Source organism: Melopsittacus undulatus (genome assembly GCF_012275295.1).
Source record: "Melopsittacus undulatus isolate bMelUnd1 chromosome 2 unlocalized genomic scaffold, bMelUnd1.mat.Z SUPER_2_unloc_2, whole genome shotgun sequence".
NCBI lineage: Eukaryota > Metazoa > Chordata > Aves > Psittaciformes > Psittaculidae > Melopsittacus > Melopsittacus undulatus.
Genome location: NW_022993932.1, coordinates 1 through 57,550, shown reverse-complemented (window position 1 = coordinate 57,550; position 57,550 = coordinate 1). Strand labels below are relative to the sequence as shown.

Sequence of the window (57,550 nt, the reverse complement as noted above, 5' to 3'; positions counted from 1 at the left end):
TGACCTGCCATGCAGACAGTTAAAGACTTACAGAGGAAAAATAGGATTGGAAAAGATTTAAGGTTTTGAATCCCATTTATGCTCCATATTCTTCTGTAAAATGACCATGGTCCATTGTGACCATTGGTCAATGTCTTGGTGGCAAATCTCTTCATTTACTCCATTCTTACATTCACTATTCTGGTCCAGAAAAAGGACCAGAACATAAACTATGGAAGTTCAAATGCAACCACAGAAATGATCCAGAGGGATAAGGGATGCGACAGTCCCTGTCCCTCCATGAGCATCTCCTTTTGCTCCACAGCCGCCAAACGTGCCCCTTGAGCTGCTTCCTGGAAGTGAATGTTCGAGGTGACGGTGTGGAACTGCGGCTGGAATGGGGACACACTTCACAAAGTGCCTGGAAGTGTAAGTGCTGGATACTGGTATCCAATGGGAATATCCCAGGAGTAACTTGTTCCCCATCCACAGCTTTGCTGTGCAGCAGGACCCAACCTGAGCCCATGCTCCAGGGGTGCCCTGAGCAGCACCAAGCACACTGGGACAAAGGGAACCTTCATCCCTGTGCTGATGCCCTTGGGGATGTTCCCAGCACCCTGATGGTTTCCTTGCCTCAACCACTGCTCACTTCCTATGGGGTTGGGTCCCCTAGGGCCCTTCCCATAACTGCTCCATATGGCAGATCCCAGCCTGGGCTGCACTCCGGGATTAGGTTTCCCAGGGGTGAGACCTTAACTTGTCCTTGTTGGACTCCATCAGGTTCAGCAAGGCTCATAGTATGTAAAATGGGAAAAACACATGAAATTGAGGCTCAAAATGACAAATGGAAGCATCTCTGCAGCCTCTGGAGAGATACACCGAAGGGCTGCAATGATGTGCCCAAGGCACTGACACCAACAGGCTTTAAGAGTCAGTTGTGGATGCTGTTTAAGTGTCCCTGAACCTCAGAAAAGGGGCATTTGGATGCAAAATGTCCACAAGGATTGTCCCTGCACATCTGGAACCTCTGACCATGCCAGGGTTGCTCCAATGTGTCAGCTGGAGTGGGTTAAACTGGTACCAGCACATCCCGATGTCCTACAGACCCTTAGAGCTGTGTGTCTGCCCCAGGAACGTGCTGTGTGGAAGGGTGCAGTGTGTTAACATCAAGAGGGTACCAGTCAGGGAGGATGGTGAGACCGTGGTGCAGACGGCCATTGACAACGTGCTCTGCTGGGGACTCGACTTCCATCTGGATCCAGACCACTCCCGATGAGGGGGCAGTGAAGGATGGGACACCATGCGGTAGGAACAAGGGTACCCTGGGAACAACCAGGACACATGGATAGTGCAGGAACGGAGATGAAATGGGAGGATTTTGGTCCTAAAGGAGATTATCTTGGTCTCCAATCCAAACCGCATCGTGCCTTCTGTTAAAGCCTCCTTTGGTGGCTGAAAATAAACACCTTGTATTGGTTTTTGTGGGCTTTTTCCCCTCAGATTGAGAGGAAAAATACAATAATTGGTATTTTTTCCCCATTAGAAGGGAAAAGAACATGCATTTTGTTCTTCTGTTGGGGTTATTACCATTACAAAAAGAACTCATTTGCAAGGCAAAAAGTAGACAATACATCTCCCTTCTTCTGCACAGAGGAGATGAGTTTGTGCCTCTTAAATCTGGAAGATGCTCCAAGTTATCCAGTGTAGTTCCAAGGTCTGGGTCACATCATGGACAGGACAAGGTCTGGGTCACATCATGGACAGGACAAGACCAGAGGCACAAAGTGCTGGGGAGCTGGGGAAATGTGTTGGTTCCTATACAAAGATTGGGGATGGTTGTGCCCAAGAGTCCATCCATCCAGAACCCGGTCACCAGCCTCAGGCAGTTACTTAGGGAAGGGTATGAACAGAACAGGTACATATGGTCCTTCCTACTAGCATTGGCCCTACCTTCAGTTATGTTCAGCTCTTAGCTCCTCAGTTCCTTTGGTACAAGCGGTTGCTGTGCATTATGTCACCCTCAATGGGTTTTGTTCTATCTCTCCTTTGCTTTACCTTGACCCCGAAACCCAGAGGCTTTCATTTTATGCTTCCCTAATGCTTGTTTAGAGAAAGAAAAGTCTGGAATGACACAAAAGGGCTGCCTGGAAGGACCTGGCCTGCTGTTTCCCACTGCTTTCATCTGCCCTTTCATCATCCCACTAATCCCAACCTCCTTCTTCTGCAGATCTGCATGAACAGGATGTGTGGTTGATGCACCTTTCCTCAACGATGATTGTGGGAACACCAAATGCCATGGCAGAGGGGTATGTAGAACACCTCAGAGTAGTCTTTGGCTATAAAGCATCAAGTGTCAATTGGCCTCTCAAAAGCACTGTTAGAAGTCCAGAATCATTCCTGGTTCAGCAATAGAGATTCATTTGGGTTTCACCCATGACTGAGCTCTGACCACCCAAACCTCTTCTCTTGGTTCCTTTTAACTTCTTTGTTCCCTTAAATAACATGAAAAGCAGCTTCACATCACAACCTTTCACTGCACCCGTCAGTGCTATGGAATGTAACATGGGTGGAACTGCAGAGAGCATCTAAAAACACATGTTCAGGTCTAGAAATCCACTTTCCTTACAAATAGCACAGAGATGGCCCATTTTGTACCCCACTGACTGCACTTCATCTTATGGATAACCTACATTTGGGATATTAATGGTGGCAGAATTGTTTCATATGTGGGTATCCTTTATGGTATCCCTATGGTATCCTTTCCAGCCTCCCATTACGATTCCTGCCCCTGTCCAGACAGGGTCATCCCACCACATTCTTAGTATCATGGAATCAAATGGGTTGGAAAAGCCCTTTAAGCTCAGCCAGTCCAACCATTCCCACCCCTGCCCCATGGCACTGAGGGCTGTGAACCCTTGCAGGGCCGGTGCCTGCAGCCCTGCCCTGGGCAGCCTGTTCCAATGCCTGAGCACCCTGTGGGGCCAGGAATTGTTTCCTCAGCTCCATCTAAACCTGCCCTGGTGCAGCTTGAGGCCGGTTCCTCTTTGTCCCATCCCTTGTTCCTTGGGAGCAGAGCCCAGCCCCTCCTGGCTCCATCCTCCTGGCAGGCACTTGTATGGAACAACTTGCAGCACCCTATGAGAGGTTCCACTGTTACAGACCATGAGTGAGCACTGAGAAACGCAGGAGCTGAGTATTCCAGCCTGGACAAATGAACCCACAACCAAGGCAGTCATGGTCCTGACTTGAAAGAAAACACCAACTTACTCATTCTCTACTCTGTCATCTCCTTGCTGTCGTTGTAGCATCTCTTGTTGGATCCTCAGTGATAGATCAGGGACTTGCAGTGCCCTCACTTCGGGGGTGCAGCAGACACCTAATGATGGGTACAAGCCCACAGCCCCCAACAGCCAGTGACCAGGCCCCCCAGTCCATCACCTCTGCCCAGAACAGGCTGAACATTGCCACAGTGGAGCTAAAGCAGAGCACCAAATGCATCTCAGGACACAGATCTCACCCAGCCCAGCTCTGCTGTGCTCACAGCATCCCCAGAGACAGACAGGACCACTCATGATCCATTTGGGTTCCACACCATAAACCATGTGCTTTCTTTCAGGTGTGCAACAACAATGCCAACTGTCACTGTGATTCCGGATGGGCCCCTCCGGACTGCCAGCTGACAGGGGCTGGAGGCAGCATTGACAGCGGGCCACCCCCCCCCTCCTCTGCGCTGTAAGCACCCTGGGACCTCCCTGCACATCACACTGCCTGTCTTAGCTAATGATCTTAAGGGCTTTCCCAACCTGCTTGAGTCTCTGTTCTATACTTCAAGATCACTTCAGACTTTGTTCTGGCATCGCTTTGTCCCTTGCTATGTAGCCATGTTGGATTATATTCCCTCCTCTCCTTTCTTTTCTTTACCTTACCTTACCCTTACCTTACTTTACCTTACCCTTACATTGCCCTTCCCTTCCCTTTCTTTCCCTGCCTTTCATTTACTTTTCCTTCCCTTCCTTTCCCTTCCCTTTCTTCCCTTTCCCTTCCCTTCTTTTTCCCTTTCCTTCTTTTCCCTTCCCTTCCATCTTTCCCTTCCCTCCTCTCTCTTCTCTTTCCCCTCTCTCCTCTCCTCTCTCCTCTCCCTTCTCTTCCCTCCTCTCCTCACCTCTCCTCCATCACTCCAGCTGCACTCACTCACCTTTCCCAGCTCTCCAGACTATTCCCAGTGCACCCCCACAAGCTGCAGACCGATCCCATTAAGCCCAGCAGCCCAGCAGGCAGCACACACTATGGGAAGATGCTTTATGAGGGTGTCCTGCTCCTAGGAGAGCCTTCCTCTCCTCTGAGCACAGGCACCCAGCAGAGCTGCACTCCCAATGGGCAGGAGGCAAACACCGTGTACCTGTGTTTGTGCCTGTGTTTGTACCTGTGTTTGTACCTGTGTTTGTACCTGTGTCCTGTACCATGCACTCACCCACCAGTCCACAAACCCAGCAGCATCTTCAAGCTCTTCCCAACCCTCTCTGCTCATCACTTCTGCTGCTGAAGGACTATTGGGTCCCTGTGCTCTTCATTTGACCAGGCCAGTGCCACGTTAGGGCAGTAACTGGCATGGCAGAAATCACACTCTATTGAGCAGGTAACGGTTGATTTGCCAAATCAGCTTCAAGTATCAGCCCATTGTGGTGTTCACCTCTCACATACTCAAAGCAGGGTTGGATGGGGCTTGGAGCAGCTGCTCCAGTGGAAGGGGTCCCTGCCTGTGGTAGGGGTTGGAGCTGGAGGAGCTTTAAGGTCCCTTCAACCCAAACCACTCTGTGATTACAGGGTTTATCCATACACTAATGACTCAGTGAAGCATCAGCCATTAGCTGAAGGAGATACTCAGCTCACATTACCTGTTCCTTCAGTGCTGTATTCTTCATGGAATCCCAGATTGCTTTGGATTGGAGGGACCTTGAAACTCCTCCAGCTCCAAACCCCTGCCATGGGCAGGGACCCCTTCCACTGGAGCAGCTGCTCCAAGCCCCTGTGTCCAACCTGGCCTTGAGCACTGCCAGGGATGGGGCAGCCACAGCTCCTCTGGGCACCCTACATCCTTCATCTGCATGTCCTTATTAGGAACCACATGGGAAACCTTCCTGCCTGTTCATTATGCCCACAAACTCCTTTCATGCAGTCCCAAACACTTGCTGGCTCCAGGTCTATGCAACATTACTTCAGTCTCTACACTGTATACCTTGAGGCTTTTTATTGCATCTCAGAAGGGTAAGAACAATGGTAGCTCCCAAGCAGGGAGTGCTGGAGGGCATTTGGAGACCCAGATTGAGAGCAGAAGTTAGAGACAATCATAGAGCATCAGGTTGGAGGAGACCTCAAGGATCACCTGCTCCAAACTTTGCAGGCACAGCATGACCTGGACTCAGTGTCCCACCACCCTGTCCAGCCCCATCTTAACAGTGTCCAGTAGTAGGGAGTCACCACTTCCAAGTGAGCAGGGTTGTGCACTCATCTGAACACCATGACAAGTGCTGTTCCCACCAGAGCTCCAGGGATGCCCAGTGTGCACACAGCATCGTGAGCATCACGGTCTCTCTTTCTCTCTTCCATCCCAAGCGCTCACATCTGCAAGGAAGGTTGTCGCAATGGCTGGACTGCTGCTTCTCTTCATCCTGGCCCTCCTGCTGCACAAGAGGGCTGCCTTTGTTCGCTGCCTCCAAAGGTGAGTCCATCTGCACCGAGCTCTGCATCACCAGGTAACACTGAGGCACATCCACCTCTTCTCACCAAGGCTCTCAGCATCCCCTTCCATGGACAGCCTCTATGTGGGGGTTCACTGTGCAATGCTGACCACCCTTCTTGTGAGCCAGGCTCCTCTGGCATCAGAGAGAACATGCAAGGGGATGCAGGTAGATGGGCTCTGATCCATGAGGAGAGCTCTCTCACAGCTTGCTGCCTCTCAGCCCAAAAGGGCAGCGCCAGCTTGAAGAGGTTTCATCCTTCCTGGCATTTCTGGGAGGTTTTCCATGGAGATTCTGAAAGAAAAAGTTATCCGATTTTAGGATATTTTGTCCCAAAAGTTCATTTTTTTTCCTAAAAGGCTCTTTTTTTTTTAATTCTTTTGGGATATTCAATCCCATTTTCAAGATTTTGCCTTTGATTTTCCCTTTTTTTTTTTTTAGTTCACTGAAAAATGCAAATAAAACTTAGAAAAACAAAAGATTTTATAACAGTGGAAAAAACAGGAAATATTTTACAACAGTTTGTGGAGGATAAACACTCTTATCCTCTTACTGCTCTGCACATTTTTCCCAGGTCAAATTGGTTTATAAGCTTAACTGAAAAGAACATGGGAATGTAACTGCAGAGAGGGAAAATCATGGAATCCCAGCCTGGTTTGTGTTGGAAGAGACCTTAAAGCTCCTCCAGCTCCAACCCCTGTCACAGGCAGGGACCCCTTCCACTGGAGCAGCTGCTCCAAGCCCCTGTGTCCAACCTGGCCTTGAGCACTGCCAGGGATGGGGCAGCCACAGCTTCTCTGGGCACCCTGTGCCAGCGCCTCAGCACCCTCCCAGGGAACAGCTTCTGCCTTATCTCCAACCTGAACTTCCCCTGTTTCAGTCTGAACCCATCACCCCTTGTCCTATCACTGCAGTCCCTGATGAAGAGCCCCTCTCCAGCATCCTTGGAGCCCCCTTCAGACACTGGAAGCTGCTCTGAGGTCTCCCCTTCAGGAGTCTTCTCTTCTCCAGGCTCAACAGCCCCAATGTTCTCAGCCTGGCTCCATACAGGAGCTGCTCCAGCCCCTGAGCATCCTCGTGGCCTCCTCTGGACTTGCTCCAACAGCTCCATCCCCTCCTTATATTGAGGACACCATAACTGCCCCCAGTGCTGCAAGTGGGGTCTCCCCAGAGCACAGCAGAGGGGCAGGATCCCCTCCCTGAGCTGCTGCTCACGCTCTGGGGGTGCCCCCAGCACACGTGGGGGTTCTGGGCTCCAGCACTCACTGAAGCTGGGTCATGGGAGCTGCTCCTCACCCAGCACCCCAAGTCCTGCTCCTCAGGCTCCATCCCATCTCCCCCAGCCTGGGTTTGTGCTGGGGTTGCCCTGACCAGGGGCAGGACCTTGCCCTTGGCCTGGTTGAGCTCCATGAGGTTCACACAGTCCCACCTCTGCAGCATGTTCAGGTCTATGTGGATCCATCCCTTCTCTCCAGCATCACTGCACCAACAGCTCAGTGTCATCACAAACTCATTCACAATCCCAAACCAAATGAGCCATCACATTCCCCTCCGTGATCCCTGCACATCCACAGGCTTCAGATTTGCTGGGCTCATTTATTCTGCCAGGAAGCAGGAAAGATCCACATGGAGATTTGTTCTCCTCTGTGCAGCAAGCTTGTGTTGTACCCAGCTTCCTGCTGTACTCCCAGTTTAGGTATCTCTACCCTATGTTATAGTCTCCAGAGCAGATACAATCAATGTTTTCCCCTTACCACAGTGACTTGTGGGTCTAATCTCAGATCAGGATTTAACCTTATGTGAAACCAGGTACAAATCAGGATTTAACTTATCCCATAGCTCTATTTCCTTGTTGTTTTACATCCCAGGGTCAGAGAACAAGGAAACCCCACCCAGTATTCCTCATAAGGTATTTGTCCATCAACAAAAGCAGTTGATGCTGCATGAAACCACTGTCCAAAGTCCATGTTCACTAAGCACTTGATGTTCTAGGTGTTGTAGGTGGCTACTTAGAAGAAAGGACAAAGGATGGAGTAGGAGTCATTCTTCTTCTGAAAGATGTAAGTGTTAAAATCCACGTTCTCAAAGGGCTTTAATTTCTTGGTACCTTCCAAACTTCCTTCTCCTCTCGCAGTAATTCTGCTCCCCCAGTTCCTTCCAGTGCTTCCAGTGAGGACACAGCCAAAGGGTGCAGCAGCCCTGCAGCAAACAGGTTGGGTTCAGGACAAAAGACAGTTTAGGGTAAAAAAGTAGCATGTTCCAACAAACAGAAGTGCTTTCATTGACAGCTCCATGGTGGCACAGCTGAAGGAAGCACAAGCAAAAGCAGGAATTCTGTCTGGATTGGGACAAACAGGAGATCTCTCCCAAAATGAGCCCTATGAGGCTGCAAAAGGGAGGGTCAAGTTCAAGCCTCTGCTTTGGTGCTGGCCATGGGCCTTTCCTGCTGTGGTGCTGCTGTTTGGAGAAGTGGCTCATTCCTCCAGGAATGTGGCTAATCTAAAGCTGATGCAGTTTGATCAGATTCAGTTTTCCAAGGAAAAGCTCCTTGGAAAAGAAATAGAAATCAATAAAATCCTGCTGCTTCTAGTTAGAAGAGCAGAAAACAGCTCAGGAACCAGAACAGGGGAAAGAGAGCAAGGAAGAAGAGCAGCTGGGGTCTCACCTCATATCATGTGCAGGGATCACCCATCCAGGAGCCCAGAGAGGAGCCATGGGGTGGGAAACTCATGGTCTTCAAGGAAAAACTGGAAACATGGGTTGTATGACATGGAGAAGTGATTGAGGAGATACAGGATAATAACCCCCAAATCCATGCAAGGCAACAAGTGAGACCTTGTCTTTTAGGTTGATCGTGGGCAGAACAAAAACAGGTGAGACTAAACTGAGAGATTTTGGTTAGAAAGATGTAAAAATAATGTTGTTTCTTTAGATACAGCACCAAGGAGATCCACCACATCATAGAACCATAGAATCCCAGCCTGGGACCTTAGAGCTCATTCAGTCCCAACCCATGCCACGGGCAGGGACCCCTTCCACTGGAGCAGCTGCTCCAAGCCCCTGTGTCCAGCCTAGCCTTGAGCACTGCCAGCCCCCAGGAGAAGGGTTTTGAACAAGTGAAGCTAAAAAGAGAGATGGGGAAGTGACTTTGATCTATCAATAGTTAGTTAAATACATCTGTCATTGTCATGAGGTGCTGATGAAATCAAGCACTGAACACAATGCAAAGGAGATTAGTCACATGGAGAGATCACGGGAGCAATCTAATCTTCAACAGAGCATTAGCATAACCCACAACATGAGTAAGAGGAGAGCAGAAGTAGTCTTGTATGGTAAGTCTGACATCTTTGTATCAGATGTTGTCTTAATACATCACGTGTGGTCTTGGAACACCACTGGAGACCAGGAATGAATTCATTCCATTGAGGTGATGCGTTTGAAGCATTTCACTCCAGTTTTGACAACATCTAAGTGAGAAAAGCCACTGAAGAGAGAAAACACAGTTAAGAATAGCAGGGAAGCACTGACACCAGGGCATGGGTTAGAAACTTCAGCCCAGGGAAGAGGAGGTGCCCTGGTTACATTGGCAGGGGATACACCCAGAAATTGAATCATGGAATGCTTTGTGTTGGAAGGGACCTCAAAGCCCATCCAGCTCCAACCCCTGCCATGAGCAGGGACCCCTTCCACTGGAGCAGCTGCTCCAAGCCCCTGTGTCCAACCTGGCCTTGAGCACTGCCAGGGATGGGGAATTCACAACCTCAACATCACCACTGGACCAAAACCAGCTCCATTCACTCAGTGCTGCACTAACCCTGACCTTTCCTTCCTCCAGGATGACCCAACAGAGGATGAGCTCTAAGCCAGAGCTGAGCCTCTCTGCATGCCACGAGGCCCCGGAGGGCTGCCAGAGCCGGGCCCAGCTCCAAGAGCAGCCTCACGCATCGCTGCCTCTGAGGAGCTGCAGGACAGCTTTGTTCACCCAAGCCTGACCCGTTAGTTGGGGTTTGTTCAGCTTTACACAGCAAAGTTACCTTCGAGGCATTCAACAGGGTTTGTTCTTGTTTCTCTGGACAATAAACAGCTTGTTTTCAGGTCTCCATGCTCCTCCAAAGGCTTCTAGCTCTGCTTCCTAGGGATTTTACTGTATCAGCATTCCTGGTCATCGGTTGATGGGCAATACAGACTCCACAGGCACATGGCAGGAGGTATCTCAACCAGGGGCTGGTGTTGGGACTGACCTTGCTTGGTGCCATGGAGAGTGGGATCCAGCACCCTCAGCATGTTTGCTGAGGACACCGTGCTGTGTGTACAGTGACACACTGCAGGGAAGGGATGGGATCCCCATGGATCAGGGCACACTGCAGGTGGGACCATTTGAGCCTCATGGAGATCAACCAAGCCAAGGGCAAGGTCCTGCCCCTGGGCTGGGGCAATCCCAGCACAAACCCAGGCTGGGGAAGATGGGATGGAGCAGCCTGAGGAGCAGGACTTGGGGTGCTGGGTGAGGAGCAGCTCCCCATGACCCAGCTTCAGTGAGTGCTTGAGCCCAGAACCCCCCCGTGAGCTGGGGGCACCCCCAGAGCGTGAGCAGCAGCTCAGGGAGGGGATCCTGCCCCTCTGCTGTGCTCTGGGGAGAGCTGAGAGCAGCTCCAGTGCCTAAAGGGGCTGCAGGAAAGCTGGAGAGGGGCTTATAGAAGGGGTCTGACTGAGCTCTTTCCATCCTTGTTTTTCCCACCACTTCATAGGACGACAAATCCCAGACTGGTTTGGGTTGGAAAGGACCTTAAGACCATCCAGTTCCAAACCCTTTCCAGGGGCAGGGACACCTCACCCTAGACCATGTCACCCAAGGCTCTGTCCAGCCTGGCTTTGAACACTGAACACTTCTGCTTCTGTGCCTGCTTTTGCCCTTGATCTCTCACTCACTCCTGCACTGACAGCCCCGAAGCAGCCCCAGGCACAGAGTTCAGACAGCACAACCCACGTCTGAACCCTTCACATCACCCAGAAACCTCCTCAAGCACTGCAGGAGCTCAGGAAACCTCCCTATGAATCCACCCAAAGAACCCCCACTCCTCCCTGACAGCACTGACAGCACAGTGAAAAGGAGGGGGAAATAACCAGCCCAGAACACCAACTAACACAGGAGACACTGCCCAGGGTCAGAGGCTGACATCCAGATGCATTTCTGTCCAAAGCAGGTGTTCTGGATTATTCCAGAGCCGCCTCAGAAGCTGGAGGCTGCCACCTTCCAGTGCTGTGGAACACAGCCACCGGTCCCCTCACAACACCTGCACAGCAGAGGATGCTGAGGCACAAGGCAGAGAAAGCACAATGATAACAAACCCCCAGTTATCAGCAGTGATCGTGAAGTGTCTCCATCACCCAGACCGAGCCCAAAGCAGGAGGGGACTTGCTGCACTGAGCCTTCAGCACCCTGTCTGAGCCTCCCTGGAGAGGAAAGGATCCATGGAAGAGCAACCTCCTCCTGCAGGCATGGGCTCAGGCCAGGAAGCTTGGTTTGAGAAGCAACCCCTTGGCACGGGCAACCGGAGTCAATGTGATGGAGCCCAGCGCTTGTCAGGGGAGTGGCTGAGAACAACACATGGTTAAGAACAGAACAGCAAAAAGCCTAAGGGGAAGCCGAGGCTGCACAGAGAGGTGGGGAATGAACCCCCCTGCCCCGGGCAGGGACCTCTTCCACTGGAGCAGCTGCTCCAAGCCCCTGTGTCCAACCTGGCCTTGAGCACTGCCAGGGATGGGGCAGCCACAGCTTCTCTGGGCACCCTGTGCCAGCGCCTCAGCACCCTCCCAGGGAACAGCTTCTGCCTCAGAGCTCAGCTCAGTCTCCCCTCTCTTGGGCAGGTTCAAGCCATTCCCCTTGGCCTGGCCCTCCAGGCCCTTGTCCCAAGCCCCTCTCCAGCTTTCCTGCAGCCCCTTTAGGCACTGGAGCTGCTCTCAGCTCTCCCCTCCAGGAGCCTTCTCTTGTCCAGGTTGCCTCAGCACAGGTACCGACACACACCGCGTTACTCCTTTCCTTACCCTCACAAACCCACACCTGTGCCTGCACAAACCGCATTTTATCCTTTTTATTAAAAGAATGTTTCATTTAGGACAACGCATCAACAAGACCTGAACGTGTCCCCCCTGCACCGACACACACTGCCCACCGCGGGTCCCTCCATGCACACTGCCACTTTTGTGGCAGATCCCCCCACAGACGATCCCCCCGTTGTCTCTCTCCCAGCCACACACCTCACCCCTCACACCTCACACCTCACACCGCACACCTCACACCTCACACACCTCACACCTCACACACCTCACACACCTCACACCTCACACCATACACACCTCTCTCCTCACATCGCACACCTCACACCATTCTCTTCACACCCCTCACACACCTCACACCGCACACCTCACACACCTCACACCCCACACCTCTCTCCTCACACCGCACACCTCACATCACACACCCCACACCTCACACACCTCACACCTCACACACCTCACACACCTCACACACCTCACACCTCACACACCTCACACACCTCACACCTCACACACCTCACACACCTCACACCTCACACCATACACACCTCTCTCCTCACATCGCACACCTCACACCATTCTCTTCACACACCTCACACACCTCACACACCTCACACACCTCACACCCCACACCTCTCTCCTCACACCGCACACCTCACATCACACACCCCACACCTCACACACCTCACACCTCACACACCTCACACACCTCACACACCTCACACCTCACACACCTCACACACCTCACACACCGCACACCTCACACACCTCACACCTCACACACCTCACACACCTCACACCTCACACACCTCACACACCTCACACCTCACACACCTCACACACCTCACACCTCACACACCTCACACACCTCACACACCACACACCTCACACACCTCACACACCTCACACCTCACACACCTCACACACCTCACACCTCACACACCTCACACACCACACACCTCACACACCTCACACACCTCACACACCACACACCTCACACCTCACACACCTCACACACCTCACACCTCACACACCTCACACACCTCACACACCACACACCTCACACACCTCACACACCTCACACACCACACACCTCACACACCTCACACACCACACACCTCACACACCTCACACACCTCACACACCTCACACCTCACACACCTCACACACCTCACACACCACACACCTCACACACCTCACACAGCTCACACCGCACACCTCACACACCTCACACACCTCACACACCACACACCTCACACACCTCACACACCTCACACACCGCACACACCTCACACACCTCACACACCGCACACACCTCACACACCTCACACCTCACACACCTCACACACCTCACACACCACACACCTCACACCTCACACCTCACACACCTCACACACCTCACACACCACACACCTCACACACCTCACACACCTCACACCTCACACACCTCACACACCTCACACCTCACACACCTCACACACCTCACACACCACACACCTCACACACCTCACACACCTCACACACCACACACCTCACACACCTCACACACCTCACACACCTCACACACCTCACACACCTCACACACCTCACACCGCACACACCTCACACCTCACACACCTCACACACCCCACACACCTCACACCTCACACCTCACACACCTCACACACCTCACACACCTCACACACCTCACACACCTCACACACCACACACCTCACACACCTCACACACCTCACACACCACACACCTCACACCTCACACACCTCACACACCTCACACCTCACACACCTCACACACCTCACACACCACACACCTCACACACCTCACACACCACACCACCTCACACACCTCACACACCTCACACACCTCACACCTCACACACCTCACACACCTCACACACCACACACCTCACACACCTCACACACCTCACACCGCACACACCTCACACCTCACACACCTCACACACCCCACACACCTCACACCTCACACACCTCACACACCCCACACACCTCACACCTCACACACCTCACACACCTCACACACCTCACACACCTCACACCGTTCTCCTCACACACCTCACACACCTCACACACCTCACACACCACACACCTCACACACCTCACACACCTCACACACCGCACACACCTCACACACCTCACACACCGCACACACCTCACACACCTCACACCTCACACACCCCACACACCTCACACACCTCACACCTCACACACCTCACACCTCACACACCTCACACACCTCACACACCTCACACACCACACACACCACACACCTCACACACCTCACACCCCACACACCTCACACCTCACACACCTCACACACCCCACAACACCTCACACCTCACACACCTCACACCTCACACACCTCACACACCTCACACACCTCACACACCTCACACCGTTCTCCTCACACTGCACACCTCACACACCTCACACACCTCACACACCTCACACACCTCACACCCCACACACCTCACACCTCACACCTCACACACCCCACACACCTCACACCCCACACACCTCACACACCTCACACCTCACACACCTCACACACCCCACACACCTCACACACCTCACACACTCACACACCTCACACACCTCACACACCTCACACACCACACACCTCACACACCTCACACCTCACACACCTCACACACCCCACACACCTCACACACCACACACCTCACACACCTCACACCTCACACACCTCACACACCTCACACCTCACACACCTCACACACCTCACACACCTCACACACCTCACACCTCACACACCGCACACACCTCACACACCTCACACACCTCACACACCGCACACACCTCACACCGCTCTCCTCACACCTCACACCCCTCACACCTCACACCTCACACCGCACACCTCGCACACCTCACACCGCTCTCCTCACACCGCTCTCCTCACACCTCTCCCTCCTCTCCCCCTCATGGCGGCGGTCTCGCCCCGCGCTCCCCTCAGCGCCGCCGGCTCCATCCGGTTCCAGCCGGTCCGGAGCCGCCCTCCGGCGGGTGGGGAACGTCACTGAGACGCGCCGCCGAGTGACGTCAGCGCCGCGGAGTGACGTCAGAGCTGCGCCGCGCCGTGCAATGGAGAGGATGGATGAGTGGCTGGTGCTGTCGCTGAGCCAGTGAGTGAGGGTCGGATCCCATTCCCGTTCCCGTTCTCGTTCCCGTTCCCATTCCCATTCCCGGTCCGTTCCCATTCCCGTTCCCCTTCCCGTTCCCATTCCCATTCCTGTTCCCATTCCCGGCCCCGTTCCCATTCCCTGTCCCGTTCCCATTCCTGTTCCCGTTCCCGTTCCCATTCCCATTCCTGCTCCCATTCCCTTTCCCGGTCCCGTTCCCGTTCCCTGTCCCGGTACCGTTCCCATTCCCGTTCCCATTCCCATTCCCGTCCCATTCCCGGTCCCGTTCCCATTCCCGTTCAGCCGCCGCTCTCTCCCCCTCCGTGTCCCTGCAGGTACGAGGACCTGCACGCCTTCCAGCTCCAGGCGCCCACCCGCTTACTCGAATGGGCTCCGGGGAACCGTGAGTGCTCATTGTTCCTGTGGGGATCCATGGGGAAGGGCCCTGGGGTCGGCACAGGACCGGGTAGCCCCACACCACTGGTCTATGGCCATCACCGTGACCCTGTGCCTCCCACCCACCCCAAGGTGTGTTCGTGGCCGGGTATGGTGATACCGGTAAGAACGAGATCCTACAGCTGCTGCCGCCGCCACCGATACGGGATGTGGTGACCAAGGTGGGTGCTGTGGGCAGGAGGGCACCGCATCCCTCTGTGCCCCTCGGCTTGGGGTCCTCAGGAGCGAGACAAGGATGGGGGGCACAGGGTGGGATCTGGTCCCTGTTGCTCTGCCCAGGGCTTGGCTGGGCTGTGAGCACAGAGGGAAAAGGGTTTAAGGGGTGATGTAGATGAAGGGGGTGCTCTGGAGAGGGGCTCTGCATCAGGGACTGCAGTGATAGGACAAGGGGTGATGGGTTCAGACTGAAACAGGGGAAGTTCAGGTTGGAGATAAGGCAGAAGCTGTTCCCTGGGAGGGTGCTGAGGCACTGGCACAGGGTGCCCAGAGAAGCTGTGGCTGCCCCATCCCTGGCAGTGTTCAAGGCCAGGTTGGACACAGGGGCTTGGAGCAGCTGCTCCTGTGGCAGGGGTTGGAGCTGGAGGAGCTTTAAGGTCCTTTCCAACCCAAACCAGTCTGGGATTTTTATGATATGATTCTTGACAGGAGGTTTCTGCAGCTTCTCTTTAACCTTTTGTGGTCCCTCAGTCCTACAGCTCCTGTTGAATCAGGCATTGCTGGGCAGGCAGAAGAGAGTGGCTGTGTCTGTGTCTCTTTTCAGGGTAACCAACCACACCAAACTGCATTGATAAGTGATCAGAAATCCCTTTGCTTCTGGTTTCTAGAGCCTGTTTCCAGAGAGAGAATTCAAGCTGGAATGTGGTGGATTTTCCGACCGCCCCATATACAGCCTGAAGTGTGTGCCTGGCACCAGGTAAGGCATTGAGGTCCTTCCAGAGCATATTGGAGATGCAGAAGGAGCTCATCCACTGGGAGAAAGCTCCTTTTCCTTCCTTGCTTCCTGACCTAGCTGTGAGAGTACAGAGGGGAGCTGCTGGCCAGTGCCATGGAGTGCTCCTCCCAGCACCTTGTCTTGGTGTTTGGAGAGGAGCAATGACTTGGGGTGCTCATGAGAATGGATTGCAGCCCTGCCAGCCCCAGGGGCTCTGTGTGTGTGTTCACAAAGGTTCCCTTTCCTGCTGTTAGACCCAGCAAACCCACTTCCCTCTGGCTGATTCATTTCACCCCTTCAGCTCTCTCCTCCTACATGAGCCCCTAATGCTACTTTGGGGCTCTGCACCATCCTTAGTCTAGCACTTATGGAATATGTGTTAATTCAATGCCATTCCCTGGGACTGTCTTTACCCTGGTGTGAGGAGTTCCAGGATTCTGGTCCTTCCAGCCCTTGCTATGCTCCAAGCACAGGGAAAAGCCTCTGAGCACAGGAGGAGCAGCTTGTCCCAGGCTCTTCTCTGCTCCTGAAGAGTTGTATGGGGTTCTTGTTCTTTCAGCTTGCTGGTGACCAGTGGCCCACGAGACAGCTCCCTCCAGCTCTGGAAGGTGTCAGCAGAGGACTCGAGTAAGGAACAGACAACGTTTTCTCGGTGTAGTTTTGCAATGCAGTCTTTTCATGGAGCATCTTTAGCTTCCCCTTTTGCTTGGCTATAAAAGGAGGAGAGGAGCACCAGTCCCATTAGGTAACATCCTGAGTGACTGCCCTTGCATGGCAGGGCATAGAGAAGGGCACAAGGGAAGTGTCTGTGCCAACTCTGGTGGCTTGGAAAGATGGGGACTTGCCAGCATAAACCTCCTAAGGGAATTAGGAGATTTAGGCCTCTCACAGTGGCTTTCCACTTAGTTGTAAGCTCTTAAGCATACAAACAAGCCTCTTCCTTATCCATTTGGCACAGTGTTACCTTTGAAATCCAAAGGTTGGAAATAAAAGAGCTCCTTACACTGCTATTCAGGTTATTCCATGAAACACCTCAGTTCTCCTCTCTCTGCCTTAGAAAAAAGGGTTGTTGTTGCCTTGGTACAGCAAATTGGGAAACAGCAAATTGGGAAACACTGAAACCACCAGAAAGGAAGTGCAAAACATTGTTGAAAGCTTTCTTATGCTTCCTCCTTGAAAATCAGCATCTTGCTTCACGACTTCCCATGTGTTTGGCTGGATTTGCCATGGTAATCCTGGCTGGATGTATTGGCACAGTGGGTTTATTCTGGTGAGGGCTTTTAGTCGTAATTGGCTTCCTTATTGCTTTAGTAGGTCACTTTTAGCTTTGTGAAACAGCTTAATCTCGGGGATTACTTGACTCCTGATGTGCTTTACAGCTGCTCTTCTCTCCCAAACAGATGTCATTAAACCTGTAAGTGCCATACCTACAGAAAATGGGCATCCGTGGGCTAGAATTGCAACCACAGCAGCCAGAGCGCAGTGGGTCCTGCATGGATCAACCCTTGACAGTGTCCACATTACAGAGGTGGAATCGAGGAAGAATATCTACGTGGCAGGTATTCCAGTTAACTGTCTGCTGGGGCAAAGCTTTGGGTAGAGCAAGAGGAACTGCTCAGGCAGCAAACACTTCACTGCACGGGTGCTTCCCAACACATGCCCAAGGGTATAAAGATGTATCTCGAAAGAAGTTACCATGCTCTGGGCTGTCTCCAGCTTCTCACTACTCCCATGACAGTGATTCCTCAGGCTTCTGCCCAGATCTGAGTCCTAAGAGAGCAGCACAGATGGTTTCAGTGCACAGAATTGGGTTAGCAGAGGGATGCTGCTGCATGCATTGGCCCAGACAAGGCAGGTGCTGGCCTCAGAATCACATCACTCACAGGCATCAGTTTACTCCTGAGTGAGCTCTGTGTGACTCTGTGTTATCCTTGGGCAGGTTCAAGCCATTCCCCTTGGCCTGGCCCTCCAGGCCCTTGTCCCAAGCCCCTCTCCAGCTTTCCTGCAGCCCCTTTAGGCACTGGAGCTGCTCTCAGCTCTCCCCTTCAGGAGCCTTCTCTTGCCCAGGCTGCCCCAGCCCAGCTCTCAGCCTGGCTCCAGAGCAGAGCATCTCCATGGCCTCCTCGGGCCTCACTCCAACAGCTCCACATCCCTCCTGTGTTGGGAACACCAGAACTGCACAGTGCTGCAAGTGGGGTCTCACAAGAGCAGAGCAGAGAGGCAGAGTCCCCTCCCTCAACCTGCTGCTCACACTGGGGGTGCATCCCAAGGACACAGTGCTCTGAAAGCCACCCCAAAGGACAAGGCTCAGACAAATGCTCCTCACACCACCTGAGATGCTCCTCTCTTTCCTAGCCCCCAGCAGCAGCGAGAAGCTCAGTGGCCTGGCCTTCCTGGACTGCAACACCTTGCTCCTGTGCTGTGCCAATGGGCAGCTGTACCTGGGTGATGTTCGACAGCCGGAGGCTCCCTTGGAGGCTGTGTCTGTGCCCTGGGAGCTGGGTGACGAGCGGTGGTGCATGGGAGTCAGGCAGACAGCTCCAGGCTCTGCATCAAGCTCCCATCCCATAGCTTGCCTCTCCAACAGAGGCCACATCACTCTCACAGATGTAAGGAAACCCTTGGAGCATTTGGCCTCAGCAAAGTGCAGTGTTTCCCTCGCCCAGCCCTAATGCAGAATTCCTGTGTGTGTCCTGGGCTCCTGCTCTGGAAGGCTGCCTTGCCATTTCAGGTATGTGCTTTGGGGCCCAGAGCTCCCTTTCTGGAGGCTTTTTTGGAATCGTAGAATGGTTTGTGCTGACGGGAGCTTAAATCCCATCCAGCTCCAACCCCTGCCACAGGCAGGGACCCCTTCCACTGGAGCAGCTGCTCCAAGCCCCTGTGTCCAACCTGGCCTTGAGCACTGCCAGGGATGGGGCATCTACCTCTTCCTTGCACTGAAGTCCCAGTTCCACCCTCCCAGGGAACAGCTTCTGCCTTATCTCCAACCTGAACTTGCCCTGTTTCAGTCTGAACCCATCACCCCTTGTCCTATCACTGCAGTCCCTGATGAAGAGCCCCTCTCCAGCATCCCTGTAGCCCCTTCAGACACTGGAAGCTGCTCTGAGGTCTCCGCGCAGCTTCTCTTCTCCAGGCTCAACAGCCCCAATGTTCTCAGCCTGGCTCCATACAGGAGCTGCTCCATCCCTCTTATGCAGACAGGGGACAGTCTGAGCTGTGTCTATCAGTTCCCCTCCACCTCAAACACCCCAGGCAGGGGGGGCTGTTCAGAGCTGTCCCTGGAGCCAACAGACCTGGGAGCTCAACATCCTCTGCTGCTTCTTCTCCCCAACAACCACAGATGGAGCCTGGCTGGGTTTGGGGGGGCTCCAGCTTCCCTCCCAACACCCCGAGCTCTCTGCACACACTGCCCTGACGGTGCCAGTGACCTCCTGGCTGCAGGGACACTGCTGATAACAGCTGGGCAGCACAAGCTGCCTCATAGCCAGAGCATTGCAAAACCCAAGCAGCAAATGTGGAAGCTGGGGGATTTTGGCCTGCATTCACCTCAGCAGCTGGGAGCTCAAGGCAAGCTCCTCAGAGGCTTTGGCTGCTTTGCTGTCACAGGTTTCCAGGCTGAGCCTTTGTCCTGCTTTCTGGCTCAGCAGCTCTGGAACAATGTGATTGACTTGGGGTGTCTCTTGTTCCTTTCCCTCAGGTTTCGATGGGGCTGTGCACGTGTATGACACTGGGAGCTGGGACAGCTCCACCAGCCCAGCACAACCAACCTTTGTCCACAAAGGCCACATGTTTGGTGAAGAGGACAGCAATGGAGAGCCCCCCCTGCTCACAGCTCACACGTGGCACCCACAGAAACCAAGAACATTGCTGTCAGCAGCCAGCGATGGTACCCTGCACATCTGGGACTGGGTTCAGCCCAAAGGGACGCGTGGGTAGCTTGTACTTGTGAGCTGCGAGGTGTTTCCTGTCTATGTGTAGGCTGGGAGGTGGCCATTTACATGCACAGACAGTGATGAGCTGCTTGTAGTGAACACAACCAACTGCAAAGAGCTCTTTGGAAACAGATCTGAACTCTCGATGCTGTGAGTTGTTCTGTCTCCCATAGCAGTGTAGTAGTCTGCTTGTATCTACTGACAGCGAACATCCTGCCCCTGTTTTATCATAGCCCTGCCTTGTCACACATGTGCTTTTCAGAAGCCAAGAGCCACCACAAAAGGAGTAGCTGGAGGAAACAGGCTGCTCTGTGGTGTATTTAACCCACTGCCTCCCATCCTGCAGCACCCGGGGGAGGGCTGTGCACCCCATGGGGTGCTGGTAGATCATCACATGCATGTGTCACGAGTAGGGTGGCCTCTGCTCAGGAAGCCACAGCCTGCAAAAGGAACAGGAACAACCCCTGCAGCCCCAGCCTGCTGCAAGCTTTGTCCTTCCTCCGGCTCAGCAAAGGCACTGGGATCCTTGGGTGCTTCTTCCACCAGCTGGAAGTTGAAATGCAATGGAGGTAATGGGAATTGCTGGGCTTCAGGAAGCCAGGCACTGGTTCTGCTGTGTTACCAAGGTGCTATTTAGTGGGGGGGGGTCTCTGCTCCTTATCCTGACCATGAAAACCAGCCTGTGTCAGGGAGGAGGGTACAGGCAGGGGGGTCCCTGCCTTGCTCACTGTGATCTGCTCCCACTGGCAGCAGCCAAGCTGCATCTTGCAGTGCAAAGGCTCAGCTGCATCCTGCCTCCCAGCACCCCACATTCCTGTCCCTTATGCCTCCCCACTGCCTGTTCCTGCAGTCAGGAGGGGGCAGAGGGAGTTGAGCCTGGATGAACTGGGTGCTGCACTGGGTGGCTTGGGGTGAAGGTTGTGCTGGGGAAGCCTTGGAGCTGGGAATGTGCTGTACTGACCTGCACTGCTGGGTCATGGACACGCATGTTTGCCTGCAGGGGCTGAGGCTGGAAACCTCTGTCTGCCGTCTGATAACGGAAGGAAGCTTCTCATGGGGCTTCTCACAGCACAAGCTGTGTGGGTTTTTCCATTCCACACCCAAAACTATCCCAAAAGTGTCCCAAAACTATCCCCAAACTATCCCAAAACTATCCCCAAAGTATCCCAAAACTATCCATGCCTGTGTGGCTGTGTGAAAGAGGGGCCTGCCTGAACCTGGGGGGTGATGCTTGGAAGCCTGCATCACCACCAGCAGTAGGAAGAAGGCTCTTTGAGCCCAAAGGAGCTGAGCACTGGTGCAGCAATGCCTCCCCTTCCTCCTGTCCACCCCTGGGATGTCCCCAGCAGAACCAGTCTGGCTCTGGCCATGTCAGACTGGGGTGACTGGGGTTTTGCCAGGGGCTGGGACGATTTGAGCCCCAGTGAGGGGCTGCAAAGAGGCCTCCTGGCTTTGCAGGTTCTCCAGGTCAGGTACTGGGTCCATGGGAGCACAGTGCACCCATGCCCTGCTCTAGCCCAACAGTGGGACCTGGGGCAGTCCCAGCAGGGCTGGTGTGAGGCTGATGGGGGTGTAGGCATCGAGGGTGCCCAGCCCAGCACCCTCCCAGGGAACAGCTTCTGCCTCAGAGCTCAGCTCAGTCTCCCCTCTCTTGGGCAGGTTCAAGCCATTCCCCTTGGCCTGGCCCTCCAGGCCCTTGTCCCAAGCCCCTCTCCAGCTTTCCTGCAGCCCCTTTAGGCACTGGAGCTGCTCTCAGGGCTCCCCAGAGCACAGCAGAGGGGCAGGATCCCCTCCCTGAGCTGCTGCTCACGCTCTGGGGGTGCCCCCAGCACATGGGGGGTCCCATAGGAGCTGATGGGCAGGGCAGGTTCCTCTCCCTGCATGGGGCTGGCCCCACAGCCCTCCCCACAAACAGACTTCCTCCCCATCCCCATTGCAGGGCTGTGCTGGTGCAGCTGGGGAGCAGAAGCAGCAGAGCTGAGCCTGACGCCCTCCCCATGCCTGTGGGGCAGGCAATGCAGACGTGCGGAGGAGCAGGACGTGAGCAGCAGCACAGTTTGTACCCATCTGAGCTTCCCCTTTCCCCACAGGTCTTAACCCTTCTTGTCCAGCTTGGCCTGGATGTGCCAGGGAATGGAGATGTCCAAACTGAAGCACTTGCACCTGTGGTAGAAAGGGGGATGCACAGAGGAGGGATCTCCTCTAAACGGGATGCTGGGGATGGCATCACATAGAATCCCAGCCTGGTTTGGGTTGGAAGGGACCTCAAAGCCCATCCAGTTCCAATCCCTGTAATGCACAGGGACCCCCTTCCACTGGAGCAGCTGCTCCAAGCCCCTGTGTCCAACCTGGCCTTGAGCACTGCCAGGGATGGGGCAGCCACATCCCTGGATCCCATCTCCCCCCAAACCCATCCCAGTGGTTTCAAGGAGCAACCCAAGGCCTCAAAGCAGAAGTCCCCATCTTAAAACCACTTCAGCACCTTCTGCAAGAGCTGTTGCAGCATCAGCATCTCCTCAGCCCCTGCTGTTGCACACAGTGGTTGCATTAGGTTTTCCTTTGCTCTCACAATGTCCCTTTGAGGTGTTCCTCTCTTGTACCTCCCCTCCTTGCTGCTCCCTTGAGCTGTTGGCCTCAATGCTGCTGGTGGGCACCAGCTCCTGGGTGTATCCATCCCATAGTGCCAGCCTATAGGGCACAGCTTCTAGGAACTGACCCATCAACCCCATGTTCCTCAGCAGGCACAGGATGGACACTGCTTGTGAGCATTTGCAGACCATTCATGCTGGACACCTGGGGCCATCCAGAATCACACCCTATGGGATGCCCAAACCTTCATCCCCTCCCTGGGTCCTAGGGCTGCATCTGCTGGGGGATGCCTGGATCCAGGGCAGTGATGAGGGGATGCAGAGGGATGGGGTGGCTCAGAGGGCTGGAGGAGCTGGATCCCATGTGGTGACCGTGTCCATCTGCTTGGAGGAGCTGGATCCCATGTGGTGACCATGTCCATCTGCTGGGGGATGCCTGGATCCAGGGCAGTGATGAGGGGATGCAGAGGGATGGGGTGGCTCAGAGGGCAGGAGGAGCTGGATCCCATTGGTGACCGTGTCCATCTGCTGGGGGATGCCTGGATCCAGGGCAGTGATGAGGGGATGCAGAGGGATGGGATGGCTCAGAGGGCAGGAGGAGCTGGATCCCATTGGTGACCGTGTCCATCTGCTCTGGTCTTCCAGGAGCAGGGCACTGCTGGATCCATGCCTTACCCTGTCCTGGGTTAGTGATCCCTCACCCCCATTGCAGGGGTCAGCTCGGAGCAAGCAGGGTGCTGGGGGGGGTGACAGGCACCTCCTGTCCTGCCCCTGCACTTGGGACACCTCAGTGGGAGCCCTGTGGCACCAGAGCATGGATCTGTGTGGCTCTGGCTCCAGCCTGGAGCATGGACACACACACATGGGCACCGGTGTGAGGACAGGAGCCAGCTGGCACTTGGCCACCATGTCTGGAATGAGGATGTGCCAGGAAGCTCGATGGTCAAAGTCTCCTATGGGATAAGGGGCTCGGGAGGGCAGCTGGGGTTGATACTGAGTCCCAGGGACCAGGCAGGGGTGTCCCAGCACCGACATCCAGGCAGGTGACAGGCACAGGGATGCTGGAACACCGAGGCTGGAGCTGGGATGATGCTGGAGGCTGACACACACCTTAATGCAGGAGTGAATGGATTCCCTAAACTGCAGCTGAGAGGAACAGAGGGGGAAGATGCTGAGAGCTGGGATGGGGGAGCCCTGAGAGCAGCTCCAGTGCCTAAAGGGGCTGCAGGAAAGCTGAGAGGGGCTTGGGACAAGGGCCTGGAGGGCCAGGCCAAGGGGAATGGCTTGAACCTGCCCAAGAGAGGGGAGACTGAGCTGAGCTCAGGGAGGATGCTGAGGTGCCCATCACCTCCTCTGTGTTCCAGGGCTCGGACACCCCAGGCCTGCTCCATGTCCCATATCCCGAGCCAAGAGACGTGTCCAGGCGCCGGGACTGGATCTTTATTCTCTTTCCTTTGTCCTTCTGAGTTTAATAAACTAGAATAATTTATTTGACAGACACAGAAACATCACAGAGACTGGGGGGGGGGGGGGGGGGGGGGGGGGCGAGGAGCAGTCACCCAGAACAGTACAAAGGAACCACTTACAAAAGAAGTACCACGCTGCCCATCAGCTTTACCCCCAAAAGGGGGGGGAGAGCTCAGCTCTGCACCCCACTTCCCATCCAGAGGGATGGAGCCATCCCCATGGATCGCTCTCCGATGCCAGCGCCGACCGCAAGAGCACAATAAATAATGGGAATGGTCTCTTGGTTGTGGTGGGAGACCCAAGACCCCGGTGAGGGTCCATGGGGTGGGATGGGTGCTGGGTGGGCACGAGCACCCGGTGACACACTGGTTAAGGTGGCAAATGCTGTGTGCCCCTTCCCTCCCCATCCCCAAATAGGTGCTTGACCCCATGCAGGCACAGACAGGGGGGGAAACATGGACCAGGGGAGCTTGGCAGCTTGGGAATGGAGGAACCATCCCCAGTGGAACCCCACTGGGAACAAGGTGGTTACACCAAGACCCTGCTGGGCATTTGCAGCCTCTCCCGGTGCGAGCATCGCGTGGCTGATGGCATGGATCCATGTGGGATGAGCTTCCCTGCCCTGGCATCCCATAGCTCCCAGCTCCATCCCTGCAGGGAGGCTGCACTGCTGTAAATCCCATTGGAGCTGATGAACCCCCCCCTAGGGCTGGCTCCTTTAGGAAGCTTTTGGGATAAGACCCATCCTGCTGCCTCCTTTTGGAGGCTCAGCCAAGGGCAGGGGCTCCATGGGGCAAAGCCAGGCTGGTGCATCCCACATGCAGCAGGGCCGGAGAGGAGGGGACACCCCAAGTGTGTGGGTGCCCTTTCCCATGAGCAGGCTGCCTAGAAAAGACCCGACCCCCCCCAACCCCCCACATCTGCTGCACCCCCCACCCATTCCTTCCCATTACAAACTGGTGTTGAGACTGGACTTGGATAGAAAACACATAAAAGAGGCAGCTCATAGGAAAGGGGACATGGGGATGGATGGATGGGGAAAAGGGGGTGCCAATGGAAGCGGTGCAGCCCCCCCCAGTGCTTCCAGTACCCCTCCGGCCGTGCCCTGCAGTGGCTTTGGCAGCTGCATGAAGTGACAAGAGCAGTGGCACAGCTGGAGGGTTATAATTGCTGTGACCCGCGGGCGAAGCCGGAGCCTCCGGTCCAGGTAGAAACCAAACTCCATCATCATACAAAAGGAGAAGCAGCCGGATGTCCCCCCCCGGCAGCGGCAGTGGGGACACGGGTTGGGGGGGGCTTATCTGTCATTGAGCTGGGGGGAGTTCGTCCGCTCCTCCTCATCCTCCTTGTCGTCCTTCATGCCCTTGAGTCGCTGGCGGGCGAAGTCTTCGAAGACGATGTCGTCGTCGCTGGGGGGGACAGGAGGGAGAGGGGATGTGATGGGGGGCGTGGGGGGAGAGGGGGTCCGGGATGGGCCCTGCTGTGCTCACTGCCTGCACTGTGAGGGTGCAGCCTGGGGGGGGGAAACCTTCGTCCTTCAGCAAAGAACCTTGTCTCAAAGGTTGTTGTAGAACCATGGAATGGGTTGGGTTGGAAGGGTCTTAAAATCATAGAACTATGGAATGGGTTGGGTTGGAAGGGTCTTAAAGATCATGGAATGGGTTGGGTTGGAAGGGTCTTAAAGATCATGGAACCATGGAATGGGTTGGAAGGGCCTTAAAGATCATAGAACCATGGAATGGGTTGGGTTGGAAGGGACCTTAAAGATCATAGAACCATGGAATGGGTTGGGTTGGAAGGGCCTTAAAGATCATGGAATGGGTTGGGTTGGAAGGGTCTTAAAGGTCATGGAATGGGTTGGGTTAGAAGGGTCTTAAAGATCATGGAATGGGTTGGGTTGGAAGGGTCTTAAAGATCACAGAACTATGGAATGGGTTGGTTGGAAGGGTCTTAAAGATCATAGAACCATGGAATGGGTTGGGTTGGAAGGGTCTTAAAAATCATAGAACTATGGAATGGGTTGGTTTGGAAGGGACCTTAAAGATCATAGAACCATGGAATGGGTTGGGTTGAAAGGGCCTTAAAGATCATGGAATGGGTTGGGTTGGAAGGGCCTTAAAGATCATAGAACCATGGAATGGGTTGAAAGGGTCTTAAAGATCACAGAACCATGGAATGGGTTGGGTTGGAAGGGACCTTAAAGATCATAGAACCATGGAATGGGTTGGGTTGAAAGGGCCTTAAAGATCATGGAATGGGTTGGGTTGGAAGGGCCTTAAAGATCATAGAACCATGGAATGGGTTGGGTTGGAAGGGGTCTTAAGAGTCTGTGGACTCATGGAATGGCTTGGAAGGGGCCTTAAAGATCATGCAATGATTTGGGTTGGAAGAGTCGTAAAGATCATAGAATCATGAAGTTATTTAGGTTGGAAGGGTCCCTAAAGATTGTAGAATCATGGAATGGTTTGGATTGGAAGGGTCCTTAAAGATCATGGAATCATGGAATGGGTAGAGTTGGAAGGGGCCTTAGAGATGCTATCAAATAGGTTGGGGTGGAAAGGTACTTCAGGGTCATAGAATCATGGAATGGATTGGAAGGGTCTGAAAGATCATACAGTGGGGTGAGTTGGAAGGGTCCTTACAGCTCATAGAATCGTGGGTTGGAAAGGTACTTAAAGATCATGGGAGTCATTGAATGGGTTGGATTGGAAGGGTCCCTAAAGGTTACAAAATCATGGAATGGGTTTGAAGGGGCCTTAAAGATCATGGAATCATGGAACAGTTTGGGTTGGAAAAGTCCTTAAAGATCAGATTGATCTGGGTTGGAAGGGGCCTTAAAGCTCATCTGTTTCCAGCATCCGGAACATGCACCTCCATCCCCAGGAACACCATGGGGACACCACAGGGACACCACATGGACACCATAGGGACATCCCCCCCATCCCAACACACAACCCGGCGGGTGCTTCCTTACTGTGGTTTCTCCTGGGGTGTTTGGAAGCCATGCAAGGAGATGGCAAAGGAGAGAAGAGAGATGGGCAGAACATGCGTGGTGGGTTACATGCATGGGGTTAGTCACCATGGTGTGGGGTTAGGGGGTTAGGGGGTGCCACGAGACCTCTGCAAACCCTTCCCCTTCCCCACACAGACCCCACATTGGGTGGAAAACAATGGGTTTTGTGTCTCTTACTTTGTGTCCAGCTCTATCAGGTTCGTATCTATGGGGGCTTCGTTCTCTGGAACTGAACAGAGGGATGGCACAGGCTCAGTCACTGCACACACCAGGATCTTTCCCATTGTCCCATTGGATGGGTGAGACCCACCACTGGTGTTTGGCAGGACCAGGGTGATGGGAACACCCCCAGGGACCTGCTCCTTGGTCCACAGGTTCCTCAACAGGAGGTAGAAACCTCCATCCACCCAGATAGGGAAGTGGGATGTTCCCGTTTCTCCCCATCCCATCCCCTTCCACCCCATCCCATCCCCTTCCACCCCATCCCATCCCATGGAGGGCCTGCCCCACACATGGAGCTGGCTGGTGCCCACTCACCATCCCGATGTGCCGGTTCCTCCTTGGGTTTGGGATGCATCAGGGTGAAGGGCAGCTCCACAGCGACGTCGCTGCAAGAGATGGGGCAGAGCTGGGGTGGGAGCAGCATCATCACCCCCATCCCCACTGCTGGAGACACCAACAGGGAGAAACCCTGTAGTATCCTCAGTGTAACCCCTTTAGAGCCACCATGCTCCTTGCTTGAGCCTGACCCCATGGCTGGGATCAGCACAACTCCCCCTGGGACAGGGGTTGGGCACAAGGAGGACATTGGGTGGCCCAAATCTGCTGTTCAGAAGCTTAGAAGCTGCTAAGGATCCAAATCCTCTGGCATTAGGCTGCGTGTCTGTGACCTGCAGTGGGGTCTGAGCACCTCTGGTACCATGGGACCATTAAAGCTCATGGAATGGGTTGGGTTGGAAGGGACCTTAAAGCTCTTGGAATGGGTTGGGTTGGAAGGGACCTTAAAGCTCTTGGAATGGGTTGGGTTGGAAGGGACCTTAAAGCTCATAGATTCCTGCATGGTGATGGTGGGAGAGGCTGAACATGGCCCTGAGCTCCTCCAGGGATGGGGTTGGGTGGCCTCAGCATCCCTGGGATGCACCAGGAACCACGGTCCTCATAGAACCCATGTTACTGGGACCAGTGTGAGGATGGAGACCAGGAAAACCCTGGAGACTCCTCCCCACAGCCCATTGATGCTCAGCCCCAAGGAGCCACCTTGGTGCTCTCCTCAGCCCTGGGTCCTTCTCACACCATCTCTACTGCTCCGACCCAGGGTTGGGGGATGAAGGATGAGACCCCCGTCACCATCCCCAGCCCCACAGCTCCTCACCCCACCACCTGGACCCCCTCTGGTGCTTGGCTTTGTGTGACTGGTGGCCCCAAGAGCATCCTTTGGATGAGTGTGGGGTGAAGGTGGCAGCGGAGGGGACCAAGGGGGTGGGTCTGGGGTGCAATGGGGGGTGCAGGGGTGGGTTGGGGCATTACCTGGAGGCGAGGTCTCCCAGCAGCCTGGTATGGATCAAAGGAGACAACACAGTGGTCACCATCCACCATGGACACACAACCACCCCACCAACCATGTCCCACCATGTGTGTCCCCATCACCCTGCTGAGTCCCAGCAGAGCTTTGGGGGTACCAGCTCAGGGGGGTCCCCATCACTCACCCTCCTCGTGACACCACCAGCTTCACCTTCACCTTGTAGGAGACAATAATGCCCAGGATCTCCTTGTTGGCTCCATCTCTTAACCTGGAGGAAGGGGTGGGTGAGCATCAGTGAAGGGATGTCCATAGGGACCAACCCCTGCATCCTCCTTTAGGTCCCCCCCATGGGGTCTCCTGCACCCTGGAGCAGGAGCAGGGCCTGGGGGGTCATGGTGGGCTCACAGGGTGCTGGAGGCCAGGTTGGTGTCCTCGTGCTTGAGCTTCCCATCCAGCGCCAGGCCCCGCTTCTCCCGGTTGTTGGCCAGGAACGGGGTCAGGGTGTAAACCTTGCAGAACGTCGAGCTCGGGGCCACCATGTCACTGGGGGTGATGGACACCATCAGACAGACCTCTCATAACCCCCATGGGCCACCCTGGACATCCCAGCCCATCCCTGTGCTAGGTTCAGTCTGGAGGTCATCTCCATCCCAAACCCATCCTAGAGGACATCTCCATCCTAAACCCATCCTAGAGGACATCTCCATTCCAAACCCATCCTAGAGGACATCTCCATCCCAAACCCATCCTAGAGGACATCTCCATCCCAAACCCATCCTAGAGGACATCTCTATCCCAAACCCATCCTAGAGGACATCTCCATCCCAAACCCATCCTAGAGGACATCTCCATCCCAAACCCATCCTAGAGGACATCTCCATCCCAAACCCATCCTAGAGGACATCTCCATCCCAAACCCATCCTAGAGGACATCTCCATTCCAATCCCATCCCAGAGAATATCTCCATCCCAACCCAAGACCCAGTCCAGACATCTCCATCCCAACTCCATCCCAATCTGAGACATTTCCAACCCACACCCATCTCAGATATCCCCATCCCAGCCTTGTGAACATCCATCCCAACCAAACACCTATCCCAGACATCTCCATCCCAGCCTGATGAACATCTCCATCCCAACCCAAGACCCAGCCCAGACACCTCCATCCCAACTCCATCCCAATCCCAGACATCTCCATCCCAGGTCTACTGTAGAGGACATCCTCATCCCAGACCCAGCCCCAAACATCTCCATCCCAGCCTTGAGAACATCTCCATGCCAACCTATCCCAGACATCTCCATCCCAGCCTGGGGAACATCTCTATCCCAACCTATCCCAGACATCACCCCCCTCGTGTGGTGAACATCCTTATCCCAACCCCAAACTCAGCCCAGACATCTCCATCCCAAGCCCACCCTAGAGGACATCTCCATCCCACCTCCATCCCAGCCCAAACACCTCTCTCCCTGCCCCATCCCAGCACCCATCTCCACCCAGGAGGACACAGATGGTGACATCCCCAAGGCACCATCAATGGGGGTCTCCATCTCCCCACTCCTCCCACCAGGACCTGCTCGCCGAATGCCACATCCCACTGGTGCTGCCTGGGAGCAGGAGACCTCGAGGGCTCCGTGAGGTCCCTCATGCTGTCCCCAGGCACTGGTACTCACTCCGCATCCTCCACAGCCACTGGGCACTTGTACTGGGCGGTGTTTGAAGAGGCAGATGTCCGCGTACTGGCGCACTGGGGTGAGAGATAGAGCCATGGGGGTCAATGAGGACCCCAATGGGGATGGGGACAGCAGCAGGGATGGACACATCCCCTCTCCTCACCTGAGATCTTGATCTTCTTCACCGTCTTGTTGGTGTTGTTGGTGACGTGGACGTTGACACTGATGGGCTCTCCGTGGTAGTAGATCTGCGGAGGGAGGACAAGGAGGTCTCCATCACCCCACAGCACCCCACAGCGTGTCCATGCCCCCGGGGCCTCACTCACCTCCTTGTCCAGGGAGGCCTCGAGGTGCAGGGGTTTGTCGGACATGAGGAAACTGCCTTGTGGTCTCTGCCATGGGTTGGGGGCCAGGACGCTCCGGCGCATACTGCACCTTCCGGATCACCAAACGCACCGAGTTCCTGTGGGGTTGGTGGCACCACAATTGGTGGCTCTCGCTTGGCCCCATTGGGTCAGAGCCTTGGTTGGGGCATAGGGAGGATGCTGTGGGGGCAGCTCCAGGGGCAGTCCAAGCAGGGGCATCCACAGTCGTGGGTGTCTCCATCCCAGCCCCAAGATCCATCCCGTCTTTATCCCAAAGAACACCTCTTTCTTGGAGAGCATCCCCATCCCAATCCCAGCCTGGAGAACATCTCCATCCCAGCTTCACGCTGGTGAACATCATCCCAGCTCCAGCCCTACCCCAGCAAACATCTCTGTCCCAGCCCCATCATGGAGGACATCTCCATTCCAGTCACAGCCTAAAGGACATCATTCCAGCTCCAGACCCAGCACAGATCTCTCCATCCCAGGCCCAGCCTGGTGAACGTCATCCCAACACCTGGAATTCACCTCCATCCCATCCCCATCCTGGAATTCACCTCCATCTCATCCCCATCCTGGAGTTCACCTCCATCCCATCCCCATCCTGGAGTTCACCTTCATCCCATCCCCATCCTGGAGTTCACCTTCATCCCATCTCCATCCTGGAGTTCACCTCCATCCCATCCCCATCCTGGAGTTCACCTCCATCCCAACCCTATCCTGGAGTTCACCTCCATCCCATCCCCATCTCACTCACTGTGGGTACCAACCCGGGGTGCCTCATCCCCACTGGGCCACAGCCCTGGCCAGCCCCTTGGTGGTGGGGCTGGATGGATCCTCTCCACTCACCTCTTGTGGATCTTCTCCTCCAGGTTCTCGGCACAGAAGGCTTTGACCTCATAGTCCACACCACAGGCCTGGCAACAAAAAGGGGGCAGAGGAGGCAGAGAAACCCCTTTGCACCCCATAGGAGGTGACCCCAACCAGTGTCTGGTCACCATGGACAAGGATGGGGGACTTTACCTTCCCCGTGTCCTCGGGGCCTGGCTGCAGTGTGACGGAGCAGGGCAGGTTGGGGGGGATCTGCAGGAGAAAGGGGGTTAGAAACAGGGATGGGACCTCAAACCCAAACCAGCTTTTAGCCCTGGAGGACCCAAGGGAACATCCCATGGACAAGGAGCTGTTGGAGCAAGTCCAGAGGAGGCCACGAGGATGCTCAGGGGCTGGAGCAGCTCCTGTATGGAGCCAGGCTGAGAACATTGGGGCTGTTGAGCCTGGAGAAGAGAAGCTGCATGGAGACCTCAGAGCAGCTTCCAGTGTCTGAAGGGGGCTCCAAGGATGCTGGAGAGGGCTCTTCATCAGGGGACTGCAGTGATAGGACAAGGGGTGATGGGTTCAGACTGAAACAGGGCAAGTTCAGGTAGGACATAAGGCAGAAGCTGTTCCCTGTGAGGGTGCTGAGGCGCTGGCACAGGGTGCCCAGAGAAGCTGTGGCTGCCCCATCCCTGGCAGTGCTCAAGGCCAGGTTGGACACAGGGGTTGGAGCAGCTGCTCCAGTGGAAGGGGTCCCTGCCCTGGCAGTGGTTGACAATGGAGCATCTCCAAGGCACCATGGCACCCACCTCGAAGGTGAAGGGGTACGCGTGCTCGCCCAGCTTCTTGATGAGCCTCTCCTGCAGCCGGGTCAGGGGCTTCTTCTCCTCGGGCAGGGGGGGGAAGGCCTGAGCGTTGGCCACGAACAGGTCCTTGCGGAATGTCAGCCCCAGCACGTCCAGGTCCTCGCGCCCATAGCGGAAGGCGCAGGTCAGGGTCACAAACACTGCAGGGGGGGAAAGGGTGTGTGTTGGGGGTATCATGGGGGGTGACATCACGGGGGGGTGACATCACGGCATGGTGACATCACAGCATGGTGACATCACGGCATGGTTGTATCACAGCATGGTGACATCATGGAATGGTGACATCAACAGCATGGTGACATCACAGCATGGTGATATCATGGCATGGTGACATCACAGCATGGTGATATCACGGCATGGTGACATCACGGCATGGTGACATCATGTCATGGTTGCATCATGGCATGGTGGACATCACAGCATGGTGACATCATGTCATGGTGACATCATGGCATCACCGCATGGTAACATCATGGTGTGGTGGCATCATGGCCTGATGGCATTGTGCTATGATTGTATCATAGTGTGGTGGCATCACAGCATGACACCATGGCAATAATGGTATCACGGCACAGTGGCATCTTGGTATGTTTGTACCATGGTGCAGTAGCATCGTGGCATCACAGCATGGTGACATCATGGTGTGATGCTCTCATGGCATGGTGGCATCACAGTATGGTGACACAATGGCATGGTGGCATCACAGCATGGTGGCATCATGGTGTGGTGCTCTCATGGCGTGGTGGCATCATAGTATGGTGACACAATGGCATCATGGCACCATGGCATGGTGGCATCACGGCACAATGATAGTAATGTGTGGGGGTATCACTGCATCACCATGGTTGACACCATGGTGTGGTGCCATCATGGTGTAGTGCCACCAGGGCTCATCCCACCAACACTGGGAAGCGCTGGCAGCTCCCAGTATGTGCTATGGAGACGGGTTGCACCCAGAACCACTCAGACGCACCTTGGGGTGCCCACCACAAACCCCCATCCTCTGCAGGACCAGGCACCCCCCATGGGGACCAGGGGCTGCAAAATGCACCTGAGCACCCAGAGATGCCACCACCGGCCCCATAGCGGTGCCAGCCCTGAGGGACCCTGAGCACCCCTTACCTTTCCTCTCCTTCAGGTACTCGGGGGTCCACCAGCACCACCCCATCTGCAAGGGAACAGCACAAGGGTCAGGACACGTCCCCCTTTATAGAGGCATCACCCCAGAGCTGTGTTCCAGGGTTATGGGGACACAGTGGCACATGGGGGGCTTCCTGCTCCCCACATCCTTCCCTCCCACCCCAATGAGCCCCATCCCCACCGTACCCACGGGGTCCACCACGTCGATGTGGTCACCGAAGTCCCTCTTTGCCCAGGTAGACAGTGAGCTGCAGGAGGAACGTGGGGACATGGATCTTGGGATCATGATGGCCGAGCTTTAGGGGGTCTCCTGGGGTCCCCCCATGTGGTCACCACCCCCTGAGTCCATCCCATCAGCCTATGGTCCCCATGTGCTCCCCCTGGAATATGCCATGGGATAGTGGGAATGATGGGGAGGGGATGCCAGCTCCAAGCCCCGGTGCCAGCCCCGCTCCTGCTGTGCCTCAGTTTCCCTTCCTGATGTTCAAGGCATCTTTGGGATGGGAGACGGACCATGGCTGCCTTCCTGGGATATGGGATGGGATCACCTGGGAAGCACACACCCCCCCCCCCCCCGTTTTTCCCAGCATCCCACTCACCTTCCCGTTGGGACTGGCTTTTCTTGAACACCCTGCCAAAGCAAGGGGAGGGGTCAGCGGGGTGGGACACGGGGCACCCATGGGTGCTGTGGGCTGGGACCCAGGCCCCAGCACAACCGGATCCAGCAGCAGTGGGGCCAGCCCCGTGCCTCAGTTTACCCCAATGTGCACAGCGCAACACAAGGGGCTGTGCGAGGAGCAGTGCAAGGGTCCTGCTGTGCAGTGTGATGCAGTGCAAGAGCAGTGCAAGGGTCCTGCTGTGCAGTGTGATGCAGTGCAAGGAGCAGTGCAAGGGCCCTGCTGTGCAGTGTGATGCAGTGCACGGAAGCAGTGCAAGGGCCATGCTGTGCAGTGTGATGCAGTGCAAGGAGCAGTGCAAGGGTCTGCTGTGCAGGTGTGGTGCAGTGCAAGGAGAAGTGCAAGGGTCCTGATGTGCAATGTGATGCAGTGCAAGGGTCCTGCTGTGCAGTGTGCAGTGTGATGCAGTGCAAGGGTCCTGCTGCCACAGTGTGCAGTGTGGTGCAGTGCAAGGAGCAGTGAAAGGGTCCTGCTGTGCAGTGTGCAGTGGGATGCAGTGCAAGGAGCAGTGCAAGGGCCTGCTGTGCAGTGTGATGCAGTGTGAGGAGCAGTGCAAGGGTCCCTGCTGCGCAGTGTGGCAGTGTGGTGCAGTGCAAGGAGCAAGTGCAAGGGTCCTGCTATGCAGTGTGCAGTGTAGTGCAGTGCAAGGTGCAGTGCAAGGCTCTCCACAATGGCCCTGCTGTGCAAGGGGCAGAGCAAAGGAGCAGCCTAAGGTGCAAAGTGCAGAGCCAAGGCCCTGCCATACAAAGTGCAATGCACAGCACCCAGCACCCAACACCCAACACCAGGACCAGCACCAGCACCCACACCCAGCACCAGCACCCAGCACCCAACACCAGCACCAGCACCCAGGATGCTGCTGTTCCCAGGGCCTTCATCCCATCCTTCATCCTCCATCCTGATGGACGCCCAAAGACCATAGTGTCCCCCAAAATCCCTCCGGAAAGACCCCACAGGGAAAAGATGGGGGACCAACATCCCACCACGGTGCTGGGAATGCTGGAGCAGGCAGGATGAAGCCAGCATTCCCGGTGTGCCTGGAGCAGGTACATTGAAGCCAGCATTCCCAGTGTGCCTGGAGCAGGTACATTGAAGCCAGCATTCCCAGTGTGCCTGGAGCAGGTACAATTGAAGCCAGCATTCCCAGTGCCTGGAGCAGGCAGGATGAAGCCAGCATTCCCGGTGTGCCTGATTTGGGAAGCTGGTCCGAGCTGCCCTGGCATAACGCCACCATTAATGGGTTCTCCTCAGATAATCCCTCCCCGCCTTTAAATTCCATTAAAGCCATCCGGGAAGATTAGTAACCACGGGTCTGGCTGGGAACAGCAATTCCCAAGGCTGGGCTTCTGCCTGGAACACCCGGAATTCCTCCAGGATCTGCCTGCACCCGGCCAGGAGCCACTGGGTTTTCCAGGCACAAGCAGGGAAGGAAAAGGGAGTGGTGATGCTTGGGACAGGCCCAATGTGTGGTACCCAAGGTGGGGATGAGCACAGTGATGGGGATGGAGGCTGGTCCATGTGCCAGGGTGCTCCTCACCCCCCATGCCCAGGTACCAGAGTGACCCCAGCACTGTGGGTCTGCATCCCTGCATCTGTGCCCTCACATCCTGTATCCCTGCATCCCTGTGTCCCTGCATCCCTGCATCCTTGTGTCCATGCAATCCTGCATCCCTGTGCCCCCACATCTCTGCATCCTTGTGTCCCAGCATCCCCACATTCCTGCATCCCTGTATCCTTATAAATACATAAGCATCCCATATATTCCTATGTATAAGGATTGCATCCCTGCATCCTTACATCCCCACATCCCACCCCATCTAGAGCTGCAGGGCCCAGCAGGGCCTGGCCAAGGAATTCCCATGGAATGCAGCAGGATACAGACCAGAGTCAGGATGACACTGAGGGAGCTGGAGAGGCCTGGGGGGGGTGGGGGGGCGGGTTATTCCCTTGATCCAACTGCATCCCAGGGAGCTGTTGATAAATCCTCTGCCAGGCCCATAAATACTGGGAACACCAGGAACACCAGGAACATCCCAACAGCCCTTCCCAGGGACCTCTCACTGCCATTGCCATGGGTGGGATGCTCAGCACGAGGCTTTGCTGGCACCAGGATCCCCAGGGCACAGGGTGGGAGCCGGATCCTGTGCTGGGAATGCTGCTGGAATGAATATGGGGGGAAGGATATAAAGGGCCTGGGCTCATTATCAGGGCTGGGGATGCAGGCGCCAGGTCCTGATCCCGAGTGGATGCAGGCACCAGGTCCTGATCCCAAGCCACACTGGGAAGCACTGGGAAACATGGAGCAGCCAGTAATGAAGCCCGGTGGGAGTGGGATGGATGGAGGGGTGGGATCAATCAATAGAGGGGTGGGATGGATGGAGGGATCGATGGGGGGTGGGATCAATGGAGGGCAGGAAACAACCACCCCCAGCACCCACCTATGAGGGCCGCACTGAGCCCCGTGCTATGGGTGCAGGAGCCCTGTGCAGCCCCACATATGGGCGCAAGGGGTCCCACAGGGCTCAGGACCTACGTGGGCCCATGCTGTGGGTGCAGGTCCATGGGCAGCCCCTATGGCCACACATCCCAAGGACCATCCCTATCCCAAAGCACCCCTGGCAGCAGGAAGGTTAGGGTTAGGGTTAGGGTTAGGGTTAGGGTTAGGGTTAGGGGTTAGGGTTAGGGTTAGGGTTAGGGTTAGGGTTAGGGTTAGGGTAGGGGGGTAGGGTTAGGGTAGGTTAGGCGGCCCCATAGTCACCCTGCTCAATGCCGGGAATGGGGGCACGGACACAGCCCCCGCTCCCGGATCCGGAGGCAGGGAAGGAAGCACGAGGCCTTCCCTCCCCTTCCAGCCCTTCCTGGTGCTGACAGCAGGCAGGAAACCAGCACCAGCACCGCTGCCCATCCCTGCCAGTGCACGGATGGAACCCCAGTATTCCCAACCCCTTGCGCAAAGCCGGATCCCACCTTTCCCTCTCCATCCCATTGATCCAGGCCTCAGCATCGCTTCATTTGCTGCCTGCTAATTGAGTGGGCTCCGTTTGATCTGGGTCAGGGACATCGATCCCATTCCCATAGGATCGTGTGGGGTCCCACAGCCCGAGGCCATCGATTGCCTTTGAACCAGGGATGGAAGAGCCGGGCCCTGCACCGGCTGCTCCCACTAATGGGGCCGGTGGCAGCTCCAATTAGCCTGAACCTCATTACAAGGGACCTGTGGGAATACCGGAGCCGCCAGGAACCACATCACACGCTCCGGTACAACCCCACTGGCTCCAGGCCAGCTGCACTGGGATGAGCCGGGAACACCGGGACAGCGACACCCAGAGCCAGAGCATCCCATGGTTCCCATCCCGTATATCCCATCTGTATCCCTGCCAGGCTCGGTGGCAGCAGCCCCCGGGCAGGTCGGAGCTGTGCCACCGGCTCCCTTGGCAAGGAAGCTCCTTGGCTGTGGGATTCGGGATGTGTCTGGATCCTGCTGTTATTCCCAGTTTGTTCTCCAAACAACATCCAGGAAGCAGGAGTCTCCCCTCCCGGGACACCTTCCAGGGCTCCTGCTCTTCCTGCTGGAGATCCCCATCCCGCTCCCGGACCTTATGGCTTCATCCATAGGGATGCAGAGGCCATGGTGTGCTTTGGTGCTGCGGAGGGGCAGGATGGGATCAGAGGCCATGGGGAAGGGCATGGATGGAGCCTTGGTGCCAACCAGGGGCTGGTCTCCCATGCTAGGACCACCATGGCTCAAACCCACTGGGGCCAATGGGTACCCATGGGGCTGGATGCCGGAGCACTGAAGGGATTCAGTGGGAAGCTGGGAATGGTGACACATGGAGACACCTGAGCCGAGCCCCACAAGCACCCCATGGATGGGTCCCACATCCTGCAAGGAGCACCCAGGGACCCCAAACCTCACAGGGCCCAGGCTGTTCCCTTGGTGATCCCCAAGGAATCCATGGAAACGATGCTTTGGAGTGTCCAGTGGGAAAGCAGCTCCCACAGCCAGACCCCGAGACCTCTCCATGGTGGTCCTGGGATGAATCCAAGTGGATTTGGGGTCAGAGCTCCAAACTGGAGCCAAAAGGGAGATTTCTCAGCCTAACCCCCCCAGCTCCCCCCGTACGCGCTGCGTGGGCAGGGAGATCAGCTCATTCCTCTCCTGCCTTCCTACGGGAATGCCGCTCCCCCAGCACCCAAAGCCTCCTGGGACCGATCCGGCTGCATCCCAAGCCTTATGGAACCCAATGGGTGCTCCAGCCCCACTGCTCCGAGCCCCACATCTCTTGGGTGCTGCTCACCCGCTCCAGGGGTGCAACACGCTGGGTATCCTGAATTAGGGATGCTGAGCGGGGGGATGCGGATGCTGTCAGGCAGCAACCCCAGCACCAATTACCCCCCACACCAAGTGCCTGGGGGGGGGGGGGCAATGGGAACCCCTAAATCCCATCCTGCCCCCCAAAAGGATGCAGTGCTTCTGGAAGGTTCTGCCCAAGCACGGCTGGACCCCCTCGTCCTTCCCTCCTGCCGTGGGGCACGGTGGTGGCACCGGATGCTCCAAACCCCCATGGCCCGGTCGCCCCGGTGCTATGGGGAAGGGGGTGATGGGAGGGTGATGCCACCCCCCCATTGGTCCCGGTGATGGGGGGCAAACAGGAGCCCTCTGGAATAGCTGGTCCTAAATAAGGAATGTTGGGGAGGTCCCAATGGATAGGGAGCTGTCAGGTAGGGATCAGGGTGATGGACAGCACCGAGGAGCAGCATCAACCCCTCGGTCACCCCCAGAGCTGGCTGGGGACGGGGTGTCACAGGGGACACCCCAAACCCCCACCCACGGGTGGTGGGGTCACCGGGACCCCCCCACTCCAGGCTGCCATATCCCAGGGTGGGATTTCCATGGGGCTGCTGCATTCCATGGGGCTGGCAAAGGCCGAGTGAAGGATCCCCCCTCCCCATCCCCACGGGGCATCCACCGGGGTGCCCCCCATGGGTGCCACACGCTGCCATGGTGCATGAGCAAACACATGGGGGGGGGGGGGCACCCCATGGGGGTCACCGCCGCTTCCCATTGGAATCCCAAACGGAACAAACCGGATGACAGCGCTCAGCCCCCCCGCATCCATCCAGGCTCCAAACGGGAAGAGAGCGGAGCAGGAAGGGATGCGAGACCCACACCCCGCACCCCATTGAGCCCATCAGCCCTGCCTGCCTGACCCCCCCCCCCCGGGTGCAGGCAGCGTGCAGGCAGCGCGGACCACGACCCCCCCCCCCCCTCCATTCCCGTTGCCCCCGCTCACCGGGTGCCTTTGTCTCCCATGGCCGATCCAGGGGCAGCTCCACTGGGAAGCTTGGAAAATTACTGGGAGGCCGGGAAGAGGGGGGGGGGGGATGGGGGGGGCGCAGGGCCGGCAGGGCTCGGGGCTGCCCGGTGCGGAGCGGCTCTGTCGGCAGCGGAACGGCACGAACCGGTTCGGCTCCGCTCGGAACGCTCGGCCCCGGCTCGGCTCCGGCTCGGGCGCTGCCGAGCGCGGCGCTGCCGCCGCCTCCGACCGCCCCCGAGCGCCCCCGGCGCCCGAGAGGCCCCGGGCGGGGAGGGGAAGGGGGGGGGGAGGGAAAGGAGGGGCGATCGATCACCCCCCCTCTGCGCGTGCACGTGCACAAGGGGGGGGCGCGTGCGCTCGTGCACACGCAGGGCGCGCAGCGGGGGGGTGTGCGTGAACACACAGGAACACGCGGTCCCCTCTGGGGGGGCACCTCCCTGTGCGCACGCACACACGTGCACGCGCACACACGTGAAGACGCACACACGTGACAGCAACGTGACCGCACACGTGCACACAGATGTGCACACACACACGTGCACACACGCACGCACACACGTGAGCACACGTGCACACACACGTGCACTGCACACACACACGTGCACGCACAGACACGTGCACACACACGTGCACTCAGATGTGCAAACGCACACACTTGCACGCGCACAACGTGCGCACACAGTCCAGGGTCACGGACCCTATGTGCACATGCACGCCTCACGTGCACACGCATCCCATGTGCGCGTACACCCTTGTGTGCACACGCGCGTCCATCCTTGTGCACACACGCACATGCACACACAATGTGCGCACACACACACACGCTCACACATGTGCACAACACATGTGCACACACACATGTGCACACACCCCCATGTGCACACACACACCCCCATGCACACACATGTGCACACACATGTGCACACACACACGTGCACACACATACATGTGCACACACATGTGCACACACCCACGTGCACCACACACGCACGCTCACACACGCATGTGCAGCCCCCCCCCCCCCACGCGTGTCCGTGTGTTCCCCCCCCCCGTGAGCTCACACGCACCCCCTGGGACCCGGCACACCCCGAGTTCCCCCTCTTCCCTTTCTGATTGGCTGCCTGCCCTGTTAGCCCGCCTCCTGCACCGGATCAGCCAATCAGAGCCGCCGCCGCAAGGGTGGGGGGCGCAGCCGATTCCCACGGCAGCCCCAAAATGCGGAGCGGAGCTGGGTCAGGGACAGGCAGGACGGGCAGGGACGGGCAGAGGCAGGGAGGGCAGGAGGAGCAGGAGAGGCAGGGACAGGGCAGGGCAGGTAGGAGAAGCAGGCACAGGCAGGAAGGAGCAAGGACAGGCAGGGACAGGCAGGGCCCCGCTGGGGTTGTGACACTTCCTGCCTGCGGCTTCGCAACTACGAGATCCCCGGGCGGGCAGCGGGGGGGCCCTGGCAGGGTGATGCTGAGCGGTGCGTGCAGTGCAGTGTAGAGCAGAGCAGTTGTATGCAGCGCAGTGCAGTGTGTGGTGCAGTTGTGGTGCAGTGTGGAGAAGAGTGGTTGTATGCAGCAGTGCAGTGCAGTGAGTGCGGTGCAGGCAGGCAGTGTGTGCAGTGCAGCGGTGTAGTGTGGAGCAGAGCAGTTGTATGCAGCGCAGTGCAGTGCTGTGCTGTGCAGTGCAGTGCAGTGTGGAGAAGAGTGGTTGTATGCAGTGCAGTGCGGTGCTGTGCAGTGCAGTTGGTATGATGCAGTGCTGTGCAATGTGTGCAGTGGTGCTGCACAGTGTGATCTGTAGTGTGCAGTGCAGTGTGGCTTGGTACGGTTCAATGTGGTGCTGTGCATTACACTGGTGTGCAGTGCAACACGCAGTGCAGTGCAATGCAGTGCTGTGCAGTGCAGTGCAGTTGGTGCGGTACTCGTGTGCGTGCATCTGCATGGTGCTGCGTGGTGCTGCGTGGTGCAACCCAGTGGGGCTTGTACAACGTGGTGCTGTGCAGTGCGATGTGCAGTGCAGTGCTCTGTATCACTGTGCAGTGCAGTGCAGTGCTCTGCATCACTGTGCAGTGCTGTGCACAAGCGACACATCCACGTGCACGAAGCAGCCACAAGCCCCCACACGAAGCCCATGGGCATCAGCACCCATGGGTGCACACGGGTACAGCCCAGAGGCCGGGGTGAGGGGCTTGAGGGGGGTGTGGCACCCTGTGTGCACCCAGGGGGCCAAAGGGACGTCACCAAGGGCATGGAGGTGCCAGTGTCAGGGGCAGCAGAGGAGCTGAAATGCCACCATTGCCCCCCAAACCCTGTTCTAGGGCTTGCTTAGTGTCAATCTGGGCTTTGCTCAGGGCTGTGGGGCTGGGTTTGACCACGGCTGGAGGGGGATGGGGGCACTTCAGGCAGGGTTTCACCCCAATTCTGGCAGCTCAGCCTGTGACAGCATCAAAGCCACCAGGGACTTCCTTTGGGATGAAGCCATCGGATCGGGCTGGGATGAAAGCGCTGCATTGATCCCAGTAATGAATTGCTTGTTAGTGGGATGGCTCAAGTCAGGCCTGGAGCTGGGATGGAAACCACAGCCCTGATGGGGAGGTGATGGGCAGAGCTGAGCTCTGCAAGGGGAGGGAGAGATGTTGAACTCAGGATCCTGCATCCTGGAAAGCTGTGGGAAAGGGTCCATGGGGGGAATCACAGCCATGCACAGCAAAGGGCAGCGTGACCCATGGCTGCAGAGTCCTGCCCATGAGGCGATGGTGCTGAGATGGTGCCATGGAATCAGGGAATGGTTTGGGTTGGAAAGGACCTCAAAGCTCCTCCATTCCCAACCCCTGCCACGGGCAGGGACCCCTTCCACTGGAGCAGCTGCTCCAAGCCCCTGTGTCCAACCTGGCCTTGAGCACTGCCAGGGATGGGGCAGCCACAGCTTCTCTGGGCACCCTGTGCCAGCGCCTCAGCACCCTCCCAGGGAACAGCTTCTGCCTTAGATCCAACCTGAATTCCTGTTTTGTCCAGAGACCTGGACACGCTGCAGAGGTGGGACAGTGTGAACCTCATGGAGCTCAACCAGGCCAAGGGCAAGGTCCTGCCCTGGTCAGGGCAACCCCAGCACAAACCCAGGCTTGGGGAGATGGGATGGAGCCTGAGAGAGCAGGACTTGGGGTGCTGGGTGAGGAGCAGCTCCCCATGACCCAGCTGCAGTGAGCGCTGGAGCCCAAAACCCCCCCGTGTGCTGGGGGCACCCCCAGAGCGTGAGCAGCAGCTCAGGGAGGGGATCCTGCCCCTCTGCTGTGCTCTGGGGAGACCCCCCTGCAGCCCTGATCCAGCTCTGGGGCAGCAGCACAAGAGCTCTTGACAAGGGGCTATGGGGAGAAGCTGCTGCTCCCCCATCCCTGGTAGTGTCCCTGCACCCCAAACCCACATCCCTGCACCCCAATCCCACATCCCTCACCCTGCTCCGGAGCATCCCTCGGGATCCCCACACGAGGCACCCACGGAGCCGCCGCGGGGAGATCCACGTATGAAATTTATTTAGGAAACCAAAACCCACCAAAAATTATAGAGTAAGAAAGGAGGAGGAGGGGAAGGAGAAGGGGAAGGGGAAGAGAAGGGGGAAGGAGAAGGGGAAGGAGAAAGGAGAGGAGAAAGGAGGAGAAGGGGGAAGAGAACAGGAGGAGGAGGAGAAGATTGGGAGGAGTGGAAGAACAAGGAGGAGAAGGGAATGAGAAGGAGGAGGAGGAGAAAACAAGAGGGAGGAGGAAGAAGAACGAGAAGAAGAAGGGAAAGAAGAGAAGGAGGAGAAGGGGAAGATGACAATAACAAGGAGAAGGAGAAGGGGAAAGGGAGGAAAAGGAGCAAAGACTGGGAGGAGAAAAAGGAGGAGGACAAGGAGAAGAACAAGAGTACAGAAGGAGAGGAGAGGAATGAGAGGGAGAAGGGGAAGGAGGAGGATAAGAAAGAGAAGGAGAGGAAGAGAAGAATAAAGAGAAGGAGACAAAGCAGGAGCAGGAGGAGCAGCTTCGTCTCCTCGGGCTCCGCTGGAGAGCCAGCACAACCAGCGCCGCGAGCGGGGCACGGAGGAGCCGGCGGAGGCTCCGCAGCCCGGTATCCATAGGGATCTGTCCTGGAACGGGTGAGCAGCGCCCACCAGCGGCAGGGGCTGGGAAAGCGGGATACGGCCGGATACGGCGCTCCGCCGTGCCGTGGTACCCGGGATGCGGCATCCCCATCCCCGCATCCATCGGCACCCGGTGGGATGTGAGACTCCCTCGTTGGCTCCGGGATGCAGGTACCGGCTGGATGAGGAGCGTTGGTCCGTGACCACGCTGGAGTCACAGCAGGGATGGAGCCACCTTCCTCTTGCTTGTGGGGGTTCGCTGCCTTGTGGGACCATCCATCTCCCCCTTGTGTCATCTCATGGTGGCCAAGGGAGGTGGAGAAGGGCTTGTGGGGGTCTCGTAGGAGAAGCCAGCAGCCAACGTGGTCACCGCATGGGTCCTACCAGGGTTTGGGCAAAGGCATCTCCGAGTAGGTAAGGCAAAAGGAATTGAGTTCACTTTGTCCATGGCGAGGTTCTCCTGATGCTCCCATAGAACACGTGTGCCCCAGGGCACCCCAGGAGACCAGGCCAAGCTGCCCTTGATCCTGGTGGGACCAACCCCAGCAGAGCCAGGACTTCACTGTGCTGCTTCCATCACCTTCCTCTGCCGTGGTGGTGATGATGGAGCCATCAGCTCCCATGGGCTGGATGGAGCAGCCAGAGGGGCTCAGTGCACCCCAAGGCCTCATTCCTGGCTCCCCCTGCCCTGGTTCTCCTGCTCTTGCCTGGTTTGGGTGGCTCTAAGTGGGGTGACAAAGACCTGGAGGGCCCCTGTGGGGCTGGTGGAGTGGAGGGGTCCCACACGTATTGGGTGGTGGGGCTGGGGGGACCATGGGGTGGCCAGAAGGGTCCATGCATGGTGGTTGATGGGACTAGAAGGACCACAGGAGACCATCAGGGTCCATGCATGGTGCTTGGTAGGACCACAGGAAGATGGTAGCATCCATGCATGGCAGTTGATGGGATTAGAAGGACCACAGGAGACCATCAGGGTCCATGCATGGTGCTTGGTAGGACAGGAGGGACCACAGGAGGGCATCACTGTCCATGCATGGTGGTCAATAGGACCACAGGAGGATGGGTGGGGTCCATATGCACCAGTCAGCAAGGCAGGAGGGATGGTGGGACACTGGCAGGGTCCATGCATGGCCAGAGGGACCACAGGAAACCATCAGGATCCATGCATGGTGCTAAGTAGGACCAGAGGGACCACAGGAGGCCATTGCTGTCCATGCATGGTGGTCTGTAGGACCAGGGGTTCCGGTAAGGCATGGGAGGATGATAAGGTCCATGCATGGCATGATGGGACCAGAGACAGGAGACCACACCACAGAAACCAATCACGAGGGTCCATGCATGGTGCTCTGCAGGACCAGAGGGACAACGGTGGGGTCCATGCATGGTGGTCTATAGGACCAGAGGAGACCATCAGGGTCCATGCATGGTGGTCTATAGGACAGAGGGGCCACAGGAGACCAAGTGTCCTGCATGGTGTGACCCATGGGGTCCATGCATGGTGGTCTATAGGACCAGAGGAGACCATCAGGGTCCATGCACGGTGGTCACAGCAGGGTGAAGCATGGACGGGTTGGTCACTGGTGCAGCCACTTGCAGCGAGGAGGCTCCAGGATGGGCACCATGGTGCTGAGCCAGAGGCACCATGGTGGGGACCAGTCCTTCAGCCTTGGCACAGGTGTAGCCCTTGCAGGGGTCGTGGTTTGGTGGGACCAGGCTGGGTGAAGGACACGGGGCCTTCCATGGGTGATGGGGGTTAGAGGCAGGGGGGTCTCCAGTGTGGTGGGGCTGGATGCAGGCAGAGCATCCCCAGTGGTCATGGGCATCCTGCTCCAGATGCCTCCTCCATGTAGATCCAGCTTTTTTCCATGCACTCATCCTGGCTCCTACCATCCCCAGCACTCCCATCCCACCTCCCCAGGCCTTGGCTCCGCCTTTGGGGTCCATAGGGACGTCCCCACACTATTCACCCCATCACCAGCACTCCCATTGCACCTCATCCCCCTTCATCCCATTGACCCCGTTTTCAGGTGACAACCCTCTGAGGGTGCTTCCATTGAGGACGTTGTCTCCATTGTCCACCCTATGGGGGACAAAACCTGCCGCCTTAGCAGTTGGAAAGCACAACCCAGCCCCATGGTGTCCCCATGGTGTCCCCATGGCGTCCCCATAGTGTCCCACAGGATCCCAAGGCAGAGTCCCACCAAAGAGGGCCCCAAGGTGCAGGTGACACCTGAAACGAAACACCAGAGTAAGGGGACAGTCCCCATGGAGGGGGGTGGGTGGTGGCTGAGCCTCTCACCATGGTGCTCCAGTCACTCATGTCCAACCCCACCACCCCACAACCTCCTCCCCATGGTCTGGGGGGGACCATCCGTGGTGTCCCCCCCGTCCCGCCTTTCACTCAGCCCCTGCCATGGGGTGTCCCCCCTCGGGCTCCAGGCATCCGTTGAGCTGGGGGTCGTATTCCTCATCCAGGAAGTCCAAGGAGTTGTTGCTGGGCAGGCCGCGGATGGTGAACTTATGGGACACCTTCGTCCACTGCTCCCGGTTACTGGCCACCCTCTCATAGAGCTCTGCTGCCTTCGGGAAGAGGTCCTGGAGCAACCTATGGGGCGAGAACCCATCAGCATGGGGCTGGACCCACTGAGGGGCGAGCCCCAAAGCGTGGGTAAGAGCCAGCACCCATGGGGTTGTGCTCACTTGTAGATGGGCATGGCGATGTGCTCCATGAAGCTGATCTGCAGCTCCGGGATGTAGGCTTTCTCCCGGTCCATCATCTCCAGTGGGCGGTTGCCCATGGCCTTCTCCTGGAGAGATGGGCAATGGCAATGGTCATCCCTTCTCCGGTCAGACCATCATGGAATGGGTTGGGTTGGAAGGGAGCTTAAAGCTCATCCAGTTACAAACCCCTGACGTGGTGGGGATGAGGATGGGATGGGAACAGGGAGAAGGATAGAGATGGGGACAAAGATAGGGATGGAGATGGGAACAAGGATAGGGATTGGGACAAAGATAAGGATGGGGATGAGAACAAGGATGGGAATGGAGACAAAGATAAGGATGGAGATGTGAACAAGGATGGGGACTGGGGACAAGGATGGGGTGGGGACAAAGATCAGAATGGGGAAAAGGATGGGGATAGAGATGAGGATGAGGATGGGGATGGAGATGGGGATGGAGAGAAGGATAAGGATGGAGGTGGGGACCCCCTTCCACTGGAGCAGCTGCTCCAAGCCTGTGTCCAACCTGGCCTTGAGCACTGCCAGGGATGGAACACCCAGAACATCTCTGTACCAGACCTCCTTGTTCCACCTCCCCACCTCACCCAAGCCCCTTTGGTGCTTGCCCAGAGCATTGGCCAAGCCCAAGCCCTGGTGCCACCTACCAGGTCACCCTGGGAGAAGAAACTCCTTGTAGATCAGCTCCTGCAAGGGACAGGCTGTCAGCATGGAGGGGGGCACACTGGGCTGACCCCCCACCCCATCCATCCCCACACCCCTCTCCATGTCCCCATGTCCTGGCATGGGGAGCTCCTGCATGGCCATGGGGTCCCTCCAATGAGGAACCACTTCCCTAGGATGTGATATGGGGCAGGTTGGTCCCAGTGCCTGAGGGACATGCAGGTGCTATGGGGCAGCTCTCAGGGGGTCAGCCCCATGGGGGGACACTCACCGCAATCTTCCTGGTGGTCTTCCAGCCCTTGGTCTGGTCGGAGAGGTCGCAGGAGGTCATGAGCAGGCAGAGCAAGAGGCTGTGGTGCTGCTTGTTCTTGGGGTCATAGCCCACTGTGGGCAGGGGTTGGGGGGCTCAGGAGGAGGTCCCACAGGCCCCCATCACCCCCTGCATGAGGACTATGGGGGACCTGCGGTGGCAACTCCCAGCCTTGATGGGCTGAGACCCCAACACAACCCCTCATCCCAAGGGCTTCACCTTCTGCCATCTTCTGGAGGTCCTTGAAGATGCGGAGGTGATGGGCCAGGTCGGTGGCCAAGATGATGTCCCTCATGAGGTCCAACATGCGCTGGTAGTCCTGCAGGGCCAGGCAAGGTGACCACCAGCATCCAAGAGCTGGATGCAGGGATGGGGATGGGATGCTGCGATGGGAGCTCAGATGGGAAATGCTCAAGAGGAGCCAAGCTTCGGGGCTCACCTTGCGGGAGAAGTGGTCAAAGATGTTGCAGCCTTGGCTGTTGAGGATGGCGATGGCTTGGGCGAAGTGATGCCGCGCAGAGAGGACAGGGCCATGGAGAAGGCAGGGTGCAGGCAGGGTCCTGCCCCACACCATGGCCAGGATGGACCTTACCTCCATGACGGAGCCCTCTGAGCTGTACAGCGCAGCCAGGACTGATTTCTGCAAGGCAAAGAGGTGGGACCCATGGATATGGGGGAGCAGAAACCCCAGACCCCATCCCCCCCTGTCCCACAGGCTCACCGAGGCCACCTGGAAGGAGTTATTGGTGCCTCTGTGGTCCAGGTCGTGGCACATGCAGGAGATGAAGAGGGCGAAGATCTCAATGTCTCTGAGATGGGAAGGAGGGAAAAGAGGCAGATGGGGGGCAGGGAGCACCCCATGGGGACAGGGATGGGGACGGGCTCCAGCCTTACTCCAGGTAGTTGACGAGCTCCAGGTTCTTGTAGAGCAGGTAGCAGAAGTGGGAGACGGAGAAGGCGTGCATCCAGTTGTGGTACGGGGGGTCCCGGTAAGCCCTTCTTCACCATCAGGCAGAACCTGGGGGGACACAGAGGACATGGGCTGGGGGGGACTTTGTACCCATGGGGACCTTCACTTGGCTGGGTGGACCTGGCAGGATGGGGATGGGGACAAGGATAAGGATGGGGTCAGGAGGACTGGGATGGGGATGGGGATAAGGATAAGGGTAAGGATAAGGATAAGCCTAAGGATAAGGAAAGTGTAAGGATAAGGATAAGGATAAGGTACAATAACAATAATGATAAGGATAAGGACAAACAAGGACAAGGAGGATAAGGATAAGGATAAGGATAAGGATAAGGATAAGGATAAGGATAGGATAAAATAAGGATAATGATAAGGATAACAACAAACAAAAGGATAAAATAATTGATAAGGATAAGGATAAGAATAACGATACAAAGACAATAAGGATAATGATAATAGTTAAGGATAAGGACAAGGATAAGAGGATAAGGATAAAAGGATAAGGATAAGGTTAAGTATAACAAGATAAGGTAAGGGTATGGATAAGGATAAGGGTAAGGATAAGGTACAAGGATAAGGAGAGTATGGATAAGGATAAGGATAAGGTAAGGGTAAGGTGGATAGGGATAAGGATGAGATGGTGAGAAGGATGAGGACAGGGATGGGGCCCCACCTGGTGAGTGTCTGACGGTCCATCTTGTAGGTGTTGATGAAGTTCATGTCCCTGCAGCATGCTCAGGATGGCCTGTGGAGGACAGGGGGTGGCAGCGGGTGACAGGGCACCCCCAGGCAGGCAGTGCAGCCTGGGACCATGGCCACCATCCTCACCATGGAGGTGTCATCCTCGGGCAGTGAGCGTGGGGTGTAGGTGAAGCTGGCGAAGTTGGGGTCGATGGTGGCCACAGGTTGGATGCCCTCGTTCAGCAGCTTCGTGTACTCATCATCAGACACCTGCGGTGTGAGCAGGACCCCAGGGTGTCCCCAAGCTGTCCTTGGGACCACAGCATCCCCAAGGCCCCCAGGGTACCACAGCATCCCAAGCCCCCAGGGTACCACAGCATCCCCAGGGTACCACAGCATCCCGAGACCCCCAGGGTACCACAGCATCCCCGGTCCACAGCATCCCCAGGGTACCACAGCATCCCCGAGCCCCCAGGGTACCACAGCATCCCTGAGCCCCCAGGGTACCACAGCATCCCTGAGCCCCCAGGGTACCACAGCATCCCCAGGGTACCACAGCATCCTGAGCCCCCAGGGTACCACATCATCCCCGAGGCACCAGGGTACCACAGCAGCCCCCAGGGTACTACCACATCATCCCCGAGGCCCCCAGGGTACCACATCATCCCCGAGCCCCCCAGGGTACCACATCATCCCCGAGCCCCCCAGGGTACCACAGCATCCCCAGGGTACCACAGCATCCCCAAGCCCCCTGGGGTACCACAGCATCCCCGAGGCACCCAGGGTACCACAGCATCCCTGAGGCCTCCAGGGTACCACAGCATCCCCAGACCCCCAGGTTACCACAGCATCCCAGAGCCCCAGGGTACCACAGCATCCCCGAGGCCCCAGGGTACCACCACCGCACTGGGTCACCACCGTGGGGAGGAATGGGGGGCACCATGGTGGTGGGGGGGGTCCCAGATCGTGTCCCCATCCCTGTGCCCGTGTGCCCTCACCTTCATGTGGTACATCATCATCTCGTTGGCCAAGTGCTGCGGTACTGTGCCTCATTTCACCTTCTTGTAGAGCAGGGACTGTGGGGTGGGAGGGGGGTTATGGGAGCACCGGAGGGCCCCCAAGGCCTCCCAGTACCTCCCAGTCAGCCAGCACATCCATGTGTGCCCTCCCCATCCCTCCCATCTCATCCCATCACAACCCCCCTCCATCCTATCCATCCCATCCCATCCCAACCCATCCCATCCCATCCCCATCCCATCCATCCATTCCATCCCACCCATCCCATTCCATCCCATCCCCATCTCAGTTCATCCTGTCTCATCCCATAACACCCCCCCATCCCATCTTCCCATACCATCCCATTTCATCTCATCCCATCCCATTCCATTCCATCAAACCCCTCCCATCTCATCTCATCCCATCCCATCCATCCCATCTCATCCCATCATCCCATCACAACCATCCCATCTCATCCCATCAACAACCCATCCATCCCATACCATCCCATCTCATCCCATCAAATCCCATCCTATCCATCCCATCTCATCCCATCCATCACATCTCCACCATTCCATCCATCCACACCACCACTCTTAACCCCCAAGGACCAGGGACCACACAAATCCCCCATCCACCCTGTGCTGTGTCCATCCCTGGGTCCCCCTCGCCCCATGTTCATACATGGGCGATGCTGATGCCGCAGTAGATGGAGAAGGCAGTGGACAGGTCCTCATCGACTGGCTGAACCAGGGCCATTGATCTTGTTGACCAGATCTGCCACCCCGATCACCTCTGCAGGGAGACGGAGGGGGCACAGGGCAGGATCAGGCCCATGGGCTGGGGACAGTGATGCTGGGGGACAGGATGGAGGCCCAGGGACAATGCTGTGCCCATGGGCTGGGGACAGGATGGTGCCCATGTGGTAGGAACATGCTGGTGCCTCATGTTCTAGGACAGGATCATGTCTGTGTACCAGGGGACAGTGCTGTCCATGTTTCTGGGGACAGGATCATGGCACCGGAAACAGTGGCTGGATGCTGTTGACAAGTGCTGTGACCCACATATTACTGAGGGACCATTGGTGGCCAATCCTTGGTAACATAATGCCATGTGCAGGGCCTGCTGCCATCCCCATGCCCAGGGCACCCTTCCACCACCACACACATGGGACCCCATCACCATGTCCCCAGCACCCTCACCCTGGCTCTCGTCTTGATGGGGAAGCAGAGGATGTTCCGGGTGCGGAAAGCCGGTGCTGTCGTCCACACCGCGGTAGAAGAGAGGATGGGAATAGGCATCCTTGATGTTGAGGATCTTGCCGGTGGTGGCCACGTGCCCAGCGATGCCCTGGTCTGCAGGGATGCGGATCTCGTAGCTCTGGAGCAGGGACATGGATGGAGGCACCATCAGTGCCCCATAATGGTACTGAGCTGTGCAGTGTGGTCCAGAGGGAGCCAGGCTGAGGCATTGGGGATGCTCAGCCTGGAGAGGAGAAGCTGCATGGGGACCTCAGAGCAGCTTCAGTGTCTGAAGGGGGCTCCAAGGATGCTGGAGAGGGGGCTCTTCATCAGGGACTGCAGTGATAGGACAAGGGGTGATGGGTTCAGACTGAAACAGGGGAAGTTCAGGTTGGAGATAAGGCAGAAGCTGTTCCCTGGGAGGGTGCTGAGGCGCTGGCACACCGGGTGCCCAGAGAAGCTGTGGCTGCCCCATCCCTGGCAGTGCTCAAGGCCAGGTTGGACACAGGGGCTTGGAGCAGCTGCTCCAGTGGAAGGGGTCCCTGCCCGGATGGAACCAGAGGAGCTTTAAGCTCTTTCATCCCAACCATCCCATGATTCCATCACTCTGGGGACAGGACCCGGTCCCCCCTCACTCACCTCATATCCACCACCTCTCCATCAAACACCTTGGCCACCAGCTCGTGGCTCAGCCGGTCCAGCAGGAACACGGAGCATCTGCAACAGACGCTGCTGGCACCGAGGGGGGGGGGGCCCAGCACCCCGATGGTGTCCCCCCCCCCCCGGGCTCACTCACATCTCGGCGTTGCTGAGGTTCCGAGCCTCGGTGATGATCTCCTGGAGGCAGGACTGAGACGTCGTCTGCGGGAGGGGGGGGTCATGGAGCGGGTGGGAAGGGGCTGCCCGAGTAACCCCCCGCTTCCGCTTCCCCATCGGGCTCTCCCTGCCCACACATGCGATGGAAGGGGGGCTCTGCTGTAACCCCCCATGGGGGGGGGGGGTGGGAGCACAGAGGGATGCGGTCTGCACATGCGTGTGGACATGTATGTGTGTGCATGGGTATGTGTGTGTGTGCGTGTGCATGTGTATGTGTGTGCATGTGTGCACAAGTATGTTGTGTACATGTGTATGCGTGTGCATGTGTGTACGTGTGTGTGTGTGTGCCGGTGTTCACATGTATGTGTGTACATGTGTATGCGTGTGCATGTGTGCACGTGTGTGTGTGTGTGCATGTGTATGTGCACACCAGAGGGTGAACAGAGCCCATGCAATGTGGAAGCAGCCTGTGCAGCAGTGCAGTGTGGTGTGAACTGCAGCGGTGCAGGGGGTTGCATGCAATGTGCATGCAGTGTACATGTGTGTGCAGCAGTAATGTGTGTGCAGGCAGTGTGTGTGCAGCAGTACATGTGTGTGTGCAACGTGTGTGTGTGTGCAGCGTAATGTGTGTGCAGCATACATGTGTGTGCAGCAGTGTGTGTGCAGCAGTACATGTGTGTGCAACAGTGTGTGGGTGTGCAGCAGTACATGTGTGTGCAGCAGTACATCTGTGTGCAGCAGTGTGTGTTGCAGCAGTACATGCGTGTGCAGCAGTAAATATGTGGGCAGCAGTGTGTGTGCAGCAGTGTGTGTGCAGCAGTACTGTGTGTGCAGCAGTGTGTGTGCAGCAGTACATGTGTGTGCAGCAGTACATGCGTGTGCAGCAGTACATGTGTGTGCAGCAGTGTGTGTGGTGCAGCAGTACATGTGTGTGCAGCAGTACATGTGTGTGCAGCAGTACATGTGTGTGCAGCAGTACATGCGTGTGCCGCAGCAACGTGTGTGCAGCAGTACACGTGTGTGCAGCAGTACATGTGTGTGGTGGGCAGCAGTGTGTGTGTGTGCAGCATACATGTGTTGTGCAGCAGTACATGTGTGTGCAGCAGTGTGTGTGTGTGCAGCAGTACATGTCGTGTGCAGCAGTACTGTGTGTGCAGCAGTACATGTGTGTGCAGCAGTACATGTGTGTGCAGCAGTGTGTGTGTGTGCAGCAGTACATGTGGGTGCAGCAGACATTGTGTGTGCAGCAGTACATGTGTGTGCAGCAGTGTGTGCAGCAGTACATGTGTGTGCAGCAGTACATGTGTGTGCAGCAGTGTGTGCAGCAGTGTGTGCAGCAGTACATGTGTGTGCAGCAGTACATGTGTGTGCAGCAGTAAATGTGTGTGCAGCAGCGTGTGTGCACACAGCAGTGTATTAGTGTGTGTGCAGCAGCACATCTGTGCATGCAGCAGTCCACACATACATGCAGCAGTGCATGTGTATGTGCAGTGGGCATGCAGCAGCACATGGGTGCAGCAGCACACGCATGCACACACATCTCTGCATGCACCCAGCACTCCACGCTCATGCCATGTGCACCCACACACATGTGCAGCATCAGTGCAAGCCCCGACCACCCTCCTGTGACCATGTCCCAGCAGGACCCAACCTGGCACCAGTGGGGACGAGGTCCCTGGTGCCCCCATCCCCATGTGCACCTACCCAAGTGTGTGAAGAGGTTCTTTGCCACCTGCAGCAGGGCCTGGAGGGGACAGAGGGGACACCATCAGCTGTGACACGGGGCACACACGTGTGCTTGGCGTGACATGGGGCACACGCGTGTGCTTGGCATGACACGGGCTCAGGTGTGCTCTCACCTGGCACTCACACTTGAGCTTCTGCTCTTCTGGAAGGCCAAGGTGCTGGTGAGCACCGTGGAGGTGTAGCAGGAGAAGCAGTGCTGGATCTTGTGCTCATCCGCCTCCGTGTAGCTGCAGGGGACACCAGCACAGAAGCCTCAGTAGGGTCCAGAGTGAAACGGCTCAGCCCTCGCCCCATGGGGGTACCCAGAAGGGGTCCCCATGCTCACCTCTCCCATTGCGCTGTTGAAGGCGCAGGCCAGTGCCACCACCCTGGGATGTGGCACGGCTGATGACAGGGACACAGAGCATGGAGGTGACCTCGCAGCCCAGCATGCTGCTCAGCTGCTTGTGCTCCTCCTGCAGGACCAGGGCACATGGGACACCCATGGCACACCGAGGGGGACACCCCCACAACCGTGTCCCCATCCGGCTTCCAGGATGGGACCCACCTCACTGATGTCCTTCAAGGTGATGGACTTCTTGTCCTCCACCACTTGCCCCAGGCGCCCGAAGTGAGCTGTGCGTGGAGGGGATGGGTGAGCCATGGCACCCATTGCCCCCAGCCTCATCACCCCACTCACCGAGAAGCTGATCTCCTCCTCCAGCACGCGGTCCCCCACCACCTACAAGAGATGTGGGGAGGAGAACCCATGGGATGGTGGCTGAGCCCCATGGAGGTGGGTTAGGGGGTGGCAAGGGGACCCCTTCGGGCCCATAGGGTTGGGGGACACGGTGGGACCCACCTGGCAGAAGAGCTGGTGGTTGTCTCGGACACGAGCAGGAGGCAGCAGCACAGGGACTGGGTCTCCTGCTTCAGCTGGGGGGGGGATAGAGAGGGGGTCACCACTTCAATGGGCCCCGGGCCCCCCAGAGCAGGATTGGGCCCCTGATCATCTCCCTGGGCACCCACAAGGGCCACACAGGACCAGGTGTACCCCCTAGAACCTCTTCCTGTCGGCTGGAAAGGTTCAACCTGGTCACTATTGATGCTGAGGACAAGGCTGTTCACCCTGGTCACTATTGATGGTGAGGACAAGGCTGTTCACCCTGGTCACTATTGATGCTGAGGACAAGGCTGTTCACCCTGGTCACTACTGATGCTGAGGACAAGCTGTTCACCCTGGTCACTACTGATGGTGAGGACAAGGCTGTTCACCCTGGTCACTATTGATGGTGAGGACAAGGCTGTTCACCCTGGTCACTATTGATGGTGAGGACAAGGCTGTTCACCCTGGTCACTATTGATGGTGAGGACAAGGCCTGTTCACCACTGGTCACTATTGATGGTGAGGACAAGGCTGTTCACTCTGGTCACTATTGATGGTGAGGACAAGCTGTTCACCCTGGTCACTATTGATGGTGAGGACAAGGGATGCTTCACCTGGTCACTACTGATGCTGAGGACAAGGCTGTTCACCCTGGTCACTATTGATGCTGAGGAACAAGCTTCACCCTGGTCAATCTTGAATGGTGAGGGACAAGGCTGTTCACCCTTTCACTACTGATGCTGGGACAAGGCGGTTAACTGGTTCACTACTGATGACTTGAAGGTTTCTTTGCTTTGAGGGATATTCATATGGGGAGGGGGATCAAACAGGGTATCCCAGTGCTGGGCACCATTAGGATGACTACTCAACATAGTTGACAACCTTGAGCTGGAGCGAGGCAGCATCCAGGTCATAGAGCTCACCTGCAGGAGGGGTGAGAGGCTCTCAGCACCCACAGCACCCTCCTGCACCCCCCCCTGCTGCCCTACCCCCTCACCACAGAGCTGCAGGATCTTGCAGTCCAGGGCACTGTAGCTGCATGTTGGGGAACCTTCTCAGCCTTGGCCAAGGAGGTGCTGGGAGGAGTGGTGGAGAGGCTGACCTGGGGCCATGCTGCAGCTTCTGCAGGGCCTGCAGGCGCCGGAACGCCACCAGGGTCTGTGGGGCACAGGGACAGTGGGGCTGGGTATGGGGGCACAGGACAGTGGGGCTGGGTGTGGGTCCCAGGATGGATCCCATGGGGATGTGGGGCAGGGGACCGGGGTTTGGTGGGGCCGGGTGATGGAGCTGGAGCACTCACGTGTCTCTCCAGCGCCCGCAGGTTCTGCTCATCCAGGTCGCTCAGTTGCCGCCAGTGCACCTGAGGGGGGTTGTGGGGGAGGAGCACGGGGGCTGGGGTTTGCCTCACCCCATAGCCCTGCCCATGTGCCCGTGCTCACCAGGATGACGCACACCACGGCCCGCTGTCCTGGTCCACCAGCGGGAGGATGAGCACTGGAAGACAAGAGGGGTGGCACTGGGGGAACTGGGGCTGTGGCACTGAGCCCTCAGGTTCATGTCCCCCATGCTCCCAATGAGTCATCATCCACCATCCACCCATCTATTGATCCATCGATCATCCATCCACCATCCATCCTCCATCCATCCCGCCACCATCCATCCATCCATCCATCCATCCACCCATCCATCCATCCATCCACCCATCCATCCATCCATCCATCCACCCATCCACCCATCCATCCACCATCCATCCATCCATCAATCATCCACCATCCATCCTTCACCCATCCTCAATCCATCCCCATCGATCATCCATCCATACATACATCCATACACCCATACCCCCTCTCCCCCCACCTCACACCCACCTTGTGTGCCCAGGAGCCAGGGGTGCTGCCAGGGGTCCCAGCTGCTGGCTGGGGGCTCGGTGGGGGGCAGCCCCCCACATTCCATCCGCTTCTGCTTCCGCACTGCATCCCTGCAGGGACACAGACACCTGAAGCATTGGACACACGTGTGCACACCCCCCCATGCATACACATGTTCACACATCCTCCATAGAACCACATGTTCCCCCCCTCCATGCACACAATGTTCACAACCTCCATGCACACACGTGTGCACCCCCCCATGCACACACATGTTCCATCCCCTCCATGCACACACATGTGTGCACCATCCTCCATGCCACACACATGTGTGCACCACCTCCATGCACACACATGTGTGCACCACCCTCCATGCACACATGTGTGCATCCCCTCCATTCACACAGATGTTCACACCCCCTCCATGCACAACACATGTTCACCCCCCTTTCCATGCACACCACATGTTCACACCCTCCATGCACACACATGTCACAACCCCTCCATGCACACACATGTTCACCCATACATGCACACACGTGTTCACACCCCATCCTCCATGCACACACATGTTCCCCCCTCCATGCACACGCATGTGCACACACAAGGCCGGACACCTGATCTTGCCCTCGGCTGGCAGATCATGGGGGGGTCATCGCAGATCAGACGGTTTCCCCCTCCAGCAGGTAGATGTAGACATGTTCCATGGGGGGGGAGAGGGGCTCGAGGGACAGGGACCCCCCCAGGCCATACCCCTATGGCACACACACCCGTGCACATGCGCTGTGTATGGACCTGCACACGTGCTTGCACTCACACGTACGGGCACCCTCATGCGTGCTCACACGGGATGCTCACACTCACATAC

At 56.9% G+C, this 57,550-nt stretch overlaps 2 protein-coding genes and 1 pseudogene across 2 annotated transcripts; 2 read left to right on the top strand and 1 right to left on the bottom strand.

Annotated features, from left to right (window-relative positions):
- Positions 1 to 3,715, top strand: part of LOC117438046 (disintegrin and metalloproteinase domain-containing protein 9-like) — a 15,946-nt pseudogene extending 12,231 nt beyond the window's left edge.
- Positions 3,716 to 14,885: 11,170 nt separating this feature from the next.
- LOC101880218 (WD repeat-containing protein 73) lies at positions 14,886 to 20,380 on the top strand. Its single transcript, XM_034073408.1, is given in 9 exon segments — positions 14,886 to 14,931; positions 15,264 to 15,331; positions 15,457 to 15,545; positions 16,209 to 16,297; positions 16,875 to 16,942; positions 17,716 to 17,874; positions 18,671 to 18,969; positions 18,971 to 19,046; positions 20,013 to 20,380. Coding segments are annotated over 9 exon segments (1,128 nt in total). The 5' UTR covers positions 14,886 to 14,890; the 3' UTR covers positions 20,252 to 20,380.
- A 4,863-nt stretch (positions 20,381 to 25,243) lies between these two features.
- LOC117438045 (beta-arrestin-1-like) lies at positions 25,244 to 46,111 on the bottom strand. The gene is given in 18 exon segments (XM_034073404.1): positions 25,244 to 25,711; positions 27,493 to 27,544; positions 27,853 to 27,923; positions 28,843 to 28,866; positions 29,022 to 29,105; positions 29,243 to 29,380; positions 30,509 to 30,552; positions 30,554 to 30,582; positions 30,672 to 30,756; positions 30,835 to 30,885; positions 30,887 to 30,971; positions 31,723 to 31,790; positions 31,897 to 31,956; positions 32,496 to 32,692; positions 33,675 to 33,720; positions 33,874 to 33,940; positions 34,292 to 34,323; positions 46,091 to 46,111. Coding segments are annotated over 18 exon segments (1,266 nt in total). The 3' UTR covers positions 25,244 to 25,599.
- Between the last annotated feature and the right edge of the window lie 11,439 nt (positions 46,112 to 57,550).